Consider the following 72,089-nt stretch of genomic DNA (forward strand, 5'->3'; position numbering starts at 1 on the left):
CCATGCTGCTCTAACCTCACAGTTGTCCATTACTGGGAAAAAACATCACACTCTTCATTGTATTGGAGCTACAAAGGGAGAAGAGCTATAGAGCTCCTTACAAGAATAAAATGGGGGCCCCTCCCGAGTCATAAGTTTGCCTCATGAAAAGCAACATGGAAAGGTTAGCAGACAAGCCCTAATGACTAGGGTCGCATAGGGGAATGGGGCTCACTCGCATACAAATTAGCATCTCAGCTTCAGGGGAGCAACATCAATAGAAACATCAATAGAACTCAAGGTAACTCCGTATATAAATTTGGACATAAACCAGCAATTATGAAATCCTCCAGACAGCTGAATTTCAAATGCAGGGCCTTTCGAGGAACTAGATCTGAATCTGCCAAAAAAGAATTAAAACTAGAGGCTAAGAGCCACACAACATTGGTCTGGCAGGTTAAACGCAAACTCACAGAGGCAAAATGGCTGAGAATCTCCGAGCTGCTTGCACCCAGCAAATCTCAAGAATTATGGCAATATTTAAACAAAGTAATCCACTGGACCACCAATAGAGAGAACCCACTCAATGCAAGCACTTGAGTAACCCATGTAAAAACCCTCTACACCGACGACTTGAAGATAAATATAACAGAAAGTGTAAAAAACGTTGGGGATCCACCAAGTAAAATGTCAACTGAATCATTGGATACTTTGGCAATTTACACCTCACCAGAAACACAGGCAATACGAACCATTTACAAAAAATATGCTATAACGAAGCCCCTGGGCCAAATGGTTAGCCCGGCTCACTTTTCAGGAAGGATATAACTTTTGGGCTGAAAATTTGGCACAGTTGTATGCAGAGTGTAGGCTCTTAGAGGATGTCCCAGATTCCTGGAGAGGATCATTATTACATCCAATTTACAAAAAAGGGCCAAGTACTGACCCCAGGAACTACCGTACGATTGCTTAATTGGATATTGAGGGTAAGGCTTATGCAAGTATTCTCCTGAACCAACTAACAGACTGGGATAGCAAGGAAGATCTGCTCCCTTTTTACCGGACTGAGTACCAAGCAGGAGCTTCCACCTTAGATAACATCATCGCCCTCTCATACTTAATACACCAAACGACGGCTCATGGCAATCAACAGCTTTTTGCTTGCTTCATTGATTACACAGCAGCATTTGATGGGGTAAACCGCAACATCTTATGAAAGAAACTGGCCAGCTGGAACATCTGCCCAAAACTGCTACAGGCCGTCAGATCACTGTGCTTGCAAACTTGGGTAAGAGTTAAACTCTCGAGTGAATCTGCTACTGCAAAAATCAACACAGACCACGGGCTAAAACAGGACTGTGTCCTTGCTCCGCTGCTCTTCATCTTATATACCTTCGGACTTGGGTAGCGCTCTGCATGGAGCCACTCTAGCGACTCCAAGGATTGCGAGAATCAAGATCCAACTGATGCAATATGCAGACGACTTGGTGCTTTTGGATCACATCAATGTCAGCCTCCATAAAGCTTTAACAGCACTCTCACATTATAACGCTAAAAACAGGCTGGTTGCAAATCCAACAAAATCCACGATAGTAATCTTTAGATGCCACCCGAAAAAGAAATTGATGAAATGGAGTTTGGGCCCATTAACACTGCACAGTACACAAACATATAACTATCTTGGAATTTGGTTCAGTGAAACTGGGTGCTCACAGGTCCACCACCACAAGCTGCAGCAGAAAGGAAAAATGGTCACCTTTGCCTTCTGTGAACTTCATGCTGTTTTAGAAAGCCCAACAACTACGGCTATTCAACGAGTCTTGAGGGCAAAATTATTACCTTCCCTTAATTATGTGATGCAGGCGTTTCCAGGCACCTTTGCGCAGGACCTTAAAAAAGATCCACTGTGCAGATTATAAAAAATTATTTAGTCTTTCAGCATGCACTAGGAATACTTTAATTCGCCAGGAATTTAACCTTAACCGACAATCCCTGGAAGAATTGACGAGCTTGGCAAAATACTTTTATCTAACAACCGTGGCCCCAGAGAACTCAATGAAGAGCGTTAAAAATAAAAATTTCCAACAACCTGGCAACCTGTGGTCAACTGGCCTTGTCTCAGCCAAAATTAGCCATAGAGAATTGGGATCCCAACATAATCAAGTACACCACAATTAAAACATCAATAAAAAAGCAAGTAGGATCATGCTCTCGAATACTGGACATCAAAGCTCTGTCAGCTAGAGGCTTTCATGAGACCCAAAGCACTCCTCATATATCACATGCCCTTAAACCACATCTCACACAGCCAATGGGAAGGCAAGCCCTACATAGGATACTAGCAGCCAGACTACACTTGCTCCCTCTAAAATATGTGTATCCCTCTGTGAAAGTAAAGCCAGCCATTACGGAGTGTCGCCTCTGCTATTACAAGTGGGAATCGCGGGCCCACATTTTGCTATGCTGCCCTGCCCTGTTTCCAGCCCACTGTTCCTACCTAAGGCCCATTCTCCTTCAACTAGGCGCGCGGACGGCAAATTAGGCCATTCAACAGTTATATTTGCTGGACACAGTGAAGCATGTGGCCAATTTTGCTAAGTTCATCTATCACGCCCGCCAAGCTCTTATGGACAGGCCAACCTTGGTACCACCTGGGACCCATCTGGCGGAGGGACCCACACAGTCTGGCCACATTTGGCAGCATGCTAGATTTGGTTACGCAGATCATGCTTTCAGCTATGCAGTGTAAATCTGTCCAGTAGTTTAGGAGATATTAAAGGATATAAAATACAGATATCTTTGTCAGCGGATCCTCCAGCGTTTCTGCGGATCTGGGCAAGGCCCTGATTGACTCGGCACAACCTGACAGAAATGTTGTGACTGCCATTTTGTTTGTTGCAATGGCTGGGGGGTTGGGAAAAGAAGAGTGCAAAAACATAAAGGAATCTGTATGCAGGTAGCCTGACCTCATGGGACACACAGAGGGGTCTCTTAGGGACCTCTCCTGAGTACAAAATAGCCCAATTTTGTTTGGCATCCGGTCCATGGATCCGCAGGACCACCCACAGATCCAGACAAAAATGAAATCTTCTACTCACTGAGGAATTCATAGTGGAATAAACAGGGCAAATCATACATATTTGCACAGAAAGTGGACGGATGCAAAGGCAATCTTGAATGTAGTAATAGATTTTACTGCCTGCAAGGTCTATTTTCCAAAGGGTTGTGCTCATTATCAAGTGGCAGGGTGCCACACCATACTTCCGTCTATTTTATGTGATACTATATTCTGGCCCTCAGAAGCTGGCTGCAGACCAAAATCATTTAGAATCACAGGTATTGTCCTGTACTCCTGCTCTTTTGCGTCTTTCCAAGAATACAGCATAGTCCAATTGGCCCAGTTCCAATCGGGTTGTGATCCAGCTTCAGGCATTTTCTGGCCCACTTGACTAAGCCAGCATGAGACCTGAGAGTAGAGTAAGTAAGCAGCATCTGAAGTCATTGCTCCAAGACTAGGGTCCTGCGGCATACATTAACAGTGTGCACGAGGCACACATACCATGCAATGAGTGAAGTGTGAAGCCTTGCACTGAGAGTTTCCTGTTTAATGTGTACCATCCACAACGTGCATGCCAGATCAGTTTCTTTATTTTTGCATAGTTAACTAAAACCATTGCAATATTAACACTTAACAGAATAACATTTTAAGCAGACATTCAATATGATTTCAGATCAAAAATCACCCTGATTCAGTGACATTCAGACTTGTTTTATAAGTCATCATGTGCATCTTTGAATCAAGCTCGTTCTTTCAAACTATTGACATCATGAGGTATCCAGTGACAAGGGTTTTGCAGAGAGGCTTTTTATATATTGTCCTGCACTCTTTTGCAATCACCAGAAAAAACTAAAAACATGTAAGATGAACATAGAGATAGTAGAATCTCTTCAGGGAAAGCAGTTCCGATGCTCTTGCATGGGAGGGTGATGCCCAGGACAATACAACAAAAACATGACCGCAAATAAAAGGAAAACAGATGTTGAGTTAATGCCGTCCAGAAACTTGTAAGTCAGTGCGGTTTCAGATGATTCAAAGCAGCTGCATCTATATCGTTGTCTTCCTTCAGGACAAACCACGAGCCATGTGCCTAATATGCTCATCAAACAATATTGAACTGATGAATGCTGGCACTTCGAGTTATAAAAATACTGTGCTTTATTACTAGTACATGTTCCAATTTGCTGATGCCCCCTTTACTTTTCAATATACCTTTTGTGCCCGTGAACCTTGAAGGCATTATTTCTTAATGCGTGAACAGTGAATCTGTTTTACCTTTACTTTTAATCACCACAACATTTAGTGTGTTAGCTTGTTACTGAACGTAAACACGCAATAATTCGTAGACATCCTTTAACCTTGCTCAGTTGGCTTACACAAGTGCTGTGATGACACAAAGATGTACTGACACCTTACACTGAATGATGAGATGAGCTCTGCCAAATAAACTGCTTAGAACACTGGGACTGGGGAGTGTTGTTTGCCTGACATCATGATTTTTGCCTGCCTTCATGCTTCCGGGACATTGCGCCCATAGAGAGAAAGCATGTGCATGTTTGCTGTTATGGAAGAGATTATACAGATGGGGGCTGTCGGGCTTTTTATAGTATGGAATTGAACTTTGCCTCAGTAGGTTCGGCTATAACTATGGGGCAATTGACATATCAAAATATGTGGCGTAATGGCTAGAGATCCCAACTTTGGAACCAGTTACTACATGGTCACTAAAATAAGAGGCAAGGCTATGGAAATATAAAGAACACCAAGAAACATGGTGGTCGCTCTTCGCTTGAACTCCGCCGCATCATGCCAGACTGCCATTCATAGTTACCTGCTCCCTGGGGTGTTTCACCCTGGATTGACCTCAATCTGGCAGTGATCCCACAGTAGATGTCCTTGCCCTAAGTGGGTGCTCCTGTGACCCTCCAGTCGCCGAAAATCAGCCAGGAGGTATACCACTGCTGTGGGCCTCCAGCACCACAAGGGGATGTGACTGTGGCGGTGATTGGGGCTGTGCCGGTGAGGTGGCTGTGCTACGCTCCAGCGCCCCGTAGAATTGCTGTAGATGCAGGGACCCCTTATATTTCTAGAGAGGAAGCAAGCAACGCAGCAGAAGACCCCAAATGAGCACTAGAAGTACCATTTAAGCGGGCACATGGATGAGCCCTCCGCGACCACCATTGTAGACTTCAGTGCAGCACCGATGAGTAAACACATTGCAGTGAACTAAATACCCGCACCACCCCTACTGCAGCAGTGCTGTGCCGCACACCGGGGCCAGGTATGCAGCATTTTAACTTCCGAACACGGAAATGCCACTGCCCGCGTCCCCCACAGGGGGACATCAGAAGGGCAGCCCCCTTAGTGCCTATTAGATGGAGCACCCCCCCTCCTTCAGTCCTCGTAGAGGGGGAGGCTCGGGCAGATCACCAGCCCCTCCTCTGGCCGGGTGCAACAGTCAGTGACGTGCATCCGGGAGAGGGCGCTTTGGGAGCGGGCCAGGTATTTAGGCCCCAGCTGCCCAGTATGCGACCTCTTTGCCGGTCGTCCTGCCCTCCCGGCTGCTTTCCGGCCGGACTCTGTTCCGGTCGTCCCGCACCTGCCTGCCTTGGTGCACCCACCCTATCCTCGTACCCAGCAGCTGGGCAGGTGGCAGGCTGATTTGGACGTTCGAATGTTTTCTTTTGTGTTGCAGGCGGAGTTACAGGGCGATCTAGAGGCAGACGGGTACAGTAAGGGTACCTCTGCGGCAGACCGGTACAGTAAGGGTACCTCTGCCTGGCACAGTAAGGGTGCCTGAGCCAAAGACCTGGAGCCGCAGGGAAGTTCCGCGAAAACCGCGACGGCGCCCTGTTAGTCCTTCGGGCGGTTGGGGGGCCTGATCAACCGTGGGTGTGCCATACCACGCTCCGCCCTGAAAGGGGCAGGAGTATAAGACATGATCACGTGATCCGTAAGGGGATCAGCAAAGGCTGCACTGTCCGGGCGTCGACCCACCGTGTCATAAGGTCACCTGGGTCATAAGGTGGGCAGGGCAGCGAGGGGCTGCCTGCCCTGGATCGCCCGTAAGATAACCCACTAAAACATCATACTTTTGTTGTATGAAAATAAACCTGCAGCAGTTCTTTACCCATAACAATGTGTCCTGTGTAATCACTATATAGGCAAGTGTATAAAGTGCAAGGGGGAGCGGATGACGGTGTGGGCACTATCGGCAAGACTGTCTGACCTTAAAATGGTGGCTGCAAGGGACATGGCTTCAGCGGCAGCAAGCCACGAGGCTCGCATAGTTGAGACCTGTTGGGGCCACACTTCCTGGATACCAGATGAGCACGCCTGGATCCCCGATCTTAGCCATGCATTGAGCTGATTCACAATTTCGGCTAGCTGCACCATGTATAGAAGGGCTATCATACGCCATGAGCGGCCTTGGGCCTGCTCCATGGGGCTCCTGTTAGGCACAGCAGTAGAGTGGCCCTTCCTGGCATTGAGGGCTGTGCTGAAAGGGGCAATATTACTGCTCAGTGACTGTGAGGGTTTTGTGGAGAGGCTTGATTGGTAGGTGAAGGCACAGAGGGAACTTTTCAAAGCCATGGCCTGATGGGCCCCCAATTTCACTCACAAACACCCAGCTACCTCCTGACACTCAACAATTAGTGAGGTTTGCAGTGAGATCTCCATTAAACGGGCTCCACACTCTACTGTGTCCTGTTTAACTCCAGTGTTGCACCGCTCACAGCAAGATTTGCTGATGGAAACACCGTGCCTCCAAAGTCAATTATCAGATTATGTAACAAGCTACCTACTTGGCTTACATCTTCCCATCCTGTTGCTCTGCACTGGAAGTGCCTCTGCATGCCAAGGTGAGACAGCTGCCATGGGCTAGGTTTCAGCTGCCGCCTATGGGAATGTGCTCTGTCATTAAAGTGCTAGGAGGCACCACTTGGAAGGACAAGGTTTCATTGCAGCTTTGGTTGGACCAGCCACTAGCTAGCCTCAACCCACAGAATGCCAACTCAAAGGATTTCGATTCTCAGGCTGGATCCCCTGGAAGCACACTGCACCCATCAACCTTATCGAAGCCTGTCATGCCTCGATTGGGCTCCTACACTGATACAACTGTTGTGGCTCCTGAACTCCAACAAAACAAGCCCATTCAAGTTTAGATAACTGTCCTATTCCACCAGCTTATCATAGCAATGGCTTTAGGATCAAAATCCCAGTTTTTCTATCTCACTGCCTAAGACTTCTGAATGAGGTCTCCTTCAAGCCCTGAAAATACAGAGCGATTCGCAATGCTGTGGATGACATCAGGATGACCCTAGGAAAAGTTGTTTAGATAAAACCTACAACTTCCCAAACGGCATCGGCCTCCACCATGAAGACGACATCTGTTGCCACCAGCTCCCCCAATTCGCCTCTTTCCAGATCTGGCTCTAATGCTGTCAAGATGAAATACCTCCCAAAATAATCCAAACACGCAAAGAAAAACATGAAACACAGGACCTTGAGGGACTTCCCGGAAATCCTCTTTGCTGATGCAAAGTCTCACTCACAACACTGTCTTATGGATCAGGTCCGTAAGCAATTTTTTCCCATCCTTATCTCTTTCTCGCATCCACAGTGCCACAATCCAGCCCACTGAATTTATCTCACCCTCAGGCTGTCTTGCAATCCTCCAAGCCCTCCAATTCCGTCTACCCATAACACCCTTCACCCATTCTTCTGCCCTGCATGTCTACCCAGACAGCACCTCTCACCCCAAACTCTTCTACGATCTGTTAGTCCCCCCATAACCCATAGCTCAATGCCAATACCAGACCTTCAAGAATAAGAAAGAAAGCAACCTGGCTGCACTCCAATATATCAAATATTCAATGCTAATCAAGATGAAAATGTCGTAAGTCTATGTTATCCGTTGCGTGCCACAAGGAAAGGGTCCTGCAAACCCTTTGTCATGAAAGCAAAAGAATACCAGACGTGAGTCGAAGTAGCCTTGTGCACAGCGTAGTCACTCGTGAGAGTGTAAGTCAAGATACTTAAAAAAAAAAATTCCGCTTTCTATCTCTAGTTCTCCTTTTTCTAACACTGACGTATATTTTGGGCGCCAGGCATACGCCGACATTCACTCCTTCGAATGCACCGGGTATAGACACTTCTCGCACTGAAACTTCGCCTTTTGGTAAGACACGCGCACTTTTTTCTTTTTGTACGGAGCTCCACTCTTTGCACTAGTGTAAACTCCTCCTTTCCGCAATTTTCACAGTGTCCGAAGACTGCCTTGGTTAAACCTCGAGCACTGGAGCTAATCAGTAAGCGTTTTTGCGCTACGTTTGATAGGTACTTTTTTTTCATGTTAACTAAGTTTGTCTACATGATCACCAGCATGCCATTTATTTCTCGGATTAGCATGTTCACGTCTTTAGTTTCGCGTTCACTACACTGGTCAAATTGCACAGTTTTGTCGGTTCACGTTCACGCTGTCCACATCATGGCACGATGTTAATTTCAGGTTTGCACTACATTCACTAAATGTCACAATTTGGTATCCACGTCTTGCTTTGGCATTTGGGAAACGCTGGTCTCGTTTTGCATTGAGTGGCACTTTTCTCAGCATGCTCGCATGATTTTCCTCATTTTCTTATTTGAGAATACATAGGATGCTTGATGTTCTAATCAGTCTAGGTTTAAAACATTATGTATGTTATTTTTCTAGATCCCCTGATGAAGGGCTTTTGCCATAAGCCCGAAATGCATTGGGATTTGTTTTTTCATGGAAATTGAAGAATGTGGCAATTCGTCCTAAATTTTGTGAATCTCAACATTATTTTTGGACACAATGAGTTTTCCATCATGATTTCAATACAATGATGATAATGAACTACAACTCACGTCTCATTTGGTTTACTTTTAGCATTGCATCATTTTTTCAACATTGTGTGTAAAATTGCATGAACTACCCAAAATTTTTTTTTTGAAGTATCTTGACTTACACTCTCACGAGTGACTACGCTGTGCACAAGGCTACTTCGACTCACGTCTGGTATTCTTTTGAATACCAGACCTTCAACATCCCCCCAACAGACCATCCATGGCCCATGTTCCTCTAACCTACCTCAAACCATTATCTCCAAAACGAGTTGACACCACCACCCTCTTTTCATCTCCTCAGTCAGACCATACTTCTCACCCTTCCTCCCTACCTCCTCTGCTCCCTGCCCTAACATCTCCCAACAACAGATACCATCAACCAGTGTCTTCGCCAATCTGCACCGCAATTCCTCGGAATCTGCCCCTGTCAACCCACCCATTCCTCCTACAATTGCTGTACATACCTGCCCCTTGCTCAACAAGCTCCTTTCCTCACACCTCTCTCGAAGAATGAAAATCCTCACATCAGCTCTACTCAATCTAAGAGACTCTCTGTCTTCCCGTCACTGCATCCCTTGCGAACCCTACCCCACATCCTTCCAACATACTAAGAGACAACATTAAACCCGGACCTGATTGGACTCAATCACCCCTTGATAACTCAGACCCACTCTATCGCCCTAAGAGTTATGTAGCCTCAAATTCTGCTACCCCTCATCCTTTCTTCCTGCACAGGGCTGCCTGATCTCCACCATCATCTCTGATCACACTCAAACTCACACAAACCACTCCAGGGAATACTCATACTCTCTTAACTTGACACAAATCCCAACTACCCTCCGGGAACAGCCAAGTCAAAAAGACAGCAACTTCCCCCATAGCAGAATGCTACATAATTGTCGGTCTGCAGTCCAACGCCCACTAGAGATATCAGATTTGATCCAGACTCACAATCTGACATCATAGTCCTCATGGAAACATGGCTCAATGTCTCATCTATCTACTCTCTAGACCTGCTTCTTCCCCCCAACTACTTCATTTCGGGTCGCGACTGGGAAGATTAATGCGCTGAAGGCATCGCTCTCATTCTCCGAAACTCCCTGAGATGCTGAACCCTGCCAATGACTCAATTTCAGTCTTTCAAATGCATGTAGATGGAACTGTCCATTTCCACTACCTCCAATCTCAGATTAAATGGTATTTACAACCCACCAGGTCTAAACAACACCTTCATCGAGGAATGCATAGATTTCTTCACTACACAACTCATCAACTCAGACAACAATATCTTCCTTGGTGACTTTAATATTAGCTGAGGAGACATGGGCAACAGCTATGTGGACATGTTCACCTCCTTTCTCAATGCTAATGATCTCAAACAACACTGCAATAAACTCACACATCTCAAAGGGCCATTCTAAATCTAATGTTATGCCACTACCTCAAGCTAAAGACATATGAACCCATCCAAGTTGAATCGTCCAATCACATGCAGCAGATTCCATGTTCCATAACCAGCTTGCATACCAATATATATCCACAGCCAAAGAAAGAGAAAATATGTTTCCAAGACACATCCAAACTTGACACGCAAGTAGTCATAGCCCTTCCCACACTAATGTTGATCTTTACAAAGACCAGATCCTCAGAGTCAAATCCTCCTGTTAGACCTGGCACCTTGACGTGGGTCTCCCTTCCATTTTTCACTGTTGCCTCATGTGTTTCTGCTGGTGTTAGATGCTTTGGGCACTGTGCCACTGCTGTCCAGTGCCACAGTGCAAGTGCTCCCTATGGTAAAATTGATGTATGGATTAGTGACTCCATGATTGGCTGATTTGGTTAATTTGTCAGACCCTAGTACAGTGCACTGATTGTGCCCAGGGCTTGAAAGTCCAAATGCTGCTGGTGGGCGTGCAGCACTGGTTGTGCCACCCACAGAAGCAGCTTTGTAAAATATGTCTCAGGTCTGCCAGTGCAGTGCCTGTGTGCAGTCTGGTACTGCCATGCTGACTGGGCAAGTTTTCAAAATAGGTGGAAGCATTCCCTACTCGCAGGAATTATAGCATAACTGTAGCCAAACTTTTCTTAATGGAACTCATCCCAAGGTTCGGTTTTCCAGTAACGATTGAATCAGACCGAGGAAGGCCCTTTAATAATGAAATTATCAGTTTAATCTGTGAAACATTCAAAATTGAACAAAACCTGTACTGTGCATATCGCCCAGAGGCGTCTGGAGTGGTAGAACAATTGAATGGCACAATTAAAGCAAGATTGGGAAAATGTGTGAATCTACCCATTTGGAATGGCCTGATGCTTTACCCCTTGAGCATACCAGACAAGAAAACAGGCTTGAGTCCCAATGAGATACTCATGGGAAGGGGAATGAGGCAAGCATGTGTGCCAGGACATCAGCTGTACTATATCTGATGATTTAGTGTTGGAGTACTGCACAGAGTTGGCTGACCAAGTGCGTTCTTTCTCTCACCAGGTTGGGGAAGATGCAGAAGCCAGACATTCAACTCCAGCACATGACTTGAACCCTGGAGATTGGATTGTGATAAAGAATCACACTCGGGAATCTTGTCTAGCAGCAAGGTGGGGAGAGCCACAGCAAGTAGTATTGGTTACCAGCATAGCTGTAAAGAGCAAGGGAATCCCAAACTAGATACATGACAGCCATACCAAATGGATACCAGAACCTGACGAAATTGAGGCTGAAGGTTGTGCAGCTGAAGGGTCTCAAAAAGTTGATCCTGGAGTAGTTGACAAAGAGCTACCAAGCACCAGTCAGGATGAGTGGATCCCAGTGGTTGACATACCTGAAATCCGAGTGAGAACAAGAAGCCAAACATATTTAGATAGTCAGATTGACAGTGAGGACGAGATAAGTATAGAAGAACGTACTCAAATTACAGAAATCCAAGCCAATGGTAATCGTGAGGAGGAACAGATAAGGAAAGAGCAATATACTCAGACCAACGACACACCTACCAGAACTCCATTGTCTGAGAAGGGACAGATAGGTACTAGTCAAAACGCACAGGCCGAAGACAATCAAGAATCCGCAAGACCTGTGCAGGACCAGACAGGATTAGTAAAAACGGATTCAGGATGACGAAAAATTTCCATGCCCAACATAGTCGTATCCTGAATCAGGTCAGATTAGGATAGAAGGATCAATACAGGTAGAATGGTCAGCTGTATTAATCCCTGGGGTAGCTGAATTACAGAGGAAACCTGAAGTTGACGAAAATCAAGTTGTGCCAAAACTTAAAGAAAAAAAAATAACACTTGAAGAATCAGAAAGCACAGTGCCGGCCAAAAGACTCAGAAAAGGTGATAAATGGCCTGGTTTTGTTAAAAGACTGAAATATCGCCTAGTGACGATAGATGAAGAACCTGAACAGGTGAACGAAGTACCTAGTCAAACTGAACCATTCTCAAGCAATCAAAGAAGGAGAAGTCCACACCTGAAAAAGCTGAACAATAAATTCAAAGGCCCTAAATGGACATACATCATCCTTGAATATTTTGAAAATCTTGAAATCAGTGATGACAGTGATGAAGAATTGATTGCTGATCAAGATATTGAAGAAGTGAGGCCAACTTGAGAAAAATCACAGGTGTATTCTGTGTAAAATTCTCAAAGAGGGGTTAAGCCTCCTTAGTAAAATGGCTGATTAAAGAGTTACTAGAAACTCGAAATTAAATTGTATAAATATATGCTGTTGGATATGCATATGTAGTGTATTGATAGTGCTTATAGTATGGCTAGGACTGACAATAGCATTACCGTACTTGATGGCTGCTGAGCAAAATGACACTAGTATACACTGAAAGATAGCGCACCACAAACAAGATAGAGTAGACTTAGAAGCACCAGATGAGATAGAATTACATCACATTAGAAATAGAAACAAAACTGAAATGAATGTTTTTGCTAGTCTATTAGTACATTATGTAGAAACTATGCACATTAGTGATTGTTATGTCTGTGTGAAATAACCTACTTCTGTAGCTAAAGGTGTTACCTACCATCATTTACCCCTGACCTATGGAATTTCCTGTAGCATATTAACTAGCCTGTTTTTAAAAATTGAAAGGTTGCAGTATTATTATTCTAACATAGATGTTATTTTTCCTGAGATTCCTATACTTAGGAGAATGAATCCCGTCCTTAGTGCTAAAGATGCCCAATTCTTTGGTGATTTTTTCCTAACAATGAAAGAAATAGATATAGCTATTGCACACAAAGACAATCTAACATGCAGTTTACACGAAGAAGAAAAAGTATTTTTAAACTTAGTAGAGAAAAGGAGACAGGATTCCATAGAAAAGCCGCTGAAACAAAATCCCAGATACCTAAATTGACTAAAAAGGAAGAATTTATGGCAACTGGCAAACCTCATACTGCTATGTCTTTGGACTTTAAAAAGATGGGGAAAATCTGTCTCCATAGAAAAAAACAGAGTATAACAATGTATTCATCGGTTCCAGTGAATGTGAACACAATTTTCTCATACTTGGGGTTTGGGGACTTAAAGGGGGAACTGATCCAGTATTTCCTGGAATCTATTACATTTGTGGGAACAAAGCTTACTTTAAGCTACCTGATCATTGGTGTAGAAGTTGCTATTTCGGAATAGTATCCCCAAAGGTATACCATGTAAAAAGAATCACTGGAAGCAATGAACACGAAAATGAACTAACACGTTATAAAAGAGCTAGTTTTGCAGAAATTGTAGGCAATATATTTAGTGCGTTGATACCTTCAGTGGGAGTGGTTCTGAACACTCATAGAATTTGCAAATTGGATCGCTTATTGACTGACACTGCTGGAGGATTTCTATTGATCAATACCGAATTGGTTGCGATCAGTTCAATGGTTTAACAAAATCGACTTGATCTTGATATATTATTAGCAACAGAGGGCGGAGTCTGTAGAATGTTGAAAGCGTAACATTGTTGCACTTACATACCTGATAAAAGTGTCGAAATTGGAAGGCATGTAAGGATCATTACTCATTTGGAAGAAAAACTGAAACCACTGGAAGTTGATAGTGCATAGAAGAGACTAACTGATGATCTCTCCTCTATTGGTACTTGGATATCTTATGTAGGTAGAAGTATTGTAGGTAAAGTACTGATGCCAATAAATCAGAATATCACTAATAATATTGGTGATAATGATTTGGTGCAAATGCTGTAGAAATAGAAAAAGGTACACTATTAATGAGAAAACGAAGAAACACAAACTTGATGAAATTCAAATGGAAGAGTTAAAGGGAGACATATATAAGAGAATGAAACTTTAGCAGAATAATGGTAAAAAGAAAACTCCCCAAGTAATTGAAGAAATTGAATTGGGAGAGTGCTGAAGTTGCCATCTGGTTCCTTAATTTGTGATGATATAAAATATCATCAAAGAGGGGATTGATGGAGCAAGGTTTATACTGAAACTTGCTTGTATTCAGCCCTCTCAAAATAACTTGTAATATATTAACCAACATGTTTTGGTTACTAATATTTACATTTCACAACATTTCTAGCATCTAGAGGAAGCTTGCCTATGTGCTTTCACTAACAGTAACTCAAATGCATTAAAATGGCTTCAGAAAACGCGGGAAACCTTCTGCACATGAGTCTGTCACATCCACATGGCATGAAGTACCTCTCTGCTTGGTGGGAAATCCTTGCTTCTGCACACTAATGCCAGAAATGGCTGCTTTAAATTTCACATGCTAATGCTTATGCTGCAGCTGGTACTAAGCTTGTACGTTCTGCTTAATTATTAATGCAGAGCTTAAAATAAAATAATGGGGTTAGAGTAGAGATAGGTGGTATACAGTGCATTCATTTATTTTTGTATTCTAATATGTTTGTTTTTGACTATGCTACTAGCTCGTACTTTGGGCCTGATTACTGACACATCTTCCATCTTGGACGTTTCTGCACACACGCACTCTGACTCTGAATTTGCTGACGCATTGGCATTGAACTCCCGCCAGCGCACTTCTTGCTCAGGATGTGCCTGGGAACCTGCTCATCTGACCTCTAGAAAGGAAGCTACCAAATACAATGTATTCAAAATGCGTACCAATATTGTTGGGCTGAGTAAAGTCATGGGAAAGTAAATTGTGGGTGGGGATTTAATCAATATGATTCAAATTGAAATTACATCATCTTAGTATGGTGTGATGACCTCTCCTCGTCTTTCCAACCAATCACTGAAGGGGAACACATAGATTTGCTACATTTAGGGGTGGTACACTGCCCTCGAAATGGTATAACTAAGGTAGGCTTAGATAGAGAAATTGTCCGACTTGTCCAAATAGCTGACCTGTCACTGACCCAACACACTCAATAGGCGATCGAGAACAGTGGTGCTGGCAGAGCACTCTGTCAGAAGAATCGATTACCCAATTGGGGTACTAATTGGCTTCCCTAGAGAGAGGGGTGTGATGCTGGCATTGCACTTAGCTAAGGTCACCTGTCCTGATCTGCACCTGTCTTTTCCTGTGGGCACCTGATTAGTAGGGAGCCTGGTCCTGGTACGTATTTTGCCCCAGCCCGTGGCCAGAATTGGTCATTGCACCATTCTAGGTAAATATAATCTATGTCGTATGTCCTTGTGCAAAATTCCCTTTCTCACCTTTTCCAGGTAACAATGTCTAAAGGGGTTACTCTGATTTCTTACAAACTTTAGGCCCTACTGGGTATATTCCTGCGTGTAAAATTTATGGTCACGAGATTGTGGTCCTTTTCATTTGACTCAGAAAATCTATCATAGATAAAGGTTTTAAACTTTCCCAGAGTCTGTGGTTAATATAAGAAAGTACATGTGTTTAAATACAACCTGTTTATTCTAACTCTCTGATTCATAGGACTTATATTAAGGTGACAAGGATTGATAAGTTATGGTTTACAGGTATAAGTCCTAAATCGGACCTCTGGGCAAACTGATAGAGTGATTAAATTAGTAAATTAGTGAGGCAGGACTGCTAGTTCAAAGTGTGAATGTTATATGGGCCTAAGGTGAGTATGGTAAAACTGGGCTAGTAGGTCCCTGCGTGCTCTATCACACTTCCTCTGAGATAAGCCTGTCTGCTCATGCCAAGCTACCAAGGAGATGAGCAGGGGTTATTTTAGAAGTGTACCCCCATTACCTGACTAAGAAGAAGGGCCCCTACTTGGACAAAGGTGCAAACCGTTGCCATTTAGAGACCCCCATGTGTAACAAGCATCAACGTATTGTGGCATACTTTAGGATTTCCAGGACTTTGTTTTCTGGGTTAGTTAGAAATAAAATCAGCATACCGTGCAATGAGGTCAATGTCAGCTGCACATCCTAGTAGTTCTAAAGAAAAATAGGCTGTTATGGGAAACCTCTACTGAGAGCCATGTGAAATGGGGGGACAATCTAACATTTCGATTGAAATTAAAGACTTGAGTGCATTATTAATTTTAATAAAATACTCCATAAGCTAAGCCAGCCCAGCCCTGATGAATATTGATAAGGTAGGTCGAATTATGACCAACTATGATTCTGTATTCTGTGAACCACTCTAGTACTACATACATCAGTTTGCAAAATACAAAATAATTCAGTAGAAGACGGTTCGCAATTTTAGGCCATTTCTACCGAAACAATTTTTTCTACAAGACGATGCCTCTTATCTTTAAACCAAAGATTTTGATTACACCAGTGAGGGCCCAGCATTTCTGAATTTGTTTTGACTATTTAATGAACTTGTGCGTCAGTAAGAATGTTAGGTATTAGGACACAATCCAGAAAGCCCTGAAAAAAGTAATCCTCTCAGGCAGAACAGAAGTGGGCAGTGTCACTGCTCGCTGTGGCTGAAATTGCAATGACTCAACCACAAAAAGAGGAACTTTGGACACCATCTGAACATGAATCAATGGCTTCGATCTCTGATGCCGCCATACTCAATGGCACGACTTTGCCCCAGGTTACTCCTCAGACTGCAGAGGACTTGATACGATGGAATCCGGACAGAGGATATGAACATTGTGTCTATTTGTTTTTAAGGAATCTATGACATAATATCGACAGACAGAATATAGACATACAAAAATATCGACAAAAAAAAACCAACATCAAAAATATCGGAGTTCTATCTACATAAAGGTAAGTACAAAAACATTGAGTAAAAATATCGTAGTACAAAAATATCGAAGTTCAAATATCGTTTTTTTAAATGTATTATTAATATTGTAAAAATAATTTAAAAATACATATAATTTTACAAAATATAAATATAAACATTAAAACATATTTAAAAAATAATAACTAATACATATACATTTGAAATATACATTTGATATACATTTAAAACTCTACATATGCTGAATGCAATTAAAGATGCTCAAACAATTCCCTAGTGTGCTCCGTGTGTCTTTTGAAGAGGGGCACCTTTTGCTTTGAAATAAAACATGTGCAATGCCGCTTGCACAAAGGATGCACCCGCCTCAAGTAGCTCGGCAGGAAAGCGGCATTTGTTTGTGAATCTGAGGATATATGCCTGCCTGAACCGCCGTTGGAAGGGGATTCCGCTTTCTACCAACCTGTTTGGCTTGTGACTAACACAGGGTATTGACGATGACCTACATCGGAATACATGGAAGCAGAATAACAATCAGCGGCTGGCGAAAAGGGAAATAAGCGGACCGAGAGGCTCCAGAACGCACTGCCCGACAAACTCATTACAAGTGTGCCATTTCCAAAACCAATGGAGGACTAATAGATTTGAAATCATCCACGAACTAGTGAGTGTCATTATTGAAAATAAACAACAAAACACACACTGAATAATGGCGGCTAAGAACTCGAAGGGGGAGGACTATGACAAGAGTCCCTCTTCGCTGTCATCGGGCAGAGGAGGAGCTGAAGGCTGACTTTTAAATGGTGTTGCAACGACAGCTTCCTAGTATTGCACACAGCATCTGAGGAAGTCGATAGACGAAACGCGTCATGCTGAATGCAATTAAAGATGCTCAACCAATTCCCTAGTGTGCTCCGTGTGTCTTTTGAAGAGGGGCACCTTTTGCTTTGAAATAAAACATGTGCAATGCCGCTTGCACAAAGGATGCACCCGCCTCAAGTAGCTCGGCAGGAAAGCGGCATTTGTTTGTGAATCTGAGGATACATGCCTGCCTGAACCGCCGTTGGAAGGGGATTCCGCTTTCTGCCAACCTGTTTGGCTTGTGACTAACACAGGGTATTGACGATGACCTACATCGGAATACATGGAAGCAGAATAACAATCAGCAGCTGGCGAAAAGGGAAATAAGCGGACCGAGAGGCTCCAGAACGCACTGCCCGACAAACTCATTACAAGTGTGCCATATCCAAAACCAATGGAGGACTAATAGATTTGAAATCATCCACAAACTAGTGAGTGTCATTATTGAAAATAGCCAACAAAAAACACACTGAATAATGGCGGCTAAGAACTCGAAGGGGGAGGACTATGACAAGAGTCCCTCTTCGCTGTCATCGGGCAGAGGAGGAGCTGAAGGCTGACTTTTAAATGGTGTTGCAACGACAGCTTCCTAGTATTGCACACAGCATCTGAGGAAGTCGATAGACGAAACGCGTCATGCTGAATGCAATTAAAGATGCTCAACCAATTCCCTAGTGTGCTCCGTGTGTCTTTTGAAGAGGGGCACCTTTTGCTTTGATATAAATTAATATATATACTTACTCCACATATTGCAACAGTAGGGAAAGCGTTGGATAGCGTAGTGGTAAAAATTACTATTCCCACTCTAGAGGGTGCAACAGTAGGGAAAGCGTTGGATAGCGTAGGGGTAAAAATTACTATTCCCACTTCAGAGGGTTCAACAGTAGGGAAAGTGTTGGATAGCGTAGGGGTAAAAATTACTATTCCCACTCCGGAGAGTGCAACAGTAGGGAAAGCGTTGGATAGCGTAGGGGTAAAAATTACTGTTCCCACTCCAGAGAGTGCAACAGTAGGGAAAGCGTTGGATAGGGTAGGGGTAAAAATTACTATTCCCACTCCAAAGGGTGCAACAGTAGGGAAAGCGTTGGATAGCATAGGGGTAAAACTTACTATTCCCACTCCAAATGGTGCAACAGTCGGGAAAGCGTTGGATAGCGTAGCGGTAAAAATTACTATTCCCACTCAAAAGAGTGCAACAGTAGGGAAAGCGTTGGATAGCGTAGGGACAAAAATTACTATTCCCACTCCAGAGGGTGCAACAGTAGGGAAAGCGTTGGATAGCGTAGGTGTAAAAATGACTATTCCCACTCCAGAGGGTGAAACAGTAGGGAAATCGTTGGTTAGCGTAGGGGTAAAAATTACTATTCCCACTCCAGAGGGTGCAACAGTAGGGAAAGCGTTGGATAGCATAGGGGTAAAAATTACTATTCCCACTCCAAAGGGTGCAACAGTAGGGAAAGCGTTGGATTGCGTAGGGGTAACAATTACTATTCCCACTCCAGAGGGTGCAACAGTAGGGAAAGCGTTGGATAGCATGGGGGTAAAAATTACTTCCCACACTGCTCCCCCTTTAACACACAACACACTACACATACAAAAAAACACAATTAATATAAATATCAATTAATCAATTAATAACAATTAAAATATTACATTGATGTAATTATTAATTAACTAATTAACACATATTAATTACCAATTAATAATTGATTAACAAGATATTTACAAGAATAAACAATATTTATTAATACATTATTAATAATTAATATATCAAATAATTAAAAAAACTATTACCAATTAATGTATTAACAATTAATTAACAATAAATACCAATACATAAATACAATCTCTTTAATTAATTTAATTTAATGTCACACCCTATTCCCCAATAGACACACAACCCACTACACATAAATAAATCACATAAAAAATGTAATTGTCATTTAATCACTTAATTATAATTAATTACCAATTAATTATTAATTAACAATAACAAAAATAATAAATATTACTACATTATCTCTAATTAATGTTATTAACTAATTAATAATAATTAATTAACAATTAATTATTAATTATATTAATTAATAATTATTTATTAATCACAAATATTTAAAAAATAATAATAATTAATTATTCATAATTAAATTACTTCCCACCCTATTCCCCTATAAACCCACAACCCGCTCTGATACTAAAACGCAAAATGTAAACAAAATTACTCATTTCTAAACATTCATTAAAAACATATAAACAACATAATAAAATACATAACACTAAACACAATTTCGATATTACTAACATACATACCTTAATATTGATATTCTGTCTATCGATATTATAGCACATCGATTTTCGATGCCATTGAAATTAAAACATCGATATTATTATATATCGATATTTTAATTTCGATATTTTGTCTCTCTACCGTTTTGAAGTATAGTACTCCTTTGAAGCTGGGGCTTCTGAGCCCCAGGTGAATATATGAAGAACCGAGAAACTTCTTACCCCTTTGGGATTTCCAGTTCATTGGGTAGAAGATGACCTGCCACATTGTGTTACATTATATATTTAGATATAGACGCTGGTCCCCATGTCTAGGCACACACTAAGAGTAGGGCTGGTTTGGTATCACAGTATTTCATCTTTCACAGCCCACCCCACCTTTGTATTTGGGGGATTTGTTTCTAAGTCTCGGGGGTGCACTTTTTGTTTGTTATTTCTTTTCGGTGGGGGAGTGTGAGAGAGGTGGGGTGAGGGGTTTGAAAACTGCACTTGATGTTTGCATAAATGGCAGGCCCTGAATTCACCATCACTTTCATCCTTTGGAATATTAGGGAGATGTGATCATCATCCAAACACCCAAAATTCATAGATATCTGAAGAGGGGGAGAGTAAAATTAGCCATTCCCCAAAAAATGCACCCTATTGGTGGTGTAGTTGAATGCCTGAGGTGTAGATAGCCAGGGCAGATCTTTGTAACCACTTACTTGGCATATGACAGAGGATTAGGGCAGGGACACCTTTTAAAGGTACACACTCCACGGTCAATATAGTGGGTCGGTATGTCCTGCTAAAAAATAGATTGCTAGGCCAAGATTTTTACATTGGGGAGCATATATGCCACAAACCAGAATCAACAGTCTTTTTTTACAAACACTATCAGCCCAAATGGCCCCAATGGTTTTAAATGTTCTCCTCGTAGGAGGAGACTTTATTTGCATGTCTGATGTTCTTAGAAACAAACTTTGTGGCTGGCCACGGTTAGGCACCTCAGTTTCAAAGTAAACTTGTCAATACTCAGTTTGTGCACAATACATCCGGAGCTTGTTGTTAAATCCAGATCTCCAATCACAGGCAGGAATCGGTCTGGTTAAACACAGGTTCTTTATTAAAAAACCTTCACAGCAGACACGAAGCAACGTCAGCTCTGTACAGGACCCAGGCAGTAACTGACAAAGCTAGAACATTAAACAAGGAACCTAGGGGGACATTCTAAACAATAGAGAAGGAGGAGAGAGAGAGTAGACAGACAGAACCATAGATACCACACATCTCCCTTCCCCAAAGAGAAAAAGACGGAAGCAAAGAAAGGAGGAAGAAAGAAAAAGGAACAGATTAAAGATGATAGTCCTTGAGGTAGGCAGGAACAGAAGTGTTACGAGAACTCCGCCTGAGAGAAGGAGGAAGATTAAACTGAGCAGAATTGACATTGGAAGGCGAATCAGAACCAACAGGATGAACATCAGTGGCACAAACATCATTGATGACATCAGACGGAGAACATTGGTCCGAACGCAAGGAAGAAGGCCCAGGAAGATTCAAATCATCAAAACCAGGATGGGCTGAAAAGTCTCTTTGATGAGAAGACGTGGAGGGCTGAAGATCCAAAGAAGAGGAGACAGAAAGGTTGCTGTCCTCCTGGTCTTATGAGTCCTTGGGAACAAAAGGATTGACAATAACAACATTCCTCTTACTCCACCACTTCCCATTGGAAAGTAAAACAGCATTCTTAGAGACTCTGACGACCTTGGAAGCAGGATAGAATTTTGAGGATTGATGACTGTTTTTGAGAGGTCTCTTGACTTTGATGGAATCACCCACCTTGAAAGAAATCACTTTAGTTTTGAATTTGTCATCATAAGCAATTTTCATCTTGTTTTGCATGGAAACAACCCTGTTGCGAACTTGATCAATGTTGGGTAATTTGCCATCAACCTTAGTTTTGTCGAGGACCCAGGGGGGGCTAAGCTTAGAAGAGCCAAAACGTTTTTTTAATAAGACAAAAGGGGTAATTCCAGTAGTGGAATGGGGAGTGTTGTGATAGCTCCATAACCTTTCTTTAACAGCTTTGGAAACATCCAGATTCTGCATGCAGGCTAATTGGATGGTGTCTTTTAGCATTTTGTTAACCCTTTCAACCATGCCATTTCCTTGTGGACTGTAAAGGGCAACAGTTAAATGTTTGATGTCAAGATTGGATAAGAATTTTTGAGTGACCTGGGACTTGAACTGGACACCATTGTCGGAGACAAGGAATTTCGGGATACCTTCTCTGTGAAAGAGGTCATCCAGAAAATCAATGACACCAACCGTGGAAGGATCAGACATGAACCTGCACTCAACCCACTTGGAAAAATAGTCCACCAAAACTAAGGCGAATCTCAGATGAGGCTTCAAGTTGTACATGGGACCAATAAAATCAATGCCCAGTTTCTCCCAGGGACCCTGAGGATAGGGAACAGGAATAAGGGGAGTATTCCGCAGCTTAAGAGACTTGTCAGCTTCAAAACAACAGGAACATCTACCCACAAAATTTTCAACATCAATATCAAGATTGGGCCACCAGTAGTAGAGTCGTAGCCTTTTCTTGGTGCCGGTGATCCCTAGATGACCCAGATGAGCCAAATTCAACAATTTAAGTTTGAGTTTGTTGGGAGGAATTAACAAAGAGCCCCTCATCAAAAAATCATCCTCAACAGTAAGTTCATCTTTAACTTTGGCAAATAAACGTAAGCCAGAATCAAGATTCCTGTCATCGGGCCAGCCCTTGATGACATGATCCTTGAGTGCATTTTGGACCTTGTCTAATTTGACACAATCCAACCACTCATCCTTGCTGATGATATTCTCAGAGAACAACAACCCATCAACCATACCTACGACACATTCAGAGTCCTCAAAAAGGGAAGAAGAATTTACACAATCTTTAAGGGGACACCTAGAGAGGAAATCAGCACGGGTATTTTTACCCCCAGGAATATGAGAGATGGAGAAATTAAAATCGTACATCCTTGAGAGTAACCTGAGTAACCTGACTAACCGAGGACTGAGATTACTGTGGTCTTTATCAGACAAAAGGAAAACCAAGGGTTTGTGGTCGGTCACCAAAATAAATCTTCTACCCCAGAGGTAAGTCTCAAAATGCTTGGTTGCCCAAAGACAGGCCAGAGCTTCCCTCTCAATGGTGCTGTATCTGCGCTCTGCAGGAGAAAGGGATCTGGAAGAAAAACCAACTGTCTGTTCCACGCCGTCAACCAATTGAGACAAAACAGCCCCTAACCCAACGCCACTTGCATCCACCGTGACAATAGATTGAATGTCATCTCTGAACGAATGAAGAGAGGGGGCTTGAACAATGAGGTTCTTTAAGTGCACAAAAGTCTTATTAAGAGAATCATCCCAAACAAACTTTTCACCTTTTCTGAGTAATTTTCTTAAGGGTTCAGTTTGCAGGGCAAAACAATCCACAAATCTTGAGTAGTACTCGCAAACACCGAGAAAAGATCTAAGTTGATCTTTGTTTTCCGGACTGGGACTGTCAACAATGGCTTTGATAAGGTCTTGTTTGGGAGAAATGCCACTGCTAGATATGTGATGGCCAAGGTAATCAATGCTATCAACCATGAACTTGCACTTTTCTTTCTTTACAGTAAAACCATTGGTTTCCAAAATGTGCAACACCTCAGACAGTTTCTTTAAATGGTCATCACCGCACTTAGAATAAATAAGGATGTCATCTTGATAAGCCAACACATTGCTGCAATTGCCAAACATTTTATACATGAGCTTCTGAAAGACAGAGGCAGCAGACGCAAGCCCAAAAGGCATGCGTAAGAACCTGAAGGGACCAAAAGGTGTGTTAAAGGAAGTCAAATCACGGGAATCTTCACTGAGCTCAACCTGGTGATAGGCGGACCTCAAGTCCAAGCACGAAAAAACTTTAGAATCACCAAGTTGAGCCAACATGTCTTGGATTTTGGGCAGGGGAAAACAATCTATTAAAATGTTTTTGTTTAAGGACCTTAGGTCGATGCATAGCCTAATGTCTTTGCTACCCTTTTTCTTCGCAATAACGATGGGGGCGACCCATTCAGAAGAGTTTATAGGCTCAATAACTTTGTCAAGGCATAGCTGCTCTAAGTGTAATTTTAGTTGGGACCTAACAGATAGGGGAACATTCCTGACTTTATGGACCACAGGAATGGCATCCTTTTTGAGAACAATGCGGTGCTCAAAGTCATGAACAAGACCCAGCTTGTCCATGAAAAGAGCACTATGTTTGGCTAAAAGTTGTTGAAGGTCAAGATTGGAGGAAGAACAGACATCAACCAAAGAAATAGGACAGGAAGTGCCAGGTCTTAAAACCATGCCAAATTTGCCCTGATCTTTCCAACCTAAAATGTTGTACCCATTTTTAGCAACATATATTTTGGTAGCAATGGACCTGTCCTCAAATTTTATGGTATCATTGAAGAATCCCAGCATGTCAATGGAATGCCCACCAAAGGAAATGGTGTGAATATCAGGAGGGAATAATTGAGAAGAATTCCAGTGTAAATTATACAAAATGTCAGTGACAAAGGTGATGGGAGAACCAGAATCCACCGTCACTTGAATTACTGTGCTACCAATGGTGATATCGCAGATGGGACCACCATCATCCAACTCAGCATCAATGTACAACACAATCTTTTTAGAAGGAACAACGGTACATACATTCTCAGGTTCAGAAAACTCAACATTTTCAATCGCATTAATTTTTACAGGATTTCTGTTACAAACTCTGGTAAAATGACCAGTACGTTTACAATTGAGACAAGTTTTACTCAGAGCTGGGCAACCTTTGAAATTGGCAAGATGTGAAGAAGAACCACATCTGAAACATGCAAAGTTTTTTTTAGGTTCTCTAGAATCTTTGTTTTTAAACTGGGAAGGTTTAGGTTTGATGTTAAGAGCATTGACAGCTTCAGTTATGGTGTCACCTTTGCTTTTGTTCAAAACCCTTTGAGAAGAGACAGATCTCTCGATTCCTCTCGCAAGTTCAAGAGTTTCGTTGAGAGATGGATCCCTACAACAAAGCAATCTCTCTTGGACCTTTTTGTTATAACAGTTAACTACTATCTGATCTCTGAGGTAAGAATCAATATTACCATCGAATTCACAAGTTGATATCAAGACTCTAAGTTCTGTTAAGAAAGTATCAATTGACTCATACTCAAATTGATGTCTAGTATAAAATTTGTGACGCTCCACCACAACACTAGTTTCGTCAATGAAATATTTGGCTAATCTAGAAACAGCTTCTTGAAAACAATCCCACTCAGTTTCATGAGGTTGAGGAGAAACAGGTAAATGGTCAAAAATGCGTTGACCTTCAGCTCCAAGACTGTTATAGAGTAAGGCTAATTTCCTGTCTGGTTCATATTTCTGACCATCTAAAGCAATAATGTAACTGCCAAAACCCTTGACCCATTGTTTCCATTTAGTTTTAGGTACACCAGGATCAGGAAGAAAGTAAGGAGGTGTGACAATATTTTGAGACATGTCAAGGCAACAATGTGTACAGAGAATACAATAAAGCAGCCAAAATAAGAAAAACACAAAAAACAATGTCAGTCAATTAAGGGTTAAAGTACTTGGTAAGATGTGCACATCATCGAGTAGAATTCAAGGAGATGTGCTGTGGTAGAAGCAGAACCAAAGACTAAAGTAGAAGAAAACCAAACCTGAAATCGAATAAGTTGTTTGAAATCCAGGACAGCGTGAATGAAAAATAGGCTAAAAGTGAAAAAACGCTGTAAATATGATGAGGAGTGCGTAGCTCACCGTGACCAAAAAACGATGAGTTTGAATAAACGAGCGCTTGAAACTGAATGCGCATGCAAATGAGGAATGAAGACTTGCGTGACCTTTAGCAAGATGGAGTCACGTAAGAGTCACGTAGGATAATAGAACGTGAGGCGCGTCACTCCGTCAGAGACCAGGCGGAGAACTGTGACGTGCGCGGTGGCTGACTGGGAGGAGAGACGAAGATGGCTGGAGTGGAAGACTCGGTCAGGTACGTTCTGGTGGAATCCTCGAGCTGAAGCTCGCTCGAGGAAGGGAACGTAGAGTCTATGGCGCTCGAGACAGGCTCGCTCGAGGGTAACGGGTGCGCAGACACAATGAAGGTGGCGCAGGACCGGTGAAAACAGCCAAAAGTTAAAAAGTTATATACGACCTTTTGAAGAAGCAGCGCTTAGTTGAAGAAAAGGTTCATGCGCTTTCCGATGATCGAGTAGGCCTCCCAGTGCTTCAGTGGGTGCTGAGGGTGTGACGGATTCAGGAAAAAATCCCAAACGTCGCCAATTGTTAAATCCAGATCTCCAATCACAGGCAGGAATCGGTCTGGTTAAACACAGGTTCTTTATTAAAAAACCTTCACAGCAGACACGAAGCAACGTCAGCTCTGTACAGGACCCAGGCAGTAACTGACAAAGCTAGAACATTACACAAGGAACCTAGGGGGACATTCTAAACAATAGAGAAGGAGGAGAGAGAGAGTAGACAGACAGAACCATAGATACCACACTTGTCTGATGTTGTATTAGATTGCTTCACTCCCTCCTGCCAGGAGCACTATGCATTGAACCTTGGAGGGCTTCAGGGAATGGCTAGACCATTGGGAGGTAGCAGACATTTGGAGAGTACATCATGGACTGGAAAGGGACTACTCCTATCATTCTCATATTTATCACTTATATAACTAGTTTGGACATGTTTGTCTGCTCCAGTAGACTTAGCCAATGGGTAACACAAACTGAATATTTGGGACACACGTGGTCTGATCACAGCCCATTCCTCTTGAAGTTCAGACCCGTCAAGGACCACCCAGAGATTCCCACTTGGTGACTTAACCCCCTGTACCTTGAGGATACATGCTTCAGGGAAACTTTAGCGGCAACTTTTACTGACTACTTTGCATGTAATCAGGGCTCTGCTCCACAGAGTTAGTTGAGTGGGAGGCATTTAATGTAGGGGTGCAAGGACAATGTATGGGTCAGTCGGTTGGTGTGAGGAAGGAGCTCCTAATGAGCTCCTCCTTCTGGATGTCAGGATGTATGAACTAGACGACACTACAGGGACTGATGAACACTCAGAGACCTAACTCATGAAAGCCAGGGAATATAATGAAACTCTTAAGTGCTTACGCTGTCATGATTACAAAGAGTGCACAGTGAGGGGGCACAATGAAGATGACAGACCAATCAGACTTCTGGCATAGCTTATCAGACCTGAATCTTGAGGGGCGCCTACCACCCTGATCCGTTTGAGTGATGCCACAGCACTCTATTCGCCAAGTGTGATAAACAAGGCATTCAGGGAATATTATGAATCCCTTTATGTTTATCCGGAGCCAGTGGTCCCAGAGAGCTTGTCTGTCTTTCTAGATAGGGTACCCCTGTGGGAGTTGGACCCTGAAGCCTGTGAACATCTGGGAGGCCCAGTGTCAGTCCAGGAATTTTGAGCTACCATTTAAGACATGGCCAACGGAAAGACCCTGGAATCGGATGGTCCCCAAGCTGAATTTTATGCTGTTTTCACTGGACCTTTGGCCCCTCGGCTGGAAGCTCTGTACGCCGAGCCATTGCACAAGGATTCTTTGCCTACATCCACCAGGTAAGCTGTAGTAATTCCCCTTTCCATGTCCAGGTAATTGATTGCCCCCGTTCCTGCTTTCCGCAATTATCAATGTTAAATATGGATTTCAAGATTCTGACTAACGTTTTGGCACTCTGGCTGCTGCCTCATTTGACAGCATTGGTACACAGTGATCAATATGGTTTTATTTTGGCAGGAGTATTTCCCTTAACCTCTCTAGATTATATCATGTCTTGTACCACCCAGATGTGTTGGCCTGTCCATATGCTACTATTTTGTCGATTGACCTGGAGAAGGCATTCAATTTGATTAGGTGGGATTACCTTTACGGAGTAATGCTTCGGATGAAGCTAGGGGAAAAGTGTGTTAAAGGGATCCACCTACTGTAATAATACCCACTGCATGAGTTAAAATCGGCCACAGTATCTCTGCACGTTATTGATATTCATAGAGGCACAAGACAAGGATGCCCACTGTCACCTCTTTTGTTTTCTCTCATCGTAGAGCCACTGGCTGAGCTTTTTCGGCGCAAGGGCACAAGCTATGGTTTGATAGTGGAGGGTAGGGAACATAGTATATCATTATATGCAGATGACCTGCTACTCTATTTAGATGATTGCTCAATGGGGGTACAACAAGCAATTAACTTATGGGAGGAATTCACGGTGTATTTGGGCCCTGAGTGAATAAGACTATGACCTACTTATTCACTGCTGTGGCTGGCACCCACAAATCTGACCACATGCCACATGACCTGAGGTGGGCCCTGCTGACGTTTAAGTACCTGGGGATACAAGTGTTCCACTCCTTGGAGGATCTACAGGAAGGGACTTTGGGGAATGCTCTGCGGTCCCTTAAATCCTGTGTACTTGTTTGACGGTCTCTGGAGTTACCCATCATTGCACAAATTTCACTTTCCAAAATGGTCATGTTGTGTATTTCTTCACTAATCTCCGCATCAAAATTCCAGGTTCCTGGTTTAAATAATTAAACATTGGTGTGGGATCATGGCCGACACAGGGTTTCATAAGAGATCCTCATGCATACCCCAGATAAATGTGGCTTGGGGGCCTCTGATTTTTACCTTTACTGGTTGTCGGTTCAATTACTTTGGGTAACACAATGGCTGGGCTGTCCAACCAGGAGGAGCTGGGTCAAGTGGGATGATCTGCCCAACAGGGAACTTTGTTGACAAAACCCTTATCCTAGAAAGTCAGGATTCCGTGGCCAGGAGTGCTGCTGTCTGTGGCACTAGAATGTTGGAAACAATGTTTGCAAAGATCAGTGGGGACCCAGCTCTGTGCCCGGTGTTGCCATTGGTGGGGTTCCTCCATAGAGACCTGGTTGCCTTCTATACGGCCCCGCAGATGGCAGCATGGATGGATGTGAGAAGGACAGTAGGCGGTTGTTTCCAGTTGGAAGGCACATGATTGACAAGCTGTGAAGCTCTATTTTCTGACATACTGCAGTCCCTGAACCAAGTATAGCATGACAGCTATGTATTGTGACTATGTGAGGCTGTGCGAACAGCAACCACCTGATTCATACATAATACAACCAATGGAGCTTCTTCCAGTTTTATGAACAAGCTATCACTGTGGAAGGTCAACATGTTTTACTACCTGAAACCGCTGACATTAGCTTTAGGGCCAAAGGATCAAAGCTTGATTGGGGTCTTCCAGGTCAAGTCTCTTGAAACCTGTAGGGTTAAAAGTAAGGACTTCTTAAATAATTCTCAAGAGGTTAATCACCATCTTCTGTAAAAGAAAACATTCATATGCCTAAAAAAACTATAATTTTTTTACCTGAATCCACAAACACGAAATTTTGCGGGTGGACTACAGTCTATGAAGTCAAAATTGGCATTGGTACAAACACTGCACTCAATACTGATGGGACAAGAAGGAGACACACACTCATTGATCTTATATCTTGTAAGCCATAAAGTGATGAGTTATATGGGTGTCCAAATCCTGTGTGGATATCAACAGTATGTAAGCTATATATGAATGAGGTTTTGTATGGTATTTGTATACCATTCCTGAAAAGCAGGGGGTCACTAATAAAGAATCTGACTCTTTATGGAAGTGTTGTCTGATAACCATTAACTAGCATGCAGTGGCGGTTGATGGCATTAGAAGGAGGTGGGGTGCGTACAAGTGAAATATATTTAAAATTAACAGTAAATACTTTATAAATAGAACGAGCCTCAACACCTCTGCAATGTGAATTCCACTTTGAAGCATAGCATAGCTGCAAAATGGAATTCGTAATGCAGAGGTGATCAGGCACATACTATTAAAAAAACCTTTACCGTCTGAAGCATGAAGTAATCTAAAATTAAACACTAACTTACCTTGGCTTGACAACTTCATTTAGCACACATTCAGCTTGCAGTACATTCTCCAGCGCTGCACTGCCTGGCTGGAAAATAGGTGAATGCTGATTCAAGAGAATGTTGCGCAATCACGTGAGGTGCTCCAGTTGTTTCCTCTTGGCGCCGTTAGGTCCCAACTCCCTCAGAGACTAGTCAGCCTAGCAAGGAAATTAAACTCTTACTAAGCCTTCTAGTCCACAAGGGAAAGGGGAAGTGGAAGAGAAACAAACAAACAAACACTGGTTCCTCACAAGTTCCAGCTGTTGCTTCTCAAGAAGTGTTCTTGGCCGAAGTCTCGTTCTCACGTGTCCTGTGTTATTGTACACAAATATCAATACTCTCTTTTCAGGAATTGTAACAGTTATTGTCTAAAAATCATATACAATGTACATATACTACTGACCGTTTGAGAAAGCGGCCCTCGTTCACACTTCACTGGCACAGGCTTTTGCGCAGTCTGATTTGTGCTAGACTACTGTCTTAAGAGATAAAATAGGATGTATTCAATACTGAAGTCTTTCTTTATTTAGCATAAGATTAGTGGTTAGTGGTTGTTAATATTCACACTACTACCATGCACATACCTGTGTACCAGTTGGTTAATCCTCCAAAGGGTTCTTTAAATAAAACAAAGGAAAAAGCAAACAAAGATACCAGCAACCAATAACATCTGCGACCAGCAGAGTATCCTGGGGTTGTTGTAGTTGAGAATTATACTCAATCTCAATTTGGTAATACAGACAATGTAATATCAATTGCAGAAAATCTTATGCCAAAACATTAAACAGTAATGCCCCAAAAGTTCTGAGAAAGTAAGTTTTCTTAATTCCAATAATTTGTTGTGGCCAAGGCGTGTTTGTTTTGTTTTGGGAAGCCTTCAGAGGTCCTTTTACTATCTATGCTTTTAATTCCTTGAAAAACAAAGTCTCGTAAGCTTACTGTCCTTCTTCTCTCTCCTAGACTCTGTTGCCGGTTTCCAGGAAGAAGACGGAAGGTTCTCGGACCAGAGCATAGAGAGTAGGCACGTACAGTGGTGTTTTGTACAGTGAAATAATGTAGAGTGCAAAGATCTAACGTGGAGTGTTGTACAGTAGAGCAGTACTGCTCTGCTGTTGCCTCCATTTACTTCCAGGTTTCCCGTTGTGCCACAAGGAGACGCCATCTTGGGGAGTTGGCGTTCTAGCTCCTCGATCACACAGGGCTATTTCAATGTGGGCTGCGCGGAGGAGAGCGCATCAGGGGTTCTCCACCTCGCGCAACGCTATTTTAATTGTTTGGCTGCTATAACTGTGCTTTTAAACTGTTTTTAATTTGCAGTCCACATACCTACACCTTAAAATCTTCAGTTGCTATTTTGCACATTTCTCTCTCGTTTGGGGCCGCTACTGACTTACTTCAGGGTTTCCCATTGTGCCACGAGGAGATGCCATCTTGGGGAGTTGGCGTTCTAGCTCCTCGGGCACACGGGGCTATTTCAACGCGGGCTGTGTGGAGGAGAGTGCCTTAGGGGTTCTCGCGCTATGCTATTTTCATTGTTTGGCTCCTATAACTGTGCTTTTAAACTTTTTTTCATTTGCAGTCCACATACCCGCACTTTAAAATCTTCATTTGCTATTTTGCACATTTCTCTCTCGTTTGGAGCCGCTACTGACTCTGCTGTTGCTACCACATACTTCCGGGTTTCCCGTTGTGACAAGAGGAGACGCCATCTTGGGGAGTTGGCGTTCTTGCTCCTCCGGCACACGGGGCTATTGCAACGGTGGCTGCGCGGAGGAGAGCGCCTTAGGGGTTTTCCGCCTCACGCTACGCTGTTTTCATTGTTTGGCTGCTATAACTGTGCTTTTAAACTGTTTTTAATTTGCAGCCCACATACCCAAACTTTAAAATCTTCATTTGCTATTTTGCACATTTCTCTCTTGTTTGGGTCCGCTACTGACTCTGCTGTTGCCGCCACTTACTTCCTGGTTTCACATTGTGCCACGAGAAGACGCCATCTTGGCGAGTTGGCGTTCTAGCTCCTCGGGCACACAGGGCTATTTCAATGCGGGCTGTGCGGACGAGCAGCGGCGTGCCCGTCTGTGCACATCAGCGTCCTGGTAGCGGCCAGCGCCAGCCATGCTGCCCGTGAACCCTTGGCTATTAGACTGTGCTTCACAGAGGCCGAAATACGGGCCCTTGACCATATTCCCCAGTGTCAGTTTGGAAACTGAGAGATGATTGGGGCTCTAAATAAGGCGTGCCACTCCTGTGGATTCAAGCTGTCCCAGGACCCAATTTCCCCTGATTTGACTAGTACCCTTGCAGGGGCCCCCTATTCGGGCCGCCCATATAACACCAGCTCCTTGAGGACAATTCTTTGGATCTGTTGTTTTTGATGAAATCCTGGTTGGATACCTCTTCAGATCCAATTGTTACCCTGACTACACCTATGGGCTGTAAGATCACTAGAGCTGATCACCTGGAAGGAAGAGGGGGCGGAGTCACAATTTTTAACAAAAATAAGTGGGACTCCGGAGGGGGAAGGTCACTCAGTGGGGTGGATGCGAAGCCCTGGACTTAAGTATCCGCTTCTCGGACCACTTTACACTAGGGGGATCTTTGATCTATAGGCCCCCTGGCCCAGTGGGGGCTATTCTCCAGGCTTGGGGAGATGCAGTTATTACTAGGGCAGTCAAATTCACTAACTATTTGCTGTTGGGAGACCTTAACTTTCACTTGGATGAAGCTGAGAGCAAGGATACCCGTGATCTGTAGAATATGTTACATCTGGCACATGTTGACCACCATGTTAGCCTTCCTACCCACCAAGCGGGACATATTCTTGATCCTATCTGTACCAACTTTCCTATTCTATTAGAGGATCCCAGTCCGGTGACATGGTCAGATCATTTTTTGTATCGCGTTTCGTGGGTGGTGCTGAATGTTGAACGGATAAGCGCTCAGGTTGCAAATCAGCCTCTGGGAAAATCGACTTAGGTGAACCTAATACTGTTCTGGCAGCTACCAAACCAAGTTTGGGGGGGAACTAGAGGAACGCCTAGCGGTGTTCCCTAGCTGGGTATCAACTGCAGTAGCCAAGTGGCCCCCTGTCGTTCAGCCATGTTGGCGAAGGAGTCACCATCCAAGCCATGGTTTAACCCTACTCTTAAAGCTTTGAAGCATGACTGTAAGGTCCTTGAGCGGGCATGGCGAAGGAATGGCTACTGTGCGGTTGACATGCAAAAGCTCAGAACTAAGCAGAAACTATATTATGCAGCGGTTACGCTTGCTAAAGGGCAATTCTTCTCTGCCTGTATTGAATCAGCCAGCAACAGCTCTAAGGAAATTTTTGCTATTATCCAGAGCTTCAAGTCCCCGATGGCTAAAGCAAGTGTGTCTTTATCTTCACCTTCTTGGTGTAACACCCTCTCCTGCTGTTTTAGGGATAAGATTTGGGTTGTTCAAGCAGCATTTATTCCTTGCAATAGCACGATAGAGATACCTTTGGAGTGTCACTCTGCTGGTCCAATCCCCACCTGCTCCGCATTCAGCACAGTGGACCCATTGGAGTGTTATAAAATTCTGAAGGGTCTAAAGTCAGGTTCGCCCTCAGACCCTTGGCCAGCGAGGACACTGGCAGCAGTTGCTGAGGTCATCAACACTGAGGTATCTACCATTATCAATATGTCTCTTCAGAAAGAGGAGGTACCGCGGGCTTGGAAGGAGGCCAAGATCCTTCCTCTTCTAAAACAGCCATCGCTAGACCTCCTTTGCCCAGGGAATTACCGACCTATCACCCTCCTTCCTGCTGTGGCGAAGGTATGTGAGAAGGTGGTCAATAAGCAGTTGACGGACTTTGTGGAAAGGGAGATACTCCTGTACCCTGCTCTCCACACCTCTGGAGTCAAGCTATCCTGGCTGATGACGGCTGATAGCCAGAAACCAGTCCTAGGATGCTTGATTCCGGTACAGAGAAGACATGGCTTGGCAGTTCGGGCTGGACTGTTCCCATAAGGCACAGGGTCAAGGCTGATTTGCATATGGCCATGTCTAAACTGGGGTGGTGTGGAGTGCAAAAAAACGATGGATTTATGCCCAGATCTCTGTACTGGGGTGAATGTATGACATTGTTCTGCATTCTGTCCATCAACTGTTGTTTTTTGCATTTGTCACCCCGAGTGGGAAGGGTATGCTCAGACGTGAGTCCCGTGCTCTCCACAACACTGGAGTCTAGCTATCTTGGCTGATGACAGCTGATAGCCATAAACCGGTCCTAGTATGCTTGATTTCCGTCCAGGGAAGCCATGGCTTGGCAGTTCAGGATGGACTGTTCCCATGAGGCACAGGGTCAAGGCTGATTTGCCTATGACCATGTCTGAACTGGGGTGCTGTGGAGTGCAAAAAAACGATGGATTTAGGCCCAGATCTCTGTACTGGGGTGAATGTATGACATTGTTCTGCATTCTGTCCATCAACTGTTGTTTTTTGCATTTGTCACCCCGTATGGGAAGGGTATGCTCAGACGTGAGTCTAGTGCTCTCCACACCACTGGAGTCAAGCTATCCTGGCTGATGACGGCTGATAGCCAGAAACCGGTCCTACGATGCTTGATTCCGGTACAGGGAAGACATGGCTTGGCAGTTCAGGATGGACTGTTCGCATGAGGCACAGGGTCAAGGCTGATTTGCATATGGTCATGTCTGAACTGGGGTGGTGTGGAGTGCAAAAAAAGATGGATTTAGGCCCAGATCTCTATACTGGGTGAATGTATGACATTGTTCTGCATTCTGCCCATCAACTGTTGTTTTTTGCAGCAATCAGGGTTCAGGGCATCCCATAGCACAGAAACTGTGCTGGTGGAGGTGGCGGAAGCCATCCGGGAGTGCTTGGACGCCGGCGGGAAAGTGGCACTAATTTGGCTTGACCTCTCGGTGGCGTTTGACGCGGTCCCACACTTTCTACTTCTCTCACGTCTAGCTAAGATTAGTCTATCAGGCGCCGTGTAGGACTGTTTTTGGTCATTTCTGTATGGGCGTGCCAAGCAGATCAGTGATGTCATGAGTGATGTCACTGACCATGTCATCAGTGATGTAAGATGTGACGTCATCAGCAGTGCATTGCGGGTGCGCAAGTTATAGTTAGCTGAACTAACTATGACAGGGTAATTTCTATGGTTTTGTACGAGTGAAATGTCCAACTACCCCTGAAACCTAGGTTTTTTTCAGTGAATTTCAAAGGTTTTTTAAATGCTAATTCCTAACTATACCGTGCCTGAAACCTATGTTTTTTTCTGTGAATTTCTAAGGTTTTTTAATTGCTAGTTTCTAACTATGCCTACAGAGGTAGGACATGTGAAGAAAAAAGAAAAAACGCACAGAAAGAAGCAAAACAAATGCAGAAAGAAGCAACAGAGTGTCCTCAAAGACGAAGAAAAGTGCAGGAAGAAGCAAGACATGTGCAGAAAGAACCAACAAAGGAGCAGAAAGAGGCCTTGTTACGAAATCATCTTGTGCCCACAACTTTTTCAGACGGGTACTGGTGTTAACTGACTCTGAATAACCCAGCCTAGAGCCAGTGGTATGCTAAAAGACACTTATAATAGAGTGAAAACACCTACATACACTAGGGAACACTATGCGTTGGGGTAACCCTGTGATTAGCATTACCTCCTCTGTAAGCCCCTAGTACCTAATAGGGCAAGGGGATTAAAACAACTTCTTAAAACATGCCACGGGGGCGTTTGCACACTGGTGAAGGGAGGGGGAAGCCTGAGGTGACATGTGTGCAAACATGCCCTGTGGGCATTTTAAGTTAGGGGATAAAGTTACCTTGAATTCTGAGGGTCTCTGGGGGCCAACTAACCCACCAGGTTTGTCCAGTAAATGCCTCAGAGTTGCATTGCAGAGAGGGGTAAAATGGGGCATGGCCTCGGACCACCTCTCTGCAGCGCAGCTCTATGGTGCTTACTGGAGGTACATGGTGGGCTAGTTGGCCCCAGGAGCCCTCTGGAATAAAGAGAAAATATTTCCCCAACTTAAAACGTGCCACAGGGCCATGGCCAGTTTTTATTTTTAAATGTATTTGGAGGGGGGCTGCGTTGCCCCCCCTCAGGCCATTTATGGCCCCCTTGAATCCTGAGGGTCCCTAGGGTCCAACTAGCCCATTAGGTACCTCCAGTAAGCGCCACAGAGCCTCAGTATAAAAAAGAAATTAATTCCATGACTTACAACTCGCCAGGGAGCTCGTTTGCACAGTGGTAAAGAAAGGGGGCAGGGCCTGAGGTGACATGTGTGAAAAACGCCCTGTGGCGCATTTTAAGTTGGGAAATGAATTCCTCTTTCCTCTTCAATCCCGAGGGTCCCTGGACCCAGCACTCTGCAAACGCGCCCCCTGCCACCTTTGCAGATTGGGAACTAATTCCCCTTGAATACTGGGGATACCTGGGGTCCAACTAGCCCAACAGGAACCTCCAGTATGCGCCAGGGAGCTGCATTGCAGAGAGGGGTTCATAGGCCACTCCCCTTTTTACAACCGTCTGCAATGCAGCTCTGTGGCGCTTATTGGAGGTACCTGGTGGGCTAATTGGCCCCCAGGCACCCTCAGGATTGAAGAGGAATTAATTCCCCAACTTAAACCGAGCCACAGGACGTGTTTACACACATGTCACCTCAGGCCCTCCCCTCCCTTCACCACTGTGCAAACGCACCCCCTGGCACATTTTAAGTTGGAGGATTAAGTCACCTTAAATCCCATCTGCAAATGCTCCAGGGGGCACGTTTGCAGAGTGCTGCAGGGAGGGGGCGTGGCCTCCGGCGTGATGCCAGTCTTTTTTTTTTTTTTAAGAAGAGGGCTGTGTGGCCCCCCTAATTTTCCTATTTTATTGGCCCTGAAGACCCCATCCCCAGGGCCTGACCCCTATTTTTTAATTTTTTTTAATTGGAAGGGGGCCGCATCCCCTCCCGAAGCCATAATAGCCACGGGGCATGGCCAGTTTTTATTTTTTTATTTTTTTGGAGGGGGGCCAGCCTTTGTTTTTATGTTTTAATTATTGTTTTTAATTATGGAGGAGGGGGGCCGCATGGCCCCCCTCCCAAGCCACTTATGGCCCAGGGGACCCCATCCCCCAGGGCCGGACCTATCCATGGGGGACCGTGGGGGGATCCCCAATCCCCCCACGGTACCGCCGGCTCCCCGCATCCTGTGGGAGCCGGCATTGCTTTTCCACATGGGGATCTGCTAAGATGCAGCTCCCCGTGTGGAAAAGCAATCTGCTTTGGTTTATGGAAGAGAGAGCAGGTTTCCTGCTCTCTCTTCCAAAAACCAACGCAGTTTGCTATGGCATGGAGGGAGCCTCGCGGCTCCTGCCCTGCCATAGAAAACAGCAGTGTCCCGGGGGGTAGGCACCCCGGGACACTGTAGAAGCCAGCCATGGGGGGGTGGCAGTCCCCGGGGCTATCACAGGACTCCAGGAGGGGGGCCTCGTTTCCCCTCCCAACATTTGCAAAGCTCCGATGGGTGGTGGTCCCCGGGGCTTGGGGGTCCATCACAGACCCCCTGATTTAAATAATTAGAGCCCCGGGGAGGTGGCGGTCCCCAGGGCTGTGGGGGGGTCATGTGCCCAGCCATTATTTTATAAAAGCCCCGGGGGTGGTGGTCCCTGGGGAAGCGGATGTGCTGTGAGCGCTCCGCAAATACTTTTGAAAGGCCCCAGGGGGTGTCGGTCCCCGGAGGTGGTGGGCCCCTTTTGGTCCCCCATTATAATATAAACATTGCTCCCAGGACTTGGCACACCCGGGGGCTAATTAATAACGAAACACGGGCTTCGTTTTTTAAATGTTCGCGTCCAGATTCTTTGCGCATTTTGCCGTTTAAAAAAAAAAAAAATTCTACCCTGCCCCCTTTTCTTTTTGTTCACATTTGTTGTACTGATTTCTTGCACCTTGGTTCTACCGAGGCACAAGATGGCTGCCAACACTTCCTGGTTTGGAGTGTTGACAGCCAATTAGCACGAAGCCCATGATCGGGAGGGTGTGCGGATCCTGCGTGTCTCTAGAAATTAATATATTTTTTAATTTAGATTTTCTCTGCAACTACTGAATGGATTTACACCATTTAACAAAAAGAGTTCTTTCTGAACCAAGGGCTACCTTTTTGACAAATTTGGTGTAATTCTGTTCTGCGGTTCGGGCTGTAGCCGCGGCTACAGTTTCCTAAGGGAAATTGCATAGGGAGAACACATTTTGGGATCCCCCTTTTTTCTCGGCCCGCTTCCCGAATCACCCCCAAACTTTCAGGAGAAGAGCGGACCGGAGCAGGCCGTAAGTTTTGAAAATTTCGCGGAGATTCGTCATTCGGCGCCAAAGTTATTGGGAATAGAATGTTGTGATTTTCCAATGGTAACTAGGTCCTATCTATAACTACCTACTGGCGACAGCCAGTAGGTAATATTTATTTATTTCTTATTGAATATTAATGGAATATATTTAATGTTCATTATTTTAAATGTGTATATTCAAATATTTTGTATTTAACACTTTAACTCTTTGTGCTGGAAATCAATATTTTTGTCTATTCTTGGAATATGTTAGTGTCGACAATATTTTTTTTGTGATATTTTTGTACTTTAGATTATCACTTTAGGAACACAATATCATGGTAAACAAGATTTTTTTACGTATTGTTGACAACAATATTTTTTACCACAATATTGTGCTAGTGAACCCCAACATTAGGTTAGAAAATGATGATTTCTATTACCAGGTAAGAACTGCATGATTCTGTAGGAACTCTATTTGAAGCGAGGGATCTTAAAACATGAGAAACATTGAATTTGCTATTATGCAGCGTATCTGGCTTGTTACTGAATAGAGATTTATTGTTGATGAATTTTATAATTAGCAATCATAAAGATAATGTTATTTCCCCTTAAATTATTTTTGCTAAATCCAACAATATTAGTAATATTTAAAAATAATGATGTCAAGATTGAGATATGATCAAAATAACTGTTGGAGTAACTGGAAGGAATTCGCTTTTTGTTGTGTTTGTTTATAATAAATCTAAACCATAAAGCAAAGTTTAATCTCACCATGGGATCTATTTGGAGCTAAGGAATTGGCAGAAATGAACCCTCAATGAAAAACTATTATCAGCTCCGGTTAAACTGGTTCCCATATTTTATTGGTCATTATATATTTATAAATGCCATTTAAATGATAAATTATACCAAGGTTGGGAAAATGACTTATTAAAAGCTTTCATTTTTGTTTGAGAAACTGTATCACTTCGTGTGGCGTAATGAAGAGCACTGAGGTAGATTTTTAGGCAGGATTTCAATTATCTTGTCAGTTGTATCACTGCAAAAGTTTTATCGTGCATTTGGTAGTAAAAAGTATGGTTTTATGAAAGTCTTTCTGTACAATTATGAAATTGTTTATTCTACATCTCAGGCACCGATTTATTGCTGGAAAGAACTACCATGCCATGGTTTACCAACTGAATTGGCATCTAGAAATGATTTCATTTTATCATCTTTAGGGACCAGCGTTGCTTGCCCTCGGACTTATGCAAGAGAAATAGATGCAACTAAATAAGCCCCAATTTAAGAGCCCTTACTTAATTTGGAAATTAACTTCTGTGTTTAATTCAATAATAAAGTTACCATTTAATCGTAAAATGTACACGCCCTGCTATATGGCCTTTCCAAATCCTACATAAGTGATATAATCTGTATCAACATTGTCTTTGCTTCTCTAATTTCTCTGCTCTAAATTATTTTCAGTAATACAGTGTAAAATGTATCTTTTAACAGTCTAAGTGTATCTACGACCATTTGGGACACAGCTGGTGGTCAGAGAGCAATTGCCAGCTTATTGGTGGATACACACTTCCAGCAATTTGCAGCCATGATTGGCAAACTCTGCAAGCCAAAGAGAACATCAGAATCTCTCAGCAATATTGAAAATGTTTGAGTGCCTGCAATTCCTTCTGTGATTTTGAGTTAATGATAACCCTGGATGAAATGATATTCCTGATGGCAAATTTGGGAATTTTACAGGATGTGAAATGTACATATTTGGCAAAAATGTTGCATTATGTGATTCTGCACAATTTTCAGTCGCAGTAGACTGGGTCTTGACGGAAATATATTGCTTGAGAGGCATGTTTTATTTCACCCAGTGTCCTGCCAGTATTTCATGTGCCTATTTTTATTCAAGGTACTCTCTCTTGCGTGAATTTTTAACTGAAGCTACCAATAAATCATATTTCATTTAATGTTGCATCCTTTTATAACCAAAGTAAATGCCAGAGTCTCTGAGGATTTGCATGCCAGTGGACACTATGGGGTCTATTAGTACAGCGGGCGGATCATCACCACCCGTATGGCGTTGGCGATCCACCTGCCATTTCCCAACACCCGCCTACCATTTCTTCCCCCACCATATTTCAATGGCGGGGGGACCCCGGCGGATGGAAAGACCTTCCTCCGGTTTTCTGCCGGTCGGGCAGGCAACCGGGCTGAAAAGAGCTCCAATATGGTGGCGGTGACTGCAAGACACCACCATCCTTATTAGGATGAATGTGGAGATGTGCCTTTCCATGGCAGCGTTGCTGCCATGGAAAGGCATGAGGTGTCTGCCTTAGGGGGCCCGTTGAGGGCCCCCAGGGTGTGCATTGGGTGGGGGTGCACTCGGTGGGGTACCTATGGTACCCCCTACCCCCTACATTGGCATGGACAAGGTGGCAGGCACAGCGCGGTGCCGGTCACCTTGTGCATGCCAATGCACAATGTGCATTCACAGCATTGTGAATGGGGGATGCCGCCACCAAGGTGGTGGTGGCATCTTAATTGCCACAGCGGGACTGCCGCACCTCAGGCGGATGTTCCCGTTCACCGTTACGTAATAGGGCCCTTTGTTTGTAGTTTCAAGCTTCGATATATAGTTCTTCTACTTCCTTTGAAAGCATTCTAGTGTGAATAAGGTTATTTGCAGGTTCTTTAATGCTTGTAGAGCATAACGAAGAGGGGGGACAGTGAGAGAAGGATGAAGAGAATCAGAAAAAGAGAGAGAGATGGAAAGAGAGAGAACTACATAGGTGCAAAAAATAACTTTCCGCTAGGATATTTTAGACATTATCTCTTTGAATATAGTACTGTTTGTTTAGTGGAGTTTATTTATGATGGCAGGGAAATGGGAGCGATTTTTATATTTCCTTAAAAATGGAAGGAAGAGGTGAGAAACGGATAACCTCTAGTGAAGTCAGTCAAATGGATGGTTCAGCTACATCTTTATCATCTTGCCATGGAAAGATAGTAGGGTAATGTAGAATCTAATAATGGAGGATACATGACAGTGAGAGAGTGCAAATTTGAATAAAAATTATGTATGGACCATATTTACAAGCATATCGCATAAACGTAGGAGTTGTAACATGAAGTTGACACTTATAGCATATAATCGACGATGTAGTCAAAAGTAATATAGGAAATGTAACTGTATTTACTCTTGAACATGTATTAGATTTAGAAGGCCCGTATACGTAGTGGGCTAATGTAGAAATGTGTAGAAATGCTTACGAAATGTAGAACGTGCAAAGTAAAATTCATGTACGTGTGTAACTTTAAATGGAGAAACGGCGTGAAATGTAACATGGAGAAATGTGCAGAGAACATATACGGCGATGTAACAAATGAGGATATAAAGTTATACTCTATGTAGTTTGTATTCTATGTACAATGTATTCACTTATATGTAAAGGATTTAGTAAAAATGATTGTATATAAATGTGTGTTAAAGGTTATACTGTGTAGAAAGCTTCTTGTAAGAATGTTAGAAGAGTTTAGGTCATTTGTGATTTTAACCTCATTGACCAAGAGCTCGCAGGAGTGTAGTCCGCTGTATGTAATTTAGTGGGCTCACAGGAGTCGTGAACAGCCTTGATGTGAACGTGCGAGCCAAGGGGTCTAGTGTTTGCTAGATTTACGGTGACAATGCTGGACGGAGTTTATGGCCTAAACGTGATAAGAAGCGCTTGGAATTTGAGAGTTGTTTTGAGAAGTCCATTCACAGGACCAAGAAAGGTTATATACATAACTATAAAGATTAAAGTTCTGCTAAGGTTATTGACTTATGATCTGAAAGTGTCAAATGAAGTCACCAACAAGAAGACGAAGATGACGCCTAAAGGAGCAAGGTCAACTTAACGGACGGCGAAAGAGACGAAGCAAGGAAATAGCTAGAAGATGACCTCACGGGGAATGTCCGTGGTGGGCGTCGAAGGGGCGTTCCACCCACACTATGATTGTGTATTTTAGGGACAGCACCCCAGGGATAAGATAGCGAACAGCTCCGAGCAGAGGCCATCATAGAGAGCTCAGAGCGAGGACAGAGAGAAGGGCGAAGAGTAGATGACTTGAGCAGATGCGCTGAGAGAGAGAGATCAGAGCGCAAGAGAGCAGTAGGCCGAGGACCCTTAGTGAGCGGATGGGTAGGCAGCAAGGGTACTGCTTCTTAAACTTAAGTTACCTTTAGAGGCTAAGAGAGTTTGAACTTCTTTGGGAGTTAAACTGCTGACACCTTTTTAGGTTAGGAACTTGCGAAGTTGGGATGTCACGTAGTATAGAGTAGGGACAGATTTAACTTGATTATTTTTCTCTTTCTGTAGATAACGCAAAGGAACCACTTCATATCGATGCTTTTAAATTGCTGATTCTTGAATTGATTTTTGTATTCTTTTGTATACTTATTGAGATTTATCCTGAGAGGATTGTATACGCATTTAATCTTGATTTTATATAAACTTTTAAAACTTCATCAGTTGTAAGTGGTTCTTCAGAGTGGCGTCAGTTCATGGGGTTTATCTAACCTATGCGGGGTTTGTCTTTTACTCAATGACAGATAAAAATCGTTCCAAAATTGACGAATGAGATAAGTTATTAAATTGATCATAAATTGATATCAAAATCTCATTCCCCGCAGTTGGTAGCAGAGAAAGATGGTTTTCTTCTTGAGGAAGACAACCTAGGTCAGGTCTAGATTACCCCAAGGTCCCTAGTCATCGACGACCAGAAGAAGAATCCCTGCCGAAGACGGTGCTGACGGTGTATCGAGAGAAAAGCAGCAGAGTCGGTCGAGGGTGAGTATAAGGGTCATGCGTTGTAAGATTGCGGTATTTTATGTTGTACTTGTGTTGTAATGTCAAGCGGAGTTGAATGCCTGTAGTGTGATTGAGGGAAGGTTGTGAGCGCGCGCAACCGGATAAAATCTTAAGTTCAAGGAGAGCTTGAGTGGTTCGGGTGTATCGAACACCTAGAGTAATTTGTTCACCATTGAAAGGGGGTCATGAGGTACCATTGATCGCCTGACAGACCGATGATAGGGGGAGCGTAAGAGTGAGTGTATGAGTAACGGACGCTGGTCGTACGTTTACTGTGTGTAAGTAACCTATCAGTTGAGGCGATTGTCTGACCGTAAGAGGGAAGACGTTTCGTCAGTTGAGGTGACAATTACAGTTAGACTGTGGCCGTACAGTCAGAGAAAAGTGATCGCTTGGACGGAAGTAGTCATTTTTCAGCGTATGAATGAAAACGCATGCGAAATCGTGAGACGAGTTGAGAAAGAAGGGGAACTGCTGCAGAGGGAACGAGTGACGTCAGCGTAGAGCTGCGCTGAGATTGGTTAGTTTGTCATACGTCAGCGTAGAGCCGCGCTGAGATTGGTCGGTCAGCGTAGAGTCGCGCTGGGATAGGCCGATTAGCGAGAGCCGCGTAGGGATTGGGTGGTTGTCATCGGGACGTAAACAAGGAAGAGAAAGAGTAAAATAGAGTATCGAAAATGAAGTGTTTTAAGAGTTTAAGAGCAATCTTTAGGAGGAATAGAAGAAACTTATATGCCGGAGAAGAAGCTCCACCAGAAGGCACACCAGCTTATCACATGGCAGTAAATGTAGGCTTACACTCGATACTATGGATCTCCGAGTGGAATAAGCTAACTGAAGGGAATAAGGAACTGACGTTTCCAAGATTCGGAACGTTTAAGCTAGACGTGTTGAACGAACTGAAAGCGGTAATGCTCGCAACGAGACCTCTACCGAGGCCAACACAGTTCGAAGCCCTTAGTGCATGGTTTAGAGCAGCACACGAAAAGAGCGTAAAGAGGCGCCAAGAAAGAGTGAGACGGTCAGTAAAGGCAGTACAGGATGCTAAATGGGATGAGGAAGCCACAAAGTGGAGGGTACAAAAGATAGAAGCAGACAAACTGTACCCGATGCTAGAAGTTATGGGAGAGAAGAAACCTCTACAGGAAGATGAAGAAAGCAAAACGGAGGAGGATCTGATAGAGAGGCTATTAACAGATAGACCACCTCCGTACAACAGCGAAACCGCAAGTCCCATACTACAGCAAGGGGACGGAGCTAGATGGGGGGAATATAAATCGATCCCAGTAACAGAGTGGGATACCAAGAAAGATGTGGAAATACCTCAATCTAGTTCCGAACAGAGAGTAGTGGGAAGAGTCGTGGTCCAGAAGGTGCCAGAAACGCAGTATGCGAGGTCGTACCAAATGCCAGATGCTTTACAGGTACCTGTTACCATAGGCCCTATTGTGTCAATCTACAACCCAGAAGGGGTCCAGCAGGAGGAACAGGCACGATGGGACAGGGAAAGGGCAGAGATGGAGAATAGGAATACCATGATCAATCCTCAGAGGCAGATATTAGCACCAATGAGTCGGAGTACTCCATTAGATGCCGCAACAGGTCCCTGGGTAGAACAGGGGGGTCAAAGAGGGCCAATGGACTTAAGGGGACCAAAACCGAAATCCTATAAGGAATTAAGGGAATACCTGAAAGAATGGGATACTGCCGAAGAGATTCGGAATAAAAGTTTAGAAACAGGAGCAGAGTGGAGAGACCAGGATAACAGGATCCTCTCTCATTGTGGAGCTGGCGAAAGCAGCCCGGAGTGGGAGAGAGGGAGCCAGGAAAACAGCGGAAATAATTGTCCTACTATCGGCGGCAATAGGCAAATGTGCGATGACAGAAGTGCAGGGTGTGGCGAAGTGCCTCGCGTCACCTTTAGTGAAGGGGAGCGAAGAACGCAGGAATATCGAAATACTTTCAGATGCACTCACCATACCCCGGGTGAAACAGTGCAACATTGGAATCACGAGAACATGGAGAGTCGTGAAGGGTCTCGCTATGCATCCGGTGATCGCGAACGAAGTCATGAAAATATAGGAAGTCGTGAAACGTCTCGCCATACTTCTGGTGATCAGGATCGAGATCACGGGAGCATGGAGGGCCATGAAGGACCTTATCGTTTATTGAACGACACCAGACAGCAAGCGGGTTACAGTGGTTTTGAACAGAACGGTGGATCCTATCTCGTATCTGGAGAAACCGAGCCGAAAAGACGGAATGTAAGGATGGGGGATGGAGCATTGTTCCACCACACCCCAAGGGAAGATGGAAAGGCTTGGGATCTAGAGAGGTGGGAACAAAGGGATGGAAGGAAAACTCCTCATAACTCACCTGTGTTTAGGCGTAGGGCGCATAGTGGAGGTGAGAGAGGTATGAGCGAACCACCTAGGACTGACGTACTGAGAGCGGAAATAAAAGCAAGACGGATTGATGTAATGAGTTTAAAATCAGACTTGGATGAAATAATTGACGGCACAGTGGCAATAGAGAGGTTAGAGTTGTACGCACCAGATGAAATATTGTTCTTATCCAAGGATGTTACTCGGAAAGCAAGGGCAGCTCATGAAAAACTGTCCGAATTAGCAGAAAAGTATATGATAGACATGTCACGAACTAAAGCTTTACAGCCCAATCATAGGCTAAACTGCACAGATCAAGATCTAGATGAACGAAGAACGATTGGACTAAGAGTACACATAAGGGAACTAATCATGTGTATTAGAATATGGAAAGACCTGGATAGATGGGAGGAAAAATGGTCTAAGAGGGGATCTGTCAGAAGAAGCACAATTGTGAAGTCCCCGAATACAGACCTAATGCGAATGGAAGCTTTCCCTTTGCGAGAAATCGCGAACGGAAATTAGGTTCATGTACCTTGGAGTAGGGGGGATTTAGCGGCATTCACTAATTCTTTCCCGAAGCTTAGAGAAAACCCCGTTGAGTGGTACAAGCAGGTAGAGAGGTTCGTGAAGATCTCTAAGGTGTTATGGATCGATTTGAACACATTGTTCGATATCGTAGTGCCCGGAGATTTGTGGACGGCATGCAAGCTTAGTATTGAATGGCCCACTTGTGAGCCTCCGAGAAATACTCAGACAAACGGTCCATCAGATAGAGTCATGGAAAAATACGAAAGAGTAATAACATGGCTAAAAGAGAAAGTGCCAGTGCAGGACATAGACTGGGTTAAGATAGATCGAACAACTCAGAAGCCTAAAGAGACAGTTCACGAGTTCTATGAGAGGTTACTGAAAGCATTTAAACAATACAGTGGGTTAGACGTAATGGATCCTAAGGACATAGGACAGTTTGTATCGAAGTTTGTTTTAGGTTTGAGACCGGACATAAGCCTGATGATACAACAGCATTTGATCTGTTGGCAGAACAAACCTTTAGATGAGATTCTGAGGTATGCAAGGTACTGTAGCGACGAAATAGATTCGAAGGCAAAGAAACTAAAGGAAAAGCTAATGCTGGTACAAATGCAAGCAGCTGGAAAGGGTGGACAGCAGCAACAGGGAACAGGAACGCAAGCGAAGAAACAGAATAATCAGAGCAGAGATGAGGAGGAAAGACCGAGACCGAGAATGGATATTGCGACACTGAAAAAGACAACGAGGTGCCATCAGTGTAATGAGGTGGGACATTGGCGACGCGAGTGTCCTTACAATGTTGAGACAGGAGAATTGGAACAAGAGGAGGAAGAGGTACAGAACAACGTGGTTAAGGGAGCCGCAGTCCCGAAGGGAAAGTTTATCAAAAGGGGGACTCAGACTCCTCGAGCCCCGTTTCCTCAACCACCTCGCATTACAAACGGAGGGAAAACCTATAGGCAAATGCCATTGTTCGTCGGAGGAGAAGAATGCTACTACGTTGATCCTCTTACAGGGCAACGAGTGAATAGGGAAGAAGACTGTACTCTAGGTGCAGCCCTGGAAGTAGATCAGAGAGGACCATACGTAGAGGCTGAAGTAGCTGGATGTCCTACAACCTTTTTGGTGGATACGGGGGCCACTCGATCTACGCTGAGATCAGCGGTAGTCCCAGGTCTGCCAATATCGGGGGAGACGATTCAGGTGGTAGGAGTCGCAAACAAGAGGATGACGAATCCTCTGACCGAACCAGTGTCGGTAAAGATAGGGAATTACAGTGACGAACATCAGTTTGTGATCTGTGATTCTAGCCCTGTGTGTTTGCTAGGAAGAGATCTGTTGTGTAAACTGAATCGCACAATACATTGCACACCTGAAGGAGTAGAAGTGCAGACCAATGATGAGGATGCCGATTTTAAGGTTGTAAACTCGCAGGAGTGCGTGGAACTATATCCTACCTTAACAGTGGAGGAGCTTCCACAGGATTTGAGGGAGAAAGTGTCAGCTGAGGTGTGGGATTTTACTGGAGAGGAAATAGGATTGATTAAAGGAGTAGAACCAGTAAAGATCTTGGTAAGACTCAATGCCGAATATCCAAGAACACCACAATACAAGTTGACACCAGAGACAATTGCAGGAATAAAGCCTGTGATCGAATCTATGATTAAACAGGGAATACTGAAGGAGATCATGGGTAGTCCATGTAACTCCCCGATTATGGGTTTGCAGAAGCCTAGTGGAAAATACAGGATAGTGCAGGATCTTCGAAAGATTAATAATATCGTCGTCTCATGTTGTCCAGTGGTACCGAATCCATCAGTGATATTGTTTCAGATACCGTTCCAAGCTGAATGGTTTACCGTGATAGATTTATGCCAAGCTTTCTTTTCGATTCCTTTAGATGAAGAGAGCCAGTATTTGTTCGCTTTTAAGCTGGAAGATCGCGTTTTAACATGGTGTCGTATCCCTCAGGGGTATACAGAAAGCCCATCGATCTTTAACCAGCTGCTGAAGAAAAATCTTGAAAGTCTAGTACTGCCCAAGAACTCGGTTCTAGTCCAGTACATAGACGACCTCCTAGTTGCGTCAGAAACTGAGGAAGCTTGCAAAATAGACACCATCACCTTGTTAAATCACTTGGCTGAGAACGGACACAAAGTGTCTCCAGGTAAATTGCAATATTGTCTCACCGAAGTGCAATACTTGGGCCACAGGATTGAAAAGGGAAAGCGGAAGGTGTCTCCAGATAGAATAGAGGCGATCATGAAAATGAACGCGCCTACAACACAAAGAGAAGTCAGGATGTTTCTAGGTATGGTCGGTTATTGTCGGCAGTGGATAGCTAACTTCTCACTGAAGGCAAAACCGTTATTACAACTGACGCACAAAGGAGTAAGTGATCCGGTACCATGGGACAAAGATTGTTTGATGGCATTTTTGCAGCTGAGGGAGGACTTATGTCGTGCCCCGGCTTTAGGGATGCCTGATTACACAAAACCATTTTTGCTTTACTGCTGCGAAAGAGAGGGATGCGCGTTGGCAGTTTTAGCTCAGATACATGGAGATGCGCGTAGGCCAGTAGCGTATTTTTCGGCTACATTAGATCCAGTAGCCGCAGCGTTGCCCGGATGTCTCAAATCCGTAGCTTCAACGGGTGTCAGCATTGAACGATCTGAAAGTGTGGTAATGGGACATCAGTTAGTGGTGTACGTACCGCATTCTGTAGAATTGTTAATGACCAGGACTAAGACTCAGCATCTGACGAATAGCAGGCTCACACGCTACGAGCAAGTCATACTGGCTGCCGAGAATGTGACCCTAAAAAGATGCTCCGTCTTGAATCCTGCAACTTTGATGCCACTTCCAAATGAGATCGATGACGAAATTTGTACAGACCATGATTGCCTAGATGTGACTGAACTATGCACCAAACCAAGACCAGATATCGTAGATGAGCCATTGACTGACCCCGATGAAATATTCTTTGTTGATGGTTCATGTGTAAGAGACAATATCGGTCAGCTGAGAGCAGCTTATGCAGTTTGCACAATCACGAGAGTAATAGAAGCCGCTTGCCTGGAAGGAGTACACTCCGCTCAGGTAGCTGAAATTGTTGCTTTGACGCGTGCTTGTTTAGCAGGCGACAAACTTCGAGTCACCATATACACCGATAGCCAGTATGGTTTCGGGGTAGTTCACGACTATGGGCAGTTATGGTCTCAAAGAGGTTACATGACCTCCTCGGGTTCTCCCATTAGGAATGGGGAATTCGTGAGACTCTTGTTAGAGGCATTGCAAGGCCCGACAGCTATTGCAGTTGTCAAATGTGCTGCGCATACGAAAAATGTCGATTTTGTGTCCCAGGGTAACCGCTATGCGGATGAAGTAGCGCGTTACTGCGCAGAGCAGGGATATTCTCACACTGATGTAAAGGTGGGGGGAATCCAAGAAAGAACGGAATTGACAATGTTGTTAGATACTGTAGATACGTGGGATGAATTAAGGAGTGTTCAGGAAAATGCACCAGATGATGAGAAAAAGAGTTGGGAAACAGCTGGATGTACTAAAAGTGAAATGAATTTCTGGATATCTGCTGATGGGAGAGCAGTTTTACCAAATGAACTTGTTAGTCCAATGGCAAGGAAATTGCATGGATCAGCACACATAGGTAGAGATGCTATGGTGAGAGTATTCAGACAAACGTGGTTCAATCCAAAGTTTAGAGTAGCGGCAGAAGCAGTGTGTCAGCGATGTGCGATCTGTCAGCAGCTAAACGTAGGAAAGAGAACACCAGTCACATTGAGTCACATTGGGAGGTCTGGGGGGCCTTTCAATAGAATGCAGCTTGACTTCATAGAAATGCCTAAATGCAATAGACTCAGATACGTTTTAGTGATTGTTTGCATATTTTCTAGATGGGTTGAGGCTTACCCTACACGTAGGTGCGATACACTTACAGTAGCAAAATTGTTACTTAGAGAGTTGATACCGAGGTTTGGGGTGCCATCCTCTTTGGAATCGGACAGAGGAACTCATTTTAACAGCGAAATAGTGAAGATGCTATGTTCAGCTTTGGGTATCGATCAGAAACTACATTGCAGCTATCGACCAGAAGCTTCAGGGATTGTAGAGCAAATCAACAGTACAATCAAGTCCAGACTTGCCAAAGTTTGTTCAGCAACATCCCTGAGTTGGCCAGACGCACTTCCAGTGGTTCTTATGAGCATACGTAGCACACCAGATAGGAGAACAGGTCTCTCTCCTCATGAAGTGCTAATGGGGAGACCCATGAGATTGCCATCGGTTCCGACTGCAGCCCTAGTGAACATCACAGACGATTTGATCTTGGACTACTGTAAGGGACTATCTGATGCCGTTAATTCTGTGTCCCTCCAGGTCCAGGCTGCGGAGGTTCCATCAGCACAAGATTTGTGCCATGACCTGAGTCCGGGGGACTGGGTCTTGGTGAAAAAACACGTCAGGAAGAACTGCTTAGACGTGCGCTGGAGAGGACCGTTTCAAGTCATACTTGTTACGAACACTGCAATAAAGTGTGGAGGCCTGCCAAACTGGATACATGCCTCACACACCCGAAGAGTGCCAACACCTCTAGAAGAAACAGCTCCTCTCTTGGATGAGAATCCGGCGGAAAGCGGAGAAGCCATAGAGGGGGAAAGCCAAGCTGTGGAGGTGATCGAAGAGGCTGAGACTGAGACGGAACAGGACGGCGAAGGTCAGGACACCAGTGAGACCGAAGTCGCCTCAGGAGAAGAGAGTAATTGGGAGATCGAATCAGATACCGAACAAGCAGAGAGTGACCAAGAGACAAGTCCAAGAACAAGGAGCGGGAGGACAAGGAGTGACGAAGCTAGGTGGCCGGAGAGAAGGAAAAGGCCAAGCTTGAAAGCAGATCAAGAAAGAGCTCTTGTCCCGATCGCTGAAGAATCGGATCAGGAAGAGGAAACTACAGACTCAGGAACTGAAAGTCCAAGAAGATCGAGAAGGGTACGTGTGCCCTGCAGAAGGTACGCCACCCCAGAGTGGACTTATCTAGCAGATGTCTTGGGGACAGAAGTCTGGGAGAGTGAAGAAAGTGAAAGTAATCGATCACGATCCATTTGTAGCAGTGGAGATATGGATGTTGACGCCTGGACTCGAGACTGAGGGGTTACTGACTTTCACACTTCCCATACCCCCATACTTGAGTCAAATCCAAGATCTAGTGTTAAATAGATTACAGTTTCCAACCTTTGGTCATCAAATTCCGGAAGAAGAAGAAAAAGTCATTCGTTTTGAGTTATTAGAAATTGTTGTGAAAGCTGCAGGTACGAGAATAATTGTAGATGCATAAAGACTTTTGTATATAAGCTGTAAAGAAGAAGATAACCTAGCGCCGAGTGGAACGAAGAATAAAATTAGGGATTACATTTAGAGGACGGAGAAGGGTTAGGGTTGTCTGTACTAAAGAGAAAAAGACATTGGTTGCGAAAAAGAGACTTTTTGTTGATAAAGAGCACTTTACAGACTGAGAAAGCAAATAAAGCAAACAAAGACTGAAAAAGAAAAACTTTTTCGCAAAAGAAGGAGCTACGCTGTTTGATAACATGGAGAACGGCAACCCAAACCGAAAAGCTAAATGTATAGTAGGTACACTTGTAATGGTAGTAATTTTTCTCATAATTACAGTAGTGACAATATCATACATAATAGGACATGAAAACGATAAAGAAACAGCAGATGTAAAGCCTGTAACGACTGTGGGACCTGCTCTTGTGGGGAAGAAGGAGGAGAGCAATGTCATCCGTGAAAAGGCGTTACTGGCAGCTGAAACTCGTAGGTTACACGTAGACGAGTCACAGGGAAATTTTAGGTCAAACGCATATGCTAAACTGTTATACGAGTATATCGATGCCATGGAGGCCAAAGAATGCTATGTATGTATGCAATTGCCGGCTTCCGTAGACGAAGGCATCCGATATCATCATCTCCCATTGACTTATGGGATAACATGTAGTTTACTGCTTAGTATATTTTATGGTAGGGAAGGATTCGAGTACTACTTTTCGAATTATGATTCGGTACTGCCTGAAGTTCCGAATTATAAGGAAATGAATAAGTGGGACTATTATAAGAAGGAAGATCGATTAGCCAAATTCTTTCTTCCTTGGGATACATTAGATACATCATACGCACGCAGAAACAATCTGACTTGCAAAGTGTCAGAAGTAGAGAAAAAGTTCATAGGACAAGTAGATGACCGATACAGAAGACAGAAGATTCTAAAAATGTCAGGACAGTGGAAAACTGATTGGACAGAAGAAGAGAAAGCGCATAAAAAGAAAGGTAGCAATGGTCCAATAGCTTTGGATAGAACGCAGAAAGGAAAGTTATGTTTAACTCGAAGCAAGACGTATTATGAAAGTGTATTTGTAGGTGAAGTGAATTGCGAACATGCTTTTAGGTTAGAGTACTATACGAAAGATTTTATGAAAGGGATGCAAGCTATTCCGAATGTGTATTTTGTATGTGGAAGAAATGCCTATGTAAAACTGCCTGACAATTGGTATGGTTCATGTTACTTGGCAATTGTCTTCCCCAAAATATATCATGCAAAGGATTTAGCGATAATAGAAGGAAAGGCTTCGATAAGAACGAAAAGGGAAGTAGGAGATGCAGAAGTAGTAGGAGATGTATTTGGAGCGATGTTCCCTATGTTAGGTTTGATACTTAACGATGTTAAGATCAGGAGACTAGCTACAGTTGTAGATAGATTATCTGCAAGTACTGCAAGGTCATTAATGTTAGTAGAAGGGGAGATGCAGTCGATTAGAGCAATGGTTCTTCAGAACCGACTTGCTTTAGATGTACTGCTAGCAAAAGAAGGCGGAGTTTGCAAGGCTTTGAAGGTTCAGGAATGTTGTACTTATATTCCTGATAATTCAAAACCACTTGAGAAAGTCATAAGCAACATTACACAAATTCATCAAGAGATCGGAGATTTATCAAAAATAAATGTTTGGGAAAAAGTAGGTCATGGAGTAGGAAAGGTTGGAAGTTGGTTTGCCAATCTTGGTAAAAGCGTTGTGTGGTACATATTAAAACCTGTATTGATAGTATTAATTTGCATAATCACAATATTAGGGTTAGTAAAATTGTATAAATGGTATAGGTCGAACCGGTTACAAAGATCCATGAGAGAGCAAGAAAGGAGATTAGCTGCTTTACAAGATCAACAGTACAAAAGCTTAAGAGCTCTCGAAACGATAAAAAGAGGGAATGTTGTAACTAGTTCTGTGTAAAGGTGTTATTCAAATTGTATGTAGTGATGACTCCTAAAAGTCATCAAAGGGGGGACTGAGAGAGTGCAAATTTGAATAAAAATTATGTATGGACCATATTTACAAGCATATCGCATAAACGTAGGAGTTGTAACATGAAGTTGACACTTATAGCATATAATCGACGATGTAGTCAAAAGTAATATAGGAAATGTAACTGTATTTACTCTTGAACATGTATTAGATTTAGAAGGCCCGTATACGTAGTGGGCTAATGTAGAAATGTGTAGAAATGCTTACAAAATGTAGAACGTGCAAAGTAAAATTCATGTACGTGTGTAACTTTAAATGGAGAAACGGCGTGAAATGTAACATGGAGAAATGTGCAGAGAACATATACGGTGATGTAACAAATGAGGATATAAAGTTATACTCTATGTAGTTTGTATTCTATGTACAATGTATTCACTTATATGTAAAGGATTTAGTAAAAATGATTGTATATAAATGTGTGTTAAAGGTTATACTGTGTAGAAAGCTTCTTGTAAGAATGTTAGAAGAGTTTAGGTCATTTGTGATTTTAACCTCATTGACCAAGAGCTCGCAGGAGTGTAGTCCGCTGTATGTAATTTAGTGGGCTCACAGGAGTCGTGAACAGCCTTGATGTGAACGTGCGAGCCAAGGGGTCTAGTGTTTGCTAGATTTACGGTGACAATGCTGGACGGAGTTTATGGCCTAAACGTGATAAGAAGCGCTTGGAATTTGAGAGTTGTTTTGAGAAGTCCATTCACAGGACCAAGAAAGGTTATATACATAACTATAAAGATTAAAGTTCTGCTAAGGTTATTGACTTATGATCTGAAAGTGTCAAATGAAGTCACCAACAAGAAGATGAAGATGACGCCTAAAGGAGCAAGGTCAACTTAACGGACGGCGAAAGAGACGAAGCAAGGAAAAAGCTAGAAGATGACCTCACGGGGAAAGTCCGTGGTGGGCGTCGAAGGGGCGTTCCACCCACACTGTGATTGTGTATTTTAGGGACAGCACCCCGGGGATAAGATAGCGAACAGCTCCGAGCAGAGGCCATCATAGAGAGCTCAGAGCGAGGACAGAGAGAAGGGCGAAGAGTAGATGACTTGAGCAGATGCGCTGAGAGAGAGAGATCAGAGCGCAAGAGAGCAGTAGGCCGAGGACCCTTAGTGAGCGGATGGGTAGGCAGCAAGGGTACTGCTTCTTAAACTTAAGTTACCTTTAGAGGCTAAGAGAGTTTGAACTTCTTTGGGAGTTAAACTGCTGACACCTTTTTAGGTTAGGAACTTGCGAAGTAGGGATGTCACGTAGTATAGAGTAGGGACAGATTTAACTTGATTATTTTTCTCTTTCTGTAGATAACGCAAAGGAACCACTTCATATCGATGCTTTTAAATTGCTGATTCTTGAATTGATTTTTGTATTCTTTTGTATACTTATTGAGATTTATCCTGAGAGGATTGTATACGCATTTAATCTTGATTTTATATAAACTTTTAAAACTTCATCAGTTGTAAGTGGTTCTTCAGAGTGGCGTCAGTTCATGGGGTTTATCTAACCTATGCGGGGTTTGTCTTTTACACAATGACAGATAAAAATCGATCCAAAATTGACGAATGATATAAGTTATTAAATTGATCATAAATTGATATCAAAATCTCATTCCCCCCAACAGCATGACAATCAGATTAGAATGTGCGGATAGGGTTTTGACTGTGGAGCAGACTCTGGACTTCAGGTTGAAAGTGGTGGGACTGGGGGTTGACAGTAGACCAGTACTTTGTCTGACAACAGGGGCGTAAGACAGGCCCCTGCAGCCCCCGCAGTGCGGGGGGGGGGGGGGGGCTTCACTCTCCAAGGGGCCCCTTATTGGAACCAGCCAGCAAGCCTCTTTAAGACTTCGAATCATGAATGAAATGCTGCGCAGCCGCACACGCCACCCAAGGCCAGGCGGCCTCTTCATTAAGTAAGGGCATTTTTGGTGCGCACATCCGGGCCCCTCTGAGGCTCTTCCGCGTGTAATGTGAGTATATTAAACTCCGGACACCTCGAGAAAGGCCCAGAAGAAGGAGGAGTCAGTCTATGCTAGGAGATCTTTGGAAGTGGCCGAAGCACCTGCGGCCTCTGCTTCCAATCTCCCTCCGGCGTAAAGGAGCACCCATCGGAGTTGGTGCTGTGGGGGCAGAGGGCATGAGCTTGTAACCTCGTCCGGTGGCAGGTGCGGTGCGACCAGTGCTACCACACCGGGTGCTGGCTTGCTCTGAGCTCCCTGTTTACAGTTTGTATTGTTTTTATAGCACCTGCTGCCGCTTTCCTTTCCGCCGGCAATTACCAGGCCTAACAAAACTGCCAAGTTAACTCTTGTAACTAATGTTCTAACCACCTGGAGAGAGATATCTGTGTCCCGATGCAGCATGCAAGGCAGGGAGTCCCCGAGACGGCAGGTTTTACCGAGTAGGACGGTCACAATGCAGCATGGGCCTCCACCCACGGTGAGTGCTGGCCTGGTACTTTACGCTGCCCTTGCACGCTGAGCTGTGCAGTGCATGCCCAGGGAGGGACGCTCCTGGTGCCATTGTTCTTGGTATGGAGGGGAAGCCGTCACCCACTGCAGACATTGTTTATTGTGCCTAGCATGTTTACTGGAATGCCCCGCTGTTTACGACGCTCTCAATGCGCATGCAGTCCCAAACATTGGAGTGCTTAAGTCAAACATTTTTCTTTGTACGACTTGCTGAATGGGAGTGCGCTTGTCAAACTGTTTCCCCCTTGGATTTGTCACCCCTGCCTTTTAAATTTTCAGTTGTGTGGTTGCCTTTCAAACGTTCCTGTCGAAAAGGCACTTAATCTAACCCTGTGAAACATCCCTAATGTGGGTTTTCAAAGATGCCTCTTACGTCTAACAGGCCTGCTTAGCTAAACTACCCTTCTGTGCTTTCACTTCAGAGCTGCCTGCAGTCGGTGGCTGGGTGCTGCTTGTGTCGCAGAACGGATTGTAGTAATGGCCTGGCAGTGATCTGTTGCGTCCAAGAGCAAACTAGTGGATTTCAGCGGTGATGGGAGTAGCAAGGAAACGTGGGTGGACGATAATGTCAGTGTTTTTCTTAATTTGAAAAGTCGACATTCAATTTATGAATCTTACTTTGTTTTATAAGTTATTTTCGCCCTTGTTCCCAGAGTGGATTGATTGGTGCCCTTCCCTGTGCTAGAAGGCTTAATTGTATATTATGACTATTTTGCATAATTTGTTTCCCTTTTTCACAATTTTTTTTTGCAAACTATGCAGCTTTTTGTCTTCTCACGTGTTTATATGGCCTTTAACATGCCAGTTATTTATACTTCAGCGGTACTAGCTTCTGGAGATTACCATGCCCTCCCCCTGACGACCCCCCCTTCCCGAATTTAAATGTCTCCTATTCCCGCACAGACAGACAGCAGGCCTAAACCGATTGCAAATGGACTCAAAAGCAGGGAATCTGCATCTTGTTTGTTGCACTCTGCTCTGACGGACATCCAGCAGGTGCTTAGAAGCGTGCCCATCTGCACAGCGCTACAAAAACCTACTCAAACAAGGACATGCACATACCATGCCGTGTCCTAAGAGACTTGTATGCACGAGGAAGGGTTTTGTTGTGCAAGGTGTCAGCCTGAAAGAGTTCTGTAAACTGGAAGACAGTTCTGCTGTCCAATAACAAAGTTGTTATCCCTCTACAACCTATGGGGTAACCCTGCTGTACTGGTGTGAGTTAGTGGGATCCAGCAATCTGTTGTCTCAGGCGCAGTGAAACCTGGTGCACCAGTTTGTTGCAGTCCTGCCAAGTACCACTCATCAGGCGATTTGCATGGCAAACTCTAATGCTTGCACTTATGCAAAAAACGACCTAAAAGTGTTAGACTAAGGATGCGTAGCACTTGGCAGGGCTGATACCCTGAAACTGTTAGACAAAGATGACCCATACACTGGCATTTCAGAGCTCCCAGGTACAACAACTTGTGCCCAGTGAACCACATACAGAGTGTACTCAGGATGAAAATGGGAGCCTTCCCTATTGCATTTCATTCTGCTAAGTGTTGTCACACACAGGACCAGAGCACAAGGAAGCTGAGAGCAGCTGGGCTTGACATCACACCTGGCTAGAGGGGCAGTCTGAGGAAAACCTGACAACCTATGGTGAAAATATATCACCAGTGGATTGTCTTGTATACTTCGCACTTCCCCAGGAATTTATGAATACTTGATTGCAGCATACCTCTAAACCAGGCCCCTAAGCTGCTGTCCGAAAGTGTACTAAGACAGTATCCATCCTTCTATTGTAGTTACAAGTCAGGTAACTCTTGATACCTTCTCTCTCTCCATCCTTACCTTTGTCCCGTTATCTCCTTCCTCTTCAGTTTTAATTCCCATCCTCCTTTTCTCATTATCACCCCTTCCTCCTACCTTCACTCTCACTTTCCCTTTTTCTCGTTTTCCCTCTTCCTTCATCTCCTTCTCTTGATCCGTCCTACCTTCGATCTTCTTCCTCTTGTCTCTCCTGCCTTTCTTCTTTTCTCCCAGTCACTTTGATTACTTTGCTTTAGTACCTCCCATTTCCTCCTTCTTGTCTCACATTTCTTACTTCTTTTTGTATGTCTTCCTCTCGTTACCCTATTCCATCTATCTTCTAACCTCTTTTCTGTCTCAGTTCTTTCGCCTTTCTCAAAGCCTCTTCATCCTCCTTTTCTTCCTCCCTATCACAAATCCTCCTTTTTCTTCTATTCCTACTTACCTGCCACACCCTCTCCTGGGGCCTCATATATGAGAAATTACGCATCGCTGAGTGAAAGCAGCGATGCGTCACTTCTCAGTGCGCACTCCTTGCGACATTCCTGGTGCGTCATATTTACAGTATGACGCAACATGTCGCAAGGAGTTACGGATACGTCAGTATTTCTGACGTATCTGTAAGTGCAAAAGTGACGCATTGCTGAGGTGTGTCACAAAAGTGACGCAACTCCAGCAATGCGTCCTTTCACATGGGGCAAGCCCCATGTGAAAGGGCCTGCATCCGTCTTACGCCTGCTGTGAGGCAGGCGCAAGATTTCGACGCAACAGTGTCCTAAAAGTGACGCAGTGAAATCTCATAGATTTCTCTGCGTCACTCTTACGACCCTTCGTTGCGTCAATACTCCCCCCTTGCATTCATTATACCTGGCGCAGGTATAATGTGGCGCAGGGGTTTACAAAGTGACGCATCTACCTAGATGCGTCACTTTGTAAATATGGCGCAATAAGGCGCATTTTTACGCCACTGGTGCGTCACAAAAAGTGACGCACCGGTGGGGTAAAAGTGACGCACAGCCTCATAAATGAGGCCCCTGGTTACTCCCTCTCTTTTACCCTTTCATTTCTGCTTTTGTCCTTCTCTTTCCTCAAATCTCACCTACGCCCCTTCTTATTCCTGTCTCTTTCCCTCTCTCACATCTCCTCCTTTTGTCTACCTCTTCCCCTCTCACCACTTTCCCTACCCCCATTGTCTCCCTCCGTCTCTCTCTCCTCTCCCTGCTCCTGTTGTTTCTCTTCTTCTTCCTCATCCTTGACAGTCTGTATGCTGTGCAGTCAGCTGAGTCTGTGGGACACTTAGGCAGCTGAGATGCCTCAGTGTGTAACTTGTTCATGTTGGGCTCTCACACATCCTTCCTGTTGGGCCGGGTCCCATGTGGACAGAGAGACCATTTCTGGTGCTTTTTAGCAGTTTTAAGATCTTCTTGGAGTTTCTCCATACGGATCACCCCACTGAAATGCGTTAGTCTAACTCCCGAAGCGTGGTACTTGGCAGAGCTGGAGATTGAAGTTTTGTATAGTTGATGGTTTGACTTATGTCAAGGTAGTGCAGAGGGTTAACATGCCTGCTGCAAAAAACGTGTACAATGTACATTACAGGGTGCATATAATTTTAATAGATCAACAGGTTACAGCTTTTAGAAGCGGCATCCTTTTGTTCCTTGCTATTGATAACTTAAAGTCCTAATATCTAACAATGAGGTAATAACTTTCATCATAGAGCTGCATACACTCTGCAAAGTATACATTAGAACATAGATTAATGTTACAAAAAGGGTTATTTTTATTAAAGAAAACTCCCAACTATGCTGTTTCTTTTTCGACTCTGATTTTGAGCTTCTCCACACTAAGCACTCCTAAACTATACGGCCTACCAGTATGGATGACACTTGACTCCTACACTTTTAGTCCTTTGGCTTATGCAACATTTCCTATAAGCTGGTTTACAAACCTATGTTTGATTGTCTCTGTGTAATGTGTGTGTGATGCTAAAAGCTCTGACATCCTTTACTGGTATGAGTGGCGCTGTGTAACTAACTCAGTGCATCTGAGAGAGAGTAGTTCGGTAGACTTGGTCACTGTTAAAGGGTGCTAGTGATAGATACCCATGGTGGAGGTGGTCATGGGGGGAGGGCAGGTGCCAACTAACATTGCTGTACTGGGCGCCACCAGCGGTAAAGCCGGCCCTGTCCAGTGGTCTGGAGGAATCCTTGCGCCTCTGGGAGGCGAAAACCGCTGCTGTGAAGGCCTGGATCCGTCGCGGCCTCGCTCCCCCTGACTGAAGCTGTCACAGAGCTGGGCCTGTCCATGCACATCTGGAGGCCCCTAACACCAGCAGAAGACTGAAAAGCAGAAGAGAATAGTCAAGTCCTCTGCCAGATCATCTGTAAATTTGGTTCCTCTGGACTGGCCTCCTGGATCAGCAGCCATGGCCCCCAGGCGGAAATCTCTGCAGCTTGGGCAGGCCTACGTTTAACAGCTCATCTGCCCTCCACCTGTGTTTGGAGGGCAGTGGGGGCACAGGCTTGTGTCTGGGGATTAAAAGACATAGCTAACAAGTTTAACAGACTCGGCTCTCCATTGACTGCAGCCCCATCTGAGCCACCCCCTAAGTCCAGAGAAAGAGGCTTGGAACCTGCCTACCTGTGTGACGCCAGCAGGGCCAAAGAGTCAAGCAGTGTGCAGCATTGAGACACATGCAGTGTAGCATCCAACATTTCCCATCAGTGGTTAAGTAGCCAGGCCAAAAGGGACATCTAACTGGTTAGAGTGATGTCTCTTTGGAGAGGTGTAATTTGGTATTTACCTATGAGAAGGAAGAGTTTGGATGTAATTGTCAGCCCTATGGTAAAGTGTATAGAGTCAAGCATGGCCAGGCATTGAGATTTATCCTTAGTAGTGCAAGCAGGTGCAGTGGAGCAGGTGTAAAATTTAGGATGTGTAGAGATTGTGCAAGTGTATAGAGGCCTTTTCGAGGAGAGTCTATTAGTGACATTCCATTCCAGGTGTTTTTGTGGCAGTTTCAAGATCTCTTTAAAGCTTCTCATTGCTCAAGTGTCATTCCAAATATTTCTTTCCATACACTTGTTACTTTATTTTGCTCGCAAAAAATGTCACTCGTAGTCGTTGAATGTCACTCATAATTACACTTGAAGTAGGAAAATGTCACACATGGCAATCTGAAACCTTGGCAGCTATGAAGGCTATTCATCTCGGCCGCTGGCTACGCCGGTGCTGGGCATGTAGCGGCGTGCCAACTGGGCCGTGGAACACTTGCTTCAGGGTAAGAGTTTGTTGGGGCCTCACACATCTAGTTAGGGTGGCCTTGTCGTGAAGGGCACTTCGTTAATGACCTTCCCTTTCAAGTGCTGTGCAGCAGCTAAGTTAAGAGTTTCTCATTGCTCAGATGGGTGTCATTTCTGCTATTTGTGTTTTCCTCGTCTTCATCCCCTGATTTTGCTTGTGAAAAAGTGTCACTCATATTTGTGGAAATATCACTCATAATTACACTGAAGATATGAAAATGTCACACATAGCAATCTAAAATCTTGGCAGCTATGCCCCCAGCAGGCCCCGTTTTCCAGCCTCCAGGGGCCCCAACAGCGCTGGAGTACAAACAGGCAGCACTACACTCTCTCGCCGGCGTTGGTTGTACCAGTGAGTTGTCTCATAACAGTCTTACCTCATAAATTAAATGCTGCATGCTGTGGGTGCAGTTGACCTGAGCTTTCAGGCCCAGAACCAAGGGTTATTGAAGCCAACTGCCTCGAGGCCAGAGACCATTTGCATATTTACGTACCTTTGTAAACTGGTTACAGAGGCTTAGGTTTTTTTCTGTTCCAGTACCCCCTGGGCCCCCACTCTGCCTATTCCTTGTATTTGAAATGTACATTTACTGCTGTAGTGTGAGAATGCATTTCATGAAAAGGAATATAAAGTAGGGTTGCCAAAAGAAAAATGCCAGCCATGTGTTTAAAGAGCCTGGAAAGACCTCATCTTGGCACTAAATAGGGTTATAAATAAAAAAGTATGTATTAATTTGTAATGTGACTTTTCTGTCTTTGTTCCCTTTAATTATCAGTCATGGATCTTATTATTGAGGCAGCCCTAGAACACAATTAAAGTCCTTTCTATTTACATTTGCTGTTTGAAGTATGCACAGAAAAGTGCTGATTATACAGCTTTAGGTGACTGCTTATTTTTGTCGGTGGGGCAAAGTGGTAGGTGGTGAGCCGGGCCGTTGTGGGGGGGCCCCCTCATTGTGCTTTGCAGGGGGGCCCCCTCAAGTTTCGTTACGCCACTGTCTGACAAGAAGATTGTGCAGAATAATTTTACTTTGCTTGGATTGCAAGAAAAACAAATCAGAGACAACAAAGAGGGAGGTTCCAGTCATAGGGCCCTGTAGGGTTGCATGCAGAAAGGGAGGATTTCAGTAACAGGACAACAAAGAATTGTGATGGTCATTTATTGGTCTCACTCCCTTCCTCTCACACCTACCAAATTCAGCAGCACTCCCAGCCGCACTTATGACATGAGTCTTTTCACCAGGGCCAGTCAATATCATCTTGCCTCACATTTTGACATATCTGAGGCATTTGAAGTAATTAATCACATGACTATCTTTGGAACTGCTACTGGGTCAGTGAAGTGAAAGGATGAAGGCCAGCAAATAAATGCTGAAATGTACGTTCAGGACAATCAAATATTGAGCCTCAGACAAGAATCACTGAGAAGCAACATTATTGCTGTCTTGTAGGAGCTCAAGAGTGCCTTGGAAGCTGGGCCACCTGCACTGTTATGGAGGTTAGGCCTGACTCTACAGCCTCTCTAATGGAGACCCTCATTGGTATGGAGAAACCAATTGGGAAAGATTAAAAGAGCATGCCAAACCGAGGCGTGCAGCAAGGCTCTGGCAGCTGTTTTGGATTAGTCGCTGCATTGTGCCACATACACTCTAGACTCATAGCAAGTAGATGCTGCTGTAGAAAAAGTAGCTCAAACACTAATGTCAGGCCTTCTCTTGAAAAATTGTCCAATGAGGATATTTTATGGGCTGAGGTTGTTGGGATCATATTTTTTTTCACACAAATCCATCTGTTCCATAGGCAAACTACTTGCTAGTAGGTTCAAATAATTTTTTGTGAAAATATCATGTTGCTTTGACTAAGCATGGGCGAATTTTGCGAATTTTTGTGTTTGCGCGGGTTTCTGCCAGTTCGCGAGGGTTTTGTACACTTTCGCAAATTGCGAACTTACCTGTCGGGTCGCAAGTTTCGCGAACTTGTTGTTTCTACGTGTCCAGCCTGTTTGGGACACTCTTCTTCATCACTGCCACTCTCTGTCACCACTGCCACTCTCTGACTACTCATGCCACCCTCTGGCCCACCCATGCCACCCTCTGTTTCATCACAGCAACCTCTGGTTGTCCAGTCAGTGTACATTATTGTGGCAACGCAAGCACACCTTCCCTGCCTCAAGTGACCTGAATTAATTTGGGGCTGATTAATGTGTCACAGAATATTTTTTTAGCTGGCACCTGCTTCCTTAGTGCTTCCTGATTAGTGATCTTTTGCACTTGCTAAGTGCTTTCATTGTTGCAAAATTAGTTACAACACCTGCCCTGCCCCAACTGACAATAATGAATTAGGGGCTGATTAATGGATTTGAACTTCCAGCCTGGCTCCTGCTTGTCTCCCTTAGCTGTAATTCAGGACCTTTGTGGCATATGTGTAACTATTCTGAGGTTCAGAGCAGGGTCACATAATAGTTGCAACTGGCAACTGAACTCTGGAGGGGCCCCTCAGGAAGCACTACAGGAAATGGCTACTAATGATGAGCCTGAACTTTTGAACCTGGTAAGTAGTTTCAGTTTTGCTAAGATCGTATTTCTGCAATTTTGCACTTATTCGCGGGGCGCGAAGTTGTACTGGGAAGCCGCGAACTCACGCGAACAGTGCGAGCAGTGCGAGCAAAATCCGCTGCTCGCGGATTTGCGGATTTTGCGGGAGATTCGCGAATCTCGCGGATTGCGAATTTACCGAAAATCCGCAAAATCCGCGAGCGAAACGGATTTTCCGCCCATGCTTAGCTTTGACACCAGACTTCATTTCTGAAAACCGTGTTCCCTTCTCATGGAGTTAGCATTGCAGGTAAATGTTTTTTTTGGCTATTTTTTCGTCGCTCTTAACTGGCTAGACCTTCAGATAAAAATCTGCTTTGTCTGAGGAATTTACTTATGCAAACAAATTTCTCTCTTTAAATATGTTTTGTCCCAAAACCTTTCTCTGTCTAGTTTGCAGATGCTAACTATTGTGCAGTTTTAATCTCACTTAGTGATGCACATCTTTCTCTCTTGAATGTGATACCACTCCAATGTCACCTACATAGTACTACTCAAGATGTTGTACTCTCTATCCGCCTGATTCATGAAGCAAAATTGCGCCCGCAATCGCTGCGAAAATGCAATTGCGGGCGCAATATCCGTAATCGGCATTCAACATGAAAATAGCGAATTCGCAAACACATAATAGCGAATTCGCAATTATATTCGCAGAATCCCAGTAGGAGAGCATTAGCGATCCGGAAAATGCGACAATCCACGGATTCTGCTAAATAAATAGTGAATTCGCAATACAATCGCAATCGGCATTCATGAAAAATCGCAAATAGCGAAAAACCCAAAAATCGCTGTTTGCGCAGCGCAAATTAAGGAAAACTCAAAGCAGGTGGTAACCATAAAAGCCATTAAACATTTTCTTTTAAAAAACCGTTGGCCAATCAGTAACAGGTTCAGGCCTGACCAATCACACATAAGGACAATCAGCAGCAGCATTAGACGTTCCACAATGCCAGGAATGTACATGGTGGTCAGGCGTCGAAGGCTACAGCGAGCAGCACGGAGGAGACGCAGGATCCAGGACAGGATTTTCCGCCAGCGGGTCACCTTGCTGGGCCAAACCAGAGAACAGATATATGCAAAATACAGGCTGAATGGGGAAATGATAATGCAGCTAATACAGGACCTTGACCCACTGATGCAGCACCCAACAAGGCGTACCAATGCAGTGCCTACACATGTGCAGGTATTGTGTAGCCTGCACCTCCTGGCCTCCGGGAGCTTCCAGGGGATAGTAGCGGCTGCTGGGGGATATCCCAGCCCACCATGTCACGCTGCCTCCAGACTTTTGTTGACGCTATGCTCACCCAGCTACACCGTCACATCAAATTTCCCACCAGCCAACAGGATTTGGACTTGACCAAGCTACAATTCTACAATGTAGCCCATTTTCCACATGTACTCGGATGCATAGACTGTACCCACATCGCCATCTGCCCACCAGCTGCCACAGAGTATATGTTCCGCAATCGCAAGTCCTACCACTCCCTCAACATACAGATGGTCTGCAATGCTAAGACATACATCACTGACATTGTGGCCCAGTACCCAGGGAGTAGCCATGACTCCTTCATATTCCGGCACAGCGGCCTCCACACACGACTGGCCAGGGGAGACTTTGAGGAAGGACACCTACTTGGTAAGTACACTTTGTCGACAATGTCACATTGCTATTAGGTAGCAGCGCAGCACAGGCAATCACCCTCTGCTCCTCTCATTCAGGTGACAGTGGCTACGCCCTCCGTGAATACCTCCTCACCCCATACCTCAACCCTGCTACACCCCAGCAACAGCGCTACAATCTTGCACACATACGGACAAGGAATTGTATAGAAAGGACATTTGGGCTGCTCAAGAGCAGGTTCCGCATACTGCACAAGACAGGTGGGGCCATGTATTACAGTCCTGCAGTGTGCTGCCGCATTGTGGCTGTCTGCGCAATACTACATAACATTGCAACCAAGCGCCGGATACCTGTCGACATCTCTGGCAGTGAATCCGAAGGGGACGACCAGCCACCTGCACATGCGCGCCATGCACTCGGGGAGAACCTAGCTGAAGGCCACAGACGTCGCAACCACATCACAGTGAACAGTTTCTAGTGCACCCTCTTCACTCACCCCACAAATCACAAATGCATGCAAAATGTAATAATGACACAACGCTAATGTGTGCTGCAAAAATAAATATAATTGTTTCAATCACAATAATGGTACCACTTTAACTTTCTTCTTTACTAACAGTATTACTGCATACTGCTGTGTCAAAGGACAGGGCAGGCTTATACTCAGCCTGTGCCTGTTATAGTCATATGTAGTCAATTGCGCCTCCTGCGCGTACCACCCAAGCGCCTCTCAGGCTCATCCTCTTCCGGGGCACGTGTACCTGCCGTGGGCCTGGTGCTGCGTTTGAGTGGTCCTACTTGTGAGGCAGAGTGGCTGCTCATGCTCGATGTCCCCTCACTGACATCATCACCCCCAACAGTGGCAGGTAGAGCAGGATGGTGTAGTGCTGTCACCGCCGTGGTCAGGTGCTCCAGGACCCTGGTCATATCCTCACAGAACTGGATGAGTTGGTGCTGCTGTGCAAGGGACCGCCGCGACAACTGTGATGTTGCATTGCCTGCAACATAATTGGACCTGGTGTAGGCCGCCAGCGGGCTCAAAAGCTGATGGTGGCGCTGGCGTGCTGCATTGCGCTGAGTTGTCATCGCTGCAGTGTTGGCCTCCATGGCTGCAGTCATGCGGGCCATTCCCTCCCCCACACCTGCCATGGCTGCAGTCATGTGGTCCATGCGGTCCCCCACACCTGCCATTGCCGCCGTCATGCGGTCCATGCAGTCCCCCACTCCGGCCACATTGCGCCCAATCTTGTACAGCTGTAGCTGTATGGCACCTTGCTGCCTTGCCTGCCGCTGATGAATACGCAACATGCGTCTTTCGACGCTCATTTGCGCCAGCCGCTGTCCATTTCCCCTCCTGCTGATTGCTGCATTGTGCTGGCGAGACCTGCCACGCCTGCTCTGCTGGCCTGACACAGTGGCTGGCCGCTGTGTTGCCGCAGTCGTGGGCCCTGATGTAGTAGCACCAGCTGCTGGTGGTGTCACAGCAGGCGTTGCTGGTGCGGCAGGGACTGGAGGCACACTAGTCGTGGGCCTGGCTGTAGCTGTAGTTGGTGCGGCAGGGACTGGAGGCACACTAGTTGTAGGCCTGGCTGCGGCTGTAGTTGGTGCGCCAGACGCAGGGGGCACACTAGTCGTGGGCCTGGCTGCGGCTGTAGTTGGTGCGCCAGATGCAGGGGGCACACTGCTGGTGGACCTGGCTGCTGGTGTTGTTGCTGCGGCAGGGGCTCGTGCCTGTGACTGTGGCGGCACCTCCTCCTCCTCCTGGGCCTCCTCATCTATTAGCAGCCTTTCGCTGTCACTGCTTTCAGCGCCACCTGTGAGGGTAAGTGGATGATCATTAGTTGCATGTATCTGTCAGACGTGCAGTTGCTACATGCATGCTGGGTGACATTCCCTGACTGGCTGTGGCTTTGCGTACTTTGGAACCTGCCTGGCTGCATTGTGGTACTACTACATTGTGGCCACACTACATGTCCCACAATGCTTCAGGGCATTACCTGATGTGCAACAATGGCATGACTATGGAACATTATGGGAGCCTATATGGTCATGGACATTCATAGGGGACAGGGTCGCAGTCGCATGCCACTTACCTTGGGTGTCTTGGGTGGGGCAGGATGAGTCCAGACGTGTGAATCCAATGCACGCCTACCTCTCAAGCGTGTCTTCCACTTGGTCCTCCAAGGCTGTGTTTGGAGGGACTGTAGGTCCTCCCCCTCCAGTGCCCGATGCCTCTCCAAGGCGCACCGCCACCTTCTCTTTGGCACGACCTCGGAGGTCGTACCATCTTTTTTTAAGTTCGTCGAGTGACCTATCGGCCACACCCACGGAGTTGACGGTGGACGCTATTCCCTGCCAGATCCTCCTTTTTTCCTGCTCCGGCACCCTCCTGGAGTCTTTGCCAAACAGTTTGGTGTGGTTGGCCACCACCCCTTCTATCAAATGCTCCAGCTCCTGTTCTGAAAATTTCAGCTTCCTCTTCCGCCCTGTGGTGTTGCTGGGGCAAGGAACAGCTTCCTCAGACATGGCAGCACTGTTGTTGCAGAGTAGGAATCAACAATAGAATAGCAGGAGCTCTCCCACTTGCTCACTCGAGGTCTGCCTCACTGTGGTGAATGGGGGTGGGAACTGGCTGCTTCCTGGTTGTGATGTCATCACTGTGCTCGAAATGCGACTTCCCGTTTTCCCGATCTCGCGATTTTGCGATCTCACAATTAGCGATATCGCTATTTGCGATATTGCAATCCCGACACGTTTGTAGCCGGAAATAGCGATTTTTCTGCGATTTTCGTTAATCGCAAACGGAATTTGTGGCCGCGTGCGAATCGCATTTTATTATCGCTAAACATCATGAATTCCGATTTGCGATTTCTCAATAGCGATTCGCAATTTTTCGCTATTTGAGAATCGCAAATCCCGTTTTTCATGAATCAGGCTGTATTTCACTTCTTTGATGGTAGAGCTATTCAAGTCAAATTTACTTAAACACATGCCAGATAGTATAATTAGTCCTCAATTAAAAGTGCCAAAATGTTCTGTGTGACCATTATTAGTAAAATAATAATACATTTCCTCTTCTAAGTATCCCTCTGTTGAATTATATATGCTGATTTATGTACGTGTAAATTGTAAATATTAATGCTCATGTTTTAATGTTGGTTGTGCAATTTTAATTTTTTTCCAAGTGAAGAAATACATTCAGCATGAATGCCAATATGCATGAAAGTGAATTCTATCGGACTGAGCAACTTTGTCAAGAAGAAACGACAATGGCATTCTACTTCAAAGGATAACAGTGGTCAGGATAAGTGAGAACTGACTTTGTAATTCCTCAAGTTTCATGCTCCCCAAGTTAAACCTGCTTTCTGGTGCTTAATGTGGTATTTACACTTAAGTTTGACATTTCATTAGAAACTTCACCATTATTGGCCCTTGATACTGGGGAAATACTTTAAACACTGAGAGTGCATCAAGTGTATTGCACCGCAAAGCAGTTGCACATGGTTAGAGAAGCTTTCTGTGATCATCCAGCAATACCATATGACGGTCATCAAAACTCATGCTGACCCTGGTAACTATCAGACACCACCTGCATTCTTCGATTCATTTGGTTGTCATGCAAAATGCATCTATTTTGTCTTCAATATTAGGAGAATCTGTGTTTCTGGAATAATTAGTGTAATTTTTCAAACTGCTTCAGCTTCGTCTTTGACATTGCTAATGGCATTTGTAACTGTGGACTCAATGTCCTAATTTGTGATAGACGTATGGCAACTTCACTGTCATCCACATATAGGGAGAAAATTCATGGGCCATGGCTGTGTGGATGTAATTCACAAAGGCTCCACCCAATGCTGGTAATTCCTTTGCTCGCAGGCACCTTTATAGCCCCAAACCTGTTTGGATCAAGAGGATCCGGTGATGGGATAAGTGGGTGTGACTCAGAATGATCAGAATAACAGCTGATGCTCGATGGAAGAGAGAAGTCTCAGTTCGAGCCCTGAGAGCGCTGCGGCCTCATGGCAGCTGCAGCACAGAATTTAAATCACTGGCATGAATGGGTGAGACTGAGGACAGCATTGGCTGGACGTCTGCTCACTGACTATGATGAGCACTGAAAACACAGTTGTGGCAGTGGGGAGCGGGACGCTGCAGTAGAGACAGGTTCCTGGAGGTGATGCCTGACTTTTCCAAGGCACCGCCTACCACATGGCCGTGTTAGGGGGTCCCGGGGAAGCGGAGTGTAGCTGGGGATACTTCTGTGGGGACCGATGGAGCAGGCTGAGAACTGAAGACCTCTGCTCTAACATATTAATCAAGGGGGGCCAGATAACAAATTCACAGAAACTCTGAGACCACTCCTGTTGGTTGCAAGAGAGGAGGCATTCACCAGGCCTCAGGAGGGTGAAACGCTTGCCTCCCTGCGAGCCTTGTGGCTAGAGGGCTGATTATATGGTCCCTGTGGGCTTCGGGAGAAGTGTGCCACCTGCATCATTGAATTAGTATGTTGCTGACCGGGTGGCTAGTCCCTGGCAGGCCCTTAATTTGCTTCCCTTGACAATCAGAAGTATGATTTGAACCCCTGCCTCTGCCTGCTGCCTCGGTTGGCAGCTCAACTATCAGGTGGCCTGCTGGCCTGTTCCGGCCCCTGCTGCTTTGAATTCTGCGTCCTGGTCTGTTCAACCTCAAAACTGCAGTGGGGGGCTGTTGTTGGGGCTCTTCAGTGGATCTGGACTTTTCATCCAGTGATTTCTGTGACCCCCGAAGGACTACACCTGCTAACTAACTGCCAAGGAAAATTCAAATACGAAGAGCACAATGCCAGCCCCATGCATCACACCATATTTATATAGACCCTGCAAACGGCTGCCTTCTCTAGTAGACCTCTGGGCTTTAGAATGGTTGATTCGAGAAGTGTGGCTCACTGGTTAGAGCGGCAGACTCTGAAGCAGAGATCAGGCCTGCGACCAGGGTTCAAGTACCGACGCGGCAGGGTCTTGGCTCAATGTCCGCAGACTCGATAATTCTCGCTTCGGTGCCTACTCTAATCATGGGTCCCACTCTGCAACTCTGGGCAATAGCTTGCTTAATCTCCACAACGGCCCCTACAACACTGAGATGCCTGGCTTCACCTTGGGGGTGCCCAGGAGGGACATCTCACAGGGAGAGCCAGGAAGGGTTCCACAGCGTTATAAAGCGCCGGGACGCCCAGTTGGAGCAGCTGTGCGCTTTACAAAATACACTACATTTATAAAAATACACTACATTGGCGTTAGCACACCATAAGCAATTTCTATGCTACTTAAGAAGGTCCAGTCAAACAAAGTTAAGAGATACTTTTCTCAGGTGGATGGACCCAGTCAGACGAACATGGGAGGAGATATGGCATTAACAAAAGAAAACCTCCTGGCCTCACTCAGAGAATTTACAAAAGATCTCAAGGAGCAACTAAAGACTGATCTCACCACATCACTAGACACCCTGAGGAACAACATCAATGCCTAGCTGTCCTCCCTTCAGTCTGATGTAGACTCGGTGGGGGCGAGAACTCTGGACCTCCAAACAAAAAGTCTTAAACTCGAACAAAGGATGGCCCTGATGGAAACAGAAACAAAACACTAACACTCCCACTAACTGTAGAATGCAGTCCTCAAGTACAAAGACTTGGAGAATCACTCCAGATGAGAAAACATCTGTGTGAGAGGCCTGAAGTATAGGGAGGAATGCCCCAATCTAGTGACATTTGTGGTGGACATGTTCTCAAATATCTTGGGCAACAACCATTCTGAGTTGCGACTGAAGAGGGTACACAGGGTGGGACTAAAGAGGAAGGTAGGTAATACCTATGCTATAGAGTTTCTGTCCAAACTTCACTCCTTTAAGGTTCAGGAGAAGATCGTTCTGGAGGCCTGCAAACAAGAACCAATATCGTTTCAGGAAGCCTCCTGTTCCCTGTTCCAGGATGTGGTTCCTGCTACCCTGGCGTAGCAAATGCTTCTCAAACCAGACACAGATTCCCTCCAGACAGAACATCTTATATACAGATAGACATTTCCATTTGGAATAGCCTTCAAGTTTAAAAACAAATCACAGCATTAAACAGAGATAAAGGGAGCGGCGGTGCTGTTGGAAATAGACAACTCTGTCCCACAGAGCAGACTGGAGCACAGAGAGAAGCTTCAATAGACCAACCCCATGCCAAGACAGGTGGCAACTGCAATAATAGCGCAGAGGTCGTCGGTTCTGGGAATTAAGGCTATAATGGCAAAATCTTCACCGATCTTAGATGCGCGTTTTTTTGGACACGGACGCCGACGAGAAACAGGACCGGTTGCCGGATGTAGGAGCAACATACACATCGCAAATTGTAATATCCAGGGACACATATAGCGTTTGCCGGAGGTAGTTCACCCTCAATCTCTCACCGAGTCAGAACAACTATACGTACTGAAGGCTTTTATTTGAAGCTCAACTTCCGCGAAAGGCCTATTTATTTGCTCAGCGTACACTGCTGTTCATAGTGAGAATAGGAAGCTTTTGGAAACCATAATTTGTAGACAGTTTGAAATTCTGAACCAAAGACCTACTTGCGCCTTCCATAGAGTGCCTTACACCTTCGTGCTTCCGGCGTTTACAAATAATCTGCCCTGAGGAAGCCCGATCTGGGTGAAACGCGTTGGCTGTATTGATTTC

The sequence above is a fragment of the Lissotriton vulgaris genome, chromosome 1_1 (assembly GCF_964263255.1).
Source record: "Lissotriton vulgaris chromosome 1_1, aLisVul1.2, whole genome shotgun sequence".
In the NCBI taxonomy this organism is placed as follows: Eukaryota; Metazoa; Chordata; class Amphibia; order Caudata; family Salamandridae; genus Lissotriton; species Lissotriton vulgaris.